The sequence below is a fragment of the Ptychodera flava genome, chromosome 16, assembly GCF_041260155.1.
Source record: "Ptychodera flava strain L36383 chromosome 16, AS_Pfla_20210202, whole genome shotgun sequence".
NCBI classification, from domain to species: Eukaryota; Metazoa; Hemichordata; class Enteropneusta; family Ptychoderidae; genus Ptychodera; species Ptychodera flava.
The window spans coordinates 19,979,783-20,051,871 of record NC_091943.1 but is presented as its reverse complement, the minus strand read 5'-3'; the positions used below and the strand labels follow the sequence as shown (position 1 = coordinate 20,051,871).

Genomic DNA, 72,089 nt, shown 5'->3' with positions numbered 1-72,089 from the left:
TTTTTCCTCTGGTGTTTTTACAACTGATTGCAAGACAGCCATTGTTCGTCCACTCATTAAGAAATTTAGTGGACTTGATTGTAATACAATGAAAAACTACCGATCTGTAACTAATTGTAGTTTTCTGGACACGTTTTTGGGGAAGTGTACCTTTCTTCGTTCAAATTAACACGATTAGAACTAATTTGGGATAATTGGATCTTCATATTTTTCAAATTTCTAAAAAATGTTAGGTGCCCTATAGCTGAATGTTGCAAGATTACGAATTACTCATACAAACAAGTAGATAACTTAAAAAGAAAAGTAGATGAGCTTACATTTGCAGATTAAACAGACAGTACTTCACCATCCAATTATCCCAAATTAGTTCCAATCGTGTTAATTGTTATCGGTCCGAAAACTCTTTGTACGGTCGTTTTCAGTCTGCTTATCGCGAGGAGCATGGCACCGAGACTTCACTTAAACGCATGTCGAACGATGTCATGCTCGCTCTCGATAAACACCATCATGTCGTCCTGGTTCTTTTGGGTTTGTCAGCAGCATTCGACACCATTGACCATTACATTCTCATGGGTAGGTTACTTTCCCGTTTCAGCAATTTTTTTGCTTTAAAATGGTTTGAATCCTTTCTGAAAGGTAGAATACAACAGGTCTCTGTCAAGTCGATGGTGTCTGACAAATGCCTTTTGAAGTATGCCGTACCTCAGGGTTCAGTATTGTTTGCTTTGTACATGACTCCGATTGATGATATCATCACACGTCATGGCTTAAATTCTGTTATATAATTATGCAGATGATTCTGGATTGTACATTGCTTGTGACATCCTTACCAGCTCCACCATTGTTGCGTGCATATAGGCATGCGTAGATTAAATTTGTAATTGGACGATATCTAATAAATTGGCACTTAGGATGACGAGAAGACGGAGGTTGTCTGGTTTACTCCCGAAATTGTACGGTTGGTTCACAATTTTGTTCCATGAATGTACGAATAGGTGAGGCCACGATTTCGCCATCAACTGCTGAACGTGACCTTGGCGAGATGATTGACTCGTTTGGTGTCATGGACGAGTATATTCGCTATGTTTGTAGAGTGGCACCTCATTCACTTTGGCGGATAAGTAAAATTCGTAAATTGTCAGACCAGTCCAGTGCTGAAAAATTAGTTCACACTTTTGTCACGTCGAAGTTAGATTATTGTAACAGGCTACTTTTTGGCCTACCTTCATGTAAATTGAGCAATTGCAAGCTTCAACACATTCAGAACTCTGCTGCTCCTTTGGTAACTGGACGGAAGAAGGGCCGTCAAATTGCTATGACACCTATACTCAAGGAGTTACATAGGCTCCCAGTAGAAGAACGAATACGTTTTAAAATTGTCCAACAAGGTAAATTAGTCCCAAACTACTTATCAGAACTGGTAACAATCGATCGTCCAGTACATATACGATGGAGTGTCGGTGTAACATTGAATCCTCCTGACTATTTTCTGTCAAAGATCACGAGAAACAACTTTCTAGAACATATGGTGATAAAGTTTTTAGCGTGTATGACCCTAAACTGTGGAACAGTTTGCTGTCCGAGTTTCGGATGACAAATTCGGTCTTTTTAAGAAGTCTCTTAAAACCGTTATTATTCGTAAATGCTACTGCTGACTTAGATATAATTTTACCTGCTTTTTTTTATTTTTTATCATTTTCAGTGAAAGTTTTAAAATACTTTTTTTGCCGTTTTATCGTTGGATTCCTTTGTCTAGCTTTAAGCTTGCTTGTTTTATCGATTTTTTTAATAACACTCTTTTCACTGAGTTATTTTGTATCATTTTCGACTTTTATATTTCCACCTGTAATTTTCTGCAATGTACAGACCGCTGAGACAAGTTGTGTAGTCTTTGAACAAGAAATTATTATTATCATTATTATTATTATTATTATTATTATTATTATTATTATTACAAGTTTAGGGGCTATAAGTATTATATAGAAATCTAATTACAGTTCATTGAAGCTGTGGGAATTCTGAAAAAGAGGTGTTCGATTGCAGGCCCTTCGTGGCAGTCGTGGGCGCGCACAAAACAAAGCACAGCGAGTGCGGAGAGTCTATTCCAGTGTATTTGCTGTAAATATACCTTCACGCATGCGCACTCGTTTGCCAGTGTAGTCTGCCAATATGAGCATGCGCAATTGAGTTTATCTGCGCGTGAATGTGTCGTCTGTACACTATCCTACGTCTCGTTTTATAATCTTGTCGTTGAGCTTTGCATGTTGACAGAAACTGAAATTACTGCAGAGAATACTTTTCAGGACATAATAACAAGTGAGTCCCTAAGGTGACAAATAGGACGTTTAGGAAATCCTTTCAGAAAGTCCAAGCCGCCTGTGGCCATTTTGTGGAGTATAAGCTTATACGTACCTAGAGCGACAGTATACAGTATTTCTACTGTACATATTGCCAGATAATATGCGATGGAATTTTGCGTTTCAAGTCGTTCAATCATTCAGATGGAAATGCCGGCCTTCTCCAAACTTTGAAAAAATCAGGGTGACAGACTTTGGAATGCTAACTCTTGTATAACAATGACGTAATTTAATGAGAAGACATTTGTATTCGAGCTCGGCAACATTTTTTGATTTGAGAACTCTCATCATGGCGGATTCACTGAAACAGTGAGTATTCAAAAACTTTTTCCTATGTCCATGTAGCACTTGTGCAAAAATAAGCGAGTCCACAGGCCTTTGGCGAATCAATAAATGCGTTTTTCACCAAGCTGAAAGGTTGAAAGATGCGTCCGTCACTTTGGGACGAGCTAGATAAATGCAGTCAAACCCAGCTGGGCATAGAAATTTGCCATAGTATGACTTTGTTCTGGAGACGACCGGCCGTGCGTTGGAACTTTGCAACAAAGTTTCCATATCTGAACTGACGTACTTGAATGACAGGCACAGGAAACGATGGCCAATAAAAACGCATTCTCGTTGCATTTTGATAATAATGTATCAATCACAATGACACGGAAATTATGCCTCCTCCAAACAGAAGGGCCATGGTCTATTTTAAGCCCTGCTACAGTATGTCTCAGTGCTGAAAAGGCCATATTGTTGTCATGTTGTCATGGCGACTTTTAAAATTTGCATACAACTGTGAGAGTGAAACGGGTTGTTTACAGGTCACAAAACTTTTGAGTCCCACTGTCGTCCATTACACCTGTTTCCTTGGGCATTAAAGGTGTGCATGTATACACATCGAAAGACTAGAAAATTCACTTCATGGGCAGAACCTTGTAAAATAGCCCTTTCTTGTCTGGTTAACGAAAAAGATACCCCTGATCTAAAATATGCATAGGCTACCAGCCAGTGTCACCAGGCTACCAACTTCAGAATATGGTTGCCCAAGTGGACTACCAGGGAAAAAAGTTAATTTCGAGCCCTGGGCAATATTAAACATGAAACATTTAACTTGTAATATTTCCCATTGTCTTGGCCTGCTGGGTTTAAAAAAATGTTTACAGGTATACAGGGACCATGTTCAAATTTAGCCATTGCTACCATGGAAAGGGGAGATCTAGCTAATAATCAGAATCATAGAGTTTATGGGGTCACGCCAGGTCACACAAAAAATAATGCACCACTACATGGCCATAATTTTACTTTAGTTAAACAATCAGAAATAATTTGTCTTCATTATTCTTCCTGGAATGAGGCAAAGAAATCAAAATAAATTATTATAAAATGAACATTATTATACGTCGTTAATTATAAATCCATAAAATAAATAAGTACCAGTGAATTATGTTTTAAATAAAACAAAAAAAACTGTGCGCTACTGTTACTGCTTGTGATAAATATATGGTACATTGGGTGATAAGGAAGATTGGGTTCGGATACTAGTAGAATTAATTTCAGCACATAAAATTAATTTGAAGGCATAATCGATAAATGCATAATAAGTTAGTAATATACTATATAACACTTATTTGGGATGACTGCATGAAACACAATTAAAAATGCTTGAAAAATTATTTCTGGTCTATGTAAAATTAATTCTAACACACTAAAATTAACGGAAAACATAATTTTGACCAAAATGGCCCCAATATACATTTTCTTTATTATTCTTTCTAGAATGAAGGCAAAGAAATTACAATTATTATTATTATTATAGAACAAATGTTAAAAGTTGTTACTTAGAAATCCATAAAATAAATAAAAAACAGTGAATTATGTTTTAACATAGACCCTCTCGAGGGTCTATGGTTTTAAATAAAAAAACTGTGGTTACCGAAATGGTTACTATGGCAACATAAAACAAAAATGAACATGGAGTTCATGCTGTTATAAATACACTTAGGAGAACATTTGCATAGTAACTGGGATTACTTTTAATGGACTTAGGAAAAAATTGAAATTTTAAAACGTAAATAGGTTACTATGGAAACACAGGGTAGTAAAAATGGATATCATATTTTGTCTTTCTAACCCGAAATAACCCTTTGGTATAATATTTCTGTTGATTACTGGATTTTTACACTGGATATTTGGTCTTTCTAACCCAAAATATCCCTTTGATATAACACATTCTGTTGATTCCTGGATTTTAGATGGAATCTTTGAAAAACTGGTAATTTTTACTTCTGAATGGTTGCCATGGAAACATCTCACATTAAAATGAGTGTGATTTTTTTTGTGTGCTAACCAGAAAAACCCTTATTATCAATTTTTACATCAATCAATAGTTCTTTAATAGGAATTAGGGAAAAAGTAACATTTTCAATCCCAGAATAGTTACCATGGCAACTCAAAACATTAAAATAAGTCTGGTTTTTGTGTTCTCTGACCCGAAATCCCCCCGCTAGATAACTTTCATATCAATCAAAGTAACTTTTCATTGGATATTAGAAAAACTAAAATTTTCAACCCCTAAAATGGTTACCATGGAAACATGGGGCAGTGAAATCGATATCATATTTGGTCTTTTTGACCCAAATACCCTTTTGGTGAAATTTTCACGGGAATTGAACCTATTATCGAGTGTAGGCCCCTATATACTCCTCCAGCGGCGGGGGTTATTGCTTAGTAAGCTCTAACTTGGAGTGTATGTACATTCAAGTATATAATCATATAAAACGCGTACGTATACACATACATACATACATACATACATACATACATACATACATACATACATACATACATACATACATACGTACGTACATACGTACATACATACATACATACGTACGGACGTACGTGGCTGCCTGCCTTACAACCTTACGATGACAACGAGTCTCTGCATCTATGCTAACCCTGATTTCTTGTCCATTTAGTTTGGCAGAGTTTATCATTAATCTATTCAATGCCAGGCTATTCAAAACTTGCACTAACCGTGACATACGATGAAGAAGAAAAGTACAAGTGCATACACTGCAAGTTCAGTCTCAGGGATCCACGACAAAACATGTGTGGACATAGATTTTGTATCACCTGTATTAAGGATCGTGTCAGGTAAGAACTTAATCATAAGGCTAGAGAAAAAATGTTATTGTTCCTCGTTGTTTTGTTTGTTTTTTTTGCAAAGCTTCAGAGGCGAAGAGCGATTTTTTACGAACCAGAAGAAGCTCGCATTATTACTTATGACTTGAAGTCTAGATTTCACAGATTGTCCACAAAAATACAGGCATTGCCTATACAGGAACTGCAGACAGAAGAAATTCTTTACGCCAGAGAAAAGCCAAACGACTAAGGACAGTCTTGCCCTGTACGAACTCCATATAAAAGTATTATTCAAAGTCCCACGCGCGCGAAAACGTGCTAGACTAAAGGGCGCTATCACCGATAGCACTAAAACAATTGCAAGGCAGAAGTAAATATTTGCCGCAATTTCAAAAAAAGAATTCCAAATTTGCTGACGGCGATTCCGCGGGACACTTTATTCGTCATGGTATGAACGCAAGCGAATACTTCCGTTTTTTATTTTTTACCGACATGGCAAGTTTACCATTCAATCAAAAGCACTATGTTTTTGAAATCGAAAATTCTAATAGATGAAAGAATTGAGATGTACATGTACTCAAAAAAATCCCGAAAATCTCATATTTCGACACATATAACTGATGAAATAATAGAATGATTAAATTGGAAGCTCGTCATAGTGTTTTTTACATTCCGCGAATCATTTAATCCTGACCTATTTCACACTACATTCCAATCATTCATAATACTAACACAATTTATGCCGTGCAATCTTTATAAATATTTGACAAGTCAAACGATTTGACGGAAGTAACGATGCACATCGGGTGCGCGCGTGCTAAAAATATATTACCATCGATTTGCAATTAACTAGGAGGGGATGCAGTCCTATCGTGTCATTTCGTTCCATTGCCATCTCAGACAAAAATCAGTAGTCTTCTGATCTTTATGCCTGCTATTGATTTTTAGAGGTACTGGACATACATACATAGGCCAAAAAAACGGTTGATTGGTTTGGCATCATGGATGCCTCACGGAATTATATGATTGCGTTGGTTACGTACACATATTTCAATACAGAAATAATTCTCAAAGTTGATGATACAATAAATCATAGTCTGTACAGTCGTAAATTAAATTCAAAGACACTAGCCTTTTCGATGTTGAGAAAGAAGTTGAATATGAAATTGCAACACTCAATACAATCTTATAACACTCCCTTCAGTATAAAACCAATATGAAGTATTTGCTGACGTCCAAACACGCACAATTGGCAACTATTGTTGGTCGAGATACAATGCGGAACTTTCCTTTATTCCCTTTTTCGGCCCGGTACGAGGACCTTCATTCCAGACGATACTGTTAATGTTCGTTTGGCAAATTGAGCTGAAAACTGTAAAGTGCAAAATTAGTGTTTGCCTGCTTAGTCAATTAGATCGATCAGCCTTAGCATTTGCACTGTAGTTCAAGCTGCTACTCGTAATAAAACCGGCATTTTAGTGAAAAACTAATATTATATAGGGCTCAGCCCTTGGTGTCGCGCCAGGGGTTAAGATTGGCAATATTATTTGTATTGATTCATGATAAAATAGAATTAATTGTTACTTGCTATACACGTTTGTATGACAACTATGCCCAGTTTCCCTCTGATGAAAGCACTTCACGTACGTACACGACGTCAAAACCCTGCAGCAGTGCAGGTATAGTATATTTGAACATGCGCATGCGTAGTCAGTAGCCGCTGGCGCGACTATTGTCTTTGAGTCAGGCACTTTGCCCTAATGTGCACTGCGCAGTATAGATAGTACTACTTTTCACTGTTCATGGTGACTGTCAATGTTTGTTTATATTTCCTCTGACAATTAGTTGTCAAAGCTAGAACATTGACTTTGACGAGTTTCTTCTGTGCCTTATTATACGAATATTTGTATTGATAAAGATTTTTTTTCTCCAAAGTATTGTTTCCTTTTCAAATTTAAATATATTTCCTATCTCTGTCAGAAGAATCCAGACTCGGTTTTGACAGATGTCGACATAGTTTTAGTCAATTGATCTCCCTTTCCTTACAGTGATGCCCGAAGAAGTTATTGTCCACTATGTTTCGAAGAAGATCCGCATTCAGAGGACAGTATTCTTAGCTTTGAGATGGTAATTACATACTGACAGTGACATTCACAGCGATAGGTTCAAGCTCTACCAGCTGAAACTATCTGTGTATTTTTCAGTAATTTTGCTGCGTTTTCTATCATAAAGTTTTGTTCTCTACTTCATTAATTTCAATTTCCAAACGGATAATGCCTGACTCGTCGTCAAAGCATGTCTGAGTAAAATGCTCATCGTTATTGTATGACCAGTGAATTCTGGCCGGGAAAATTGCATACTATACATTATGCGTCATGTTGGCAAGGCTAATGCTTCTATTTTAACTACGCAAGGGAGTCCGGGAATAATAGAATCTAACACCCCCAAGGACCTGGGATCAGATTTCTCGCACGAATAGGGGATATTTTGTCTCAGATGAGCCGCAGGCGAGTGTCAGACAAAATTCCCCAACGAGTGTGAGAATCTGATCCAGGTCCTTGGTGTGTGAGATTCTTTTTCTCACATGACCACAAAATGCGTTAAATTCACATTGGACACGTACAATATTATCAAAATCGTGACAACTCTGTCGTCTGCCACTGTACTCTGACCTGCTTACTTTGGACACAGAGAAACATAAACAGAGTCGCAACGGGTATTGTTTAAGGCGTGAAGCGGGTACGTAACCCACCATGTCCTCGCCTCAGGTTGCTCTCGCCTCTCTTTTCCGAAGAGTGCCGACCATGCATCCTTCGGTAATTTTCGGATTTTCGCCAATTGTTAAGCGAAAGTTGTTCATCAAAGTTTGTGTTGTTGTTGTCGTGCGGTGCTGAGCGGAATTGACGAGCTGGCGAAAACGGGAGTGTTTTGAGCTTCAGGAAAGTGAGTTTTACGTTTTAAAAATTCCTCTCATATTTTATGAATATATAATGAGTGTGTTGGAACCAAATTTGAAAGTCTTTTATCGATACTGTCTGGTTTTACTCAATTGTTTACGGTCAGTCATACCGTCTTTTAACGTGCGTCAAGGAAGGACATGTTTATGAAACTGCTGGCGTATTATGTTTTGATTGGCGTGAAGCAGTGTTTCTGGCCTGAGAACTCACAAAGTAACTATGGTTGCAACGCGACTGGCAGTAGGATGCCATCTCGTCGTATTTTTCGCATAATCTCGTGTAATTATCAACCAAAACAAAGCCTCCAAAAAGTTTAACACCTTTGAAGCTCATTTTAATATGAAAAGCCAATAGTCTACCGAGACGACCATGGAACAAAAGACATGCAAGCGTTGCCACTCTGTCCACGCTCCTCTGTGCTTTGGAGTACGTGTGTAACTCGTGCCATTGGATAACATTTTGCGCATGGAACGAAATCGACTGTTTCATCATTCAATCAGAGCTCGTGTAATATTTACTGCAGAGTGTGGGACGATTTAGGAGAGTGTAGGATCGATTTTTCCCACAACGTCGATCCCGCCTTCCCAGCGGCCAGGAATGTGAGAAATCCGTTTCCTGATAAAAATATTATTGAAAAGTTACATTGAACTAGTGTCCCTTTAACAATTTGTGGCCCAGACTCCGCACACTCAAGACTAAATGTCGTTGCGCATATAAATTCGCGGTGGTCGCTGACATGTAAGTTTCATATACAAAGTTTAACCAAAAGAACTTTGCTTTTTCTGTAAAGGTTGGGTCATTGAAGGTTCCATGGTCAGATGGCCTATTTAAAACTTTTCCTCGTTTCAACTTGATCCACAGATCAATCGTGACTTTGCGATCAAACGCGAGATGCGGACTCTTCCTGCTAGATGCAAGAACGACGGATGTAACTGGTCTGGTATCTTCCAAAGATACGTGGTAAGAATATGTTTTACTTATAATTGTGCTCGTTATTTTATTATTTACATGAGATTAGGCACCGTTAAATAAATTCTTTGTTTGCCGTCCGCGTGCGGGTAGGTTTTTGGACGAAATCTGAAAAACAAACACAGATCGTATGCTCGAAAATACGGCGCGTTGTGCCCTTCCCTTGTTCGCAATGTCGCAGCAATTTACTTAAATGTCGCAAAAACGCAAATGTCGTACGATCGTTTCAATACAAATCAGATTACCTATCGTAAAGGGGTACATCAACCGCTGTACGTAAAGTGTACATGTGCACCTCCTGTTGTAGCGGACTGCAGTGTACCGTAAGTGAAGATCGATCGACCGTTTCACAAGTTGATTTCTCCCTCAAAGTTTTCAAATCGGTGGAAGTGCGTGAAATTGTTTTGGTCTCCATACAAGACGGATCGAAAACAATACTTGACTGGTTTAGCTTCGAATAAGGAACGGAACTGAATTTCCATCAGCTTTTCCGCGATCCGCGATTGATCACGATATTGGATCTGCACCGGGGCAAGCAGGTACCGCCAGTGAAATGTTCGTTGTTGAATGCTCCAAATAGTTCGTACGCGGTTGAAGTTGCTCTTACTTTGAACATTTTTTTCTGCTAAAAAACGATTTGGTCATTTTATAAGTCCGGATTAGAATTCAGTTTTCAAAAATAGCAATGGCCATTCGGCATTGCTGTCTTGACAAGCAGAATATTTAGCATTTTAGTAATCTATGCAATAGCGCTGATCACTTAACGTCAGTTTTCTGTCATTAATATGCAAAAATAAATATTTGTCCGCATTTTCGGCAAGAACGATGAAAATAAAACCTGCTAGTGTTATAATGCATACAAAAAGTCACACTAATTCTTATGAATTTATGGCTCAGACTACAAGCTGCAACAACGACCGCGCATGCAATTACAAAATTTGTCCGAATTTCAGGCAGCGGTGTCCGAAGTCGCGCGTGCAGCTATATTTAGTAACAAACCTGACACCGAGATCAGCGCTATTGGAATTCGGCTAAAAAGTAGTTGATACACAAAATTCAGAATAAATAGCCTTTAAAGTTACAGCTAATGGAGCATTTAACTCAACAGAAACAGTGCTCAGGACTAGTATTTATTTGACACTTAAAAAGGAGGATTTGTACTCAAGGCTGTTATGATTTGTTCAGCTACCCACTCTTCTTACTGCAAAAATTGTAATTGTATGGAAGAGATAACAGTTTCACCTTTTACCAAGATGTTTAGCATTTGTTTTCTGAGTGACAACTACATACTTTATTATACTCAGTAACTTTTGCAGTTTAATATTTGGAATTTTCAGGTTTTGCAAGAACACCTTTTTGTTCTAAGCTTACCCCAACATGTTGAAATTCATAGTGTACAGTGCGTTTTTTTCTCGTATTATCTCATTACCTCATCTTGGCCTGCTTTTACTCATGGACTCGTCTTAGCTTGCTGAGAGGTACTGGTAATCTTCAATTGACTACACGAGATGTTCAGAGTTCGTTGGTACTACACAGACTTTATTTCTCGGTAGACAAGCTTGACAGGTGCCGTCGCCCAAGATACGCTTCTCCAATTGTCTAAATGCCCTGGACTACTCTTTGGTCGTTCTGTCCTCCTGCCCTGTCTGTTGTATTTTTCTCTCTTGTCCTTTGTATTCCCTTTCCCGTATTATTTTAGAATGGGATTTTAAACGTTATGTTTAAAGCTTGGTTTTGATCATATGATAGATATAAATTAAAGATAAAAATATACGTCCAATCGTAAACATCAATACAGGTCTCGATCTTAAATTTACATGTCATAATTAATATACAAATGTCACTTAGACACGTTGCAAAATTGAACCCATTACGTGAAATTCTTATGTTCCTTCATTAAGTGTTGATTCAAATATATTTTGTTTTCTTCAAAACTTCGTAAACATCCTCGTAATACGTAATTTGCATCTTTTTACATTTGTCGCAAATATGCTTTGTATTCATAATTGAGATCTTGTTATTTTAATTAATAGTTTTACTTGTGCCTATGACCACCTAGTGCATAAACCTCCGTCAAAGACAAACTGTAGATCTTCGTAACACAACCAGTTGATTACTATCACACTGTACATGTTGTACATTATGTACTGGTATAGTGTTTATTGCCATCGTTTATTATGGAATTTTTGTTCAGACTCACAGTCACCTAACTCTAAGTATGCTTGTTGTATTTATACTAGTATAACCTGTGTTTTCCAAGAATTGCTTTCAACGTGCTTAATGAAGCGCATAAGAAACACTGCATTGTAAATGTAACAGATGATTTTCATACTTGTGACCATAAACCGATGGGAAAGTTAAAGTTTATGCGATTGATCTATGTTTTGTTTTTTTCTGTGTTTGTTTTTTTTTTTTGCTGGCTGGCTGGTAGGTTTTTCAAAAATCCAAGGACCGTCCCGGCAAACAAAGAATTTTCTTTACACGGCCTTATGGAAAAATAGCAAGTATGCACACTCACGTTGCTAGCTTTCAAGCAAATTTCCACTAAGTAATTTGGTATTTTTAATCTTCAGAAAATTTTTATTCAAAATATAACTGAGTGCAGGGTGATAAATCGTAGATAACATTACATAACACCAGAAAAACGGCCGATAAAAACACTGGGTGTGGAGGAATAAATAGATGTTTCTAGTGCAACCCTTCGTTACCGACGAAGGGTTGCACGCACGCAAAATGTCTGGTTCAATTTGATTCAAATTTGATACGTTCACACATATCTCATACATAATGACGATAATATTTGCATATGTAAATCTGTAGGGCTGGCTCGTGCGTTTCCAGATTTTTTAGGCAAGGTTTCTCATTCTTGCTCAGAACACTTTGTCCTCTGATATCATTCGTTTTCACTTTTGAAATTCAATATGGAGCTACTGATGGCTTTTTTAATTTTAGTGGTGTATAAATTAGTACAAATTTGCACATTTGTGAGGAACAACAGCCGAGCTAAATTGGTCGTTAGTCACCTTATAATTTTTCAGCTGCAATTATCTTATCCATTTTTGTATTATGGATAACACGTTTATCTCCAGTATTTATATGAATGACGACGACGACGACGACGACGACAATGATGATGATGATGATGATGATAATGACGGTTGCAAAGTCACTTTTGGTTAGCTGCACGGCGATAGCCCCTGTAATCCAGTAAAGGGGACCCCTGGAGGGAGGTTAAAGGGGCCTTAGGCGTGTACTTTATCACAAGCGACTGTTGATGATAGTTGGGGTGACATACCACAGCACAGTGTTCATATGCAGCTCGATTTTGGCTGCGCTATATATGTAGGAAAAAACGATAATGTTGTTTTGCATATCTATTCTCATTTTTGAATAGCTTGGGTCGAAAGACTGACATTCAAATAAGTGATCAAGATCATGATAAGTTTAAAAGTGAAATGACTGTTATTGAAAATGTTGGAAAATTGTCGTTATGTTATAAATAGTTTTTTGCTGTTTCGCTCTGTTTTTAACTCAGTAAACCATCTTGGCAGTACCATAACTACTATACAACTTAACATACTGCAATAGATAAGTTTGGATGTCCTACTATATTTTGAATAAAACTGAAAGAAAGCAACTGCACATCAAAAGAAAAACGCACTCATACATACATAAGAGTGATAGTGTATTGCATATTTACACAAGTAAAGTCGTGTTAGTCCAGGTGAAACTGAGTAATAGCTCTATTATCATGCAATTTACCACAATAAAGTGACCGTCAATGGACTGTTTTGATCGGATCGCGAGAAAAGTGTGTGCCATCGGATACTATTAGATATGCCAATTTGAATAAAATCGGTTAAGGTATGGACACGCGACGTACGGACGGACTGATCTCAAACTACAAGTTCCCTTTCGGACTTCATCCAGCGGGGACTAAAAACTCATAAAATATCCATGAGTGTGTGCGAGTCATATCAGACACAGTGTTGCAAGGAATAAGGTAACATTCCATCTAGGTGTTGATTACTTTACATTGGCACGCACAGCAGGAAGTGGTTGTATATTTAGGTGTACTTGCACGCAAAGGTTAACAATGTTGGCTGAGTGTCGTCCGGGGCACACCCCAAGCGACAGATTTAGATATTACCTATAGGGAAAAACAGGCTTTACGCACGTACCAGCAGAAGTACAGGCGTACTCGTGCACACAAAACGCACGGACTGATATGTGGACATTTACAAAACCCTCGAACCTAATTACATGTGTTGAGCTCACGGAGAAGGGAGGAACAGTGATTATTATTCAAGAACTTAATACCGAAGAACACATTTCCCCCACTACGACGTATACCAACTTATTTGTTGCGTACCATGATGTATTTAGTGTATACTTGGCTGTAGTCTCGGCTGTATCATTAGTCTGGAATCTATCCTGTCAACTTTTTTGGGCTTGAGGAAACCGCAGAGCCTAAAATTAAGAATAAGATTACTGTGACTTGTCGGAATTCTTGAGCGGGCGTGGGACTCGCATGTTTTTTCGGGTCTTTCAAATTGTATATCAGAAACAAATAGCACCGTTAAGTCAATATTTTTTCTGCTTTTCAAACATTTCGCCACGTCACCGTGAGACCGTTAAGCCCTTCAGCCGTATTTTGCATTCGTCCAACGAAATTCCGATCAACAGAGCGAGACTGCACTCGTCTCGCTGCTTAAAATAGCAAAGGTTGTTTCCCGATCGGTTAACTGACGTGATCTGTAATGAATGTGCCCTAATTAGAATATTTTAACAGACCTGCAACAACAGCCAGGCAACGTTGAACAACAGGCACACTGTATTGGCGATATTGAATGAATGGTGCCATTACAGCGACACTGTAGCCATTGTGTGTAACGACTTTAATAAAACCAATGACACGTTACATCGTCGTGTGTACTGTGTAGTAACTCTCTCCGTAGACTGAACCTGGGCAATGGTAACTCTCGCCGTAGACTGAACCGGGGCAATGGTTTCACTTGTATATTTTGGCATAGATTGTGAAACTATATAAGGGTTTCCAGAGGGTTGTTCACATATGCAGATTACAAGGTGTAAAATATGATTTCAATAATCTATCATAATCGTAATTATTAATTATCACAACAATGGGGTCTCTAGACGGTATTCACACAAAGTAGACGACATTGTTTGTAAAAAAGGTTTAATATTCTGTAACATTCATATCAAAAATCTATTACTATTCATAATCATTTGTTATGATAATAATAGGAAAAATCATCACAAATAATGCCTAATCGACCTGTGGCAAGACAAGCCATATCATTGTGAAGTAATGGCATAACATAACATAACATAACAGACTGAACCAGTGAAATGAATCTGTTCGTGTTTCTTCCCACAAAAGTAAGTCTGTTGTTAATGGCAACTCGTATGGTTCCCTGCAAATTGGGCCGCGAAAATAGGGTCAGGTATAGGTTATTGTAACCATGTTTGTCATTGGTTAACATCATAAACGAGTTTAGTGATTGCTTTGTATTTACTTCCAACTGGGAGCTACCTTCGAATTTACATTTCGTAGGCCCATAGAGTCATTTTACCTCTCATAGTGTTACGAACCAAGCATCCAATGGCGACATTGAATGACAAACGAAATTACACATTTATTTTGAGTCACTGCCATACATGGGAAAAGAGGCATAGATAGTCTGTCATGATGGTCACCAGGTCACGTCTGAGAAAAAAATCATAGACGATAATCGTCATTTCACCACTAAATGCCATCATAGAAGAAGAGAGTCGGAGACTTAAAAGTGAAGCCGTGCAAATAACTTCAACGTTCAATGTTTCGTCGTCTAATTTCCGAGCTTGCCTCTTAACAGATGTACTGATCACATGATCTTGTCAGGTGACTGTGCTCATTAACAAAATTCTGACTAATGGTGGCCCATATTAGCCCATACATGACCCTATTTTCGTGAGCAGCGCAACCATCGGTAGAAATTGGGCAGAGGACCAGACTAATTAGCAACAAGCACAGTAAACGTAACTTAGCTTGTGGTGGCGCTCCTCACACGTTACTGCCACAACTTGAAGCAAAGCCAAGATAATTTTTCCGTACGAGATACTGGAGATATACGAACCTGAATTTAATGACAGCATTATTAAATTGATATGAAGACAAAATATTTATGCATCTTCTATAAATGCGGTGTCTCTTGTTGTAGCGATGTAATCCTTCCAACAGTGATGCTCACAGTATGTCAGTTATTTTCACTTACCGATTTGAATTACTGTAATTCTGGTATTACAGCTTATGCTGTAGCTTTCGTGCTTGAGTTCAAAGTTCAAATGTAAGGATCGTTGCTGCGTTGCGGGATATAACTGTATATAATGGAATCTTTGTTCACACACTTTATCGACAATACGTAATGAGAAATAAGACTATTCTGATTTTCTTGCTATCTGGGAGCGCCATGAACGCAGAACGGCGCCATCTCGTGTGTATTGATCACACCCAGCACCTCTCGACGCGTACATTTTGAGAAGGCTATGACAACCCCTTGGTTCGGCCTACTTCCATGATAGACAAAGTGCAATCGGGAATTGTCGTGTGCTCTTGTTGGAACGACGACAATATCGGCATCGGTCAATACTGTATCACTATGAAAAGACTGATTCCGATTGTCTTATAGAACAGTCGAACTATTGCGTAAACTGTTAATTGCAGGAGTGCAACACTTTGCTTACAATTACAAAATTCGGTCTGTAACACTACAGACGTTTTTTTTTTATTTAATGTACCTTCCATATATGTATGTATGTATGTATGTATGTATGTATGTATGTATGTATGTATGTATGTATGTATGTATGTATGTATGTATGTATGATTGTGTGTGTGTATGTATGTATGCATGCATGCATGTATGCACGCACGCACGCACGCACGTATGTATATGTGTGTATGTATGTATGTATACTATAGTACACCAATCGATCATTTCGTATTTCTTTAATGTAAGGAGAGAGTCCGTACAATATGTCCTTTGAACGAATGAAAACATTACAGTGGATTTCAACTAGGCACCGCAACTCAGCGTATGAGACGGACGCATTTCACGTACAAAACAAACGGTAAGCTTGGGTATCACGACAAGTTTCAAAGCCACCGACACCTTGATTAATAACAGTAAACCAGCATGGGACAGCCGCTCTGTCTAGACTCAGAGATACATCTGACCTACAATGTAACTGTTTTTTTACAGTTTAAGCTAAGAGTTTTCTCAATAGAAACTATTATTTTCTATTGAGAAAACTCTTAGCTGAAACTGTAAAAACACAAGGCCTCACATTTTGCCCCAATGCACCTCAAAATTACAGAAATTGCACAAAACACACACACCGTAACACACTTCAAAACGTTTATTTTTTGAACATGATTAAAGTGACCATAATTCAACGGGCTACGTTTGCTTCTGCTCTCAACTCTGTGGAATGAAACGTTAATACGCAACTATAACCTTGAAAGGAATGAAACGGCCCGAATAAGCTTGCGTCTACTTCGAACTGTTGGTCAACAGTTTTACGCTAGCAAAATTGCTGTCTCCGGGTAGTCATGTCGGTTTAAGCTAGGAAAAAGGTGATATTTCAGTGAATTTTAAACGGATTACTGGTCGTGGTGAGTTGCTAATAACCAAGTTGTCGATGAGTGTTGGCAATTTGTAATTTGGATGGAAACTTTTCGAATATCGCCAAACAAAGTTGCGACAAGGGTGCTGTCGGGCGTAACGTGGACGCTATTCTACGCAGTTTCCATAGCTGTGGTGGCGGGGTTATCGTAAAAGTCAAAACCAGCCCGTAAAAGGCAGGAATCCCGTCTGAAAACACCACAGCTATGGACCCACGGCTAACTCCATATGTAACTCGTTCGAAAGTAAAGTTCAGCCATTTCTTATCAACAACAATCCAGATAAATATCTCCTCAATGGTCGTATCATTAAATTCCAGAAAACATCGAGACTATACGCGAAGTTTGGCCAGAGATAATCCAGGCAGCCGCAAGCAGACCGGAGAAAAAACGACCCAAGCACACTAACAGTATACAGAAATTACTTGAATCGCAAGGAATTACTTTTCCAAGCAAGCAGACGTCAAAATCACCCGGTACACCAACATGTGCTGGCACAGATGTCATTACCGCAGCGAATGTAAACAAGGGTTGGTACAGAACGACGCAACTCCATTCAGTAGAGAGCGTGCAACTTTGGAATGTTTCACAACAGACCCGGCCGTACTATTCTAAACTTCTTTCCGTGAAGTAGTGCACAGTAGATTTTCTCGTGCGAAAATATAGACAAAGTCGTTATCTGTAAGCGGCTTTGGTTTTTTCGTCGACTAAAGATATCTGTTGACTTTATTTCACCGATTCCAAAGCGGAAGTCGAAGTACATGTTACTCCATTTACTCATGGTCACCACTATATTCACTTTATTCGTGTTCATAAAATAAATATTAAAAAAGTATGTAAGGCCAGAGAAAAAAAATCTTGTTCATCGGATTTTTATTTAACAAGTCCCAGGAGCGGCGAGCGAATTTTTTTTTTTTTTTTTTAGGCCGAAGGTAAACGCAGTTCTGTGGCATTTTTGCACAGATGCAGACAAGGCAAGATAATCGTTTCCCTTTTTACCAGAAATATCTCAGACAAGAAACACTGATACTGAACTGAATTCAATATTATATTTCCCAACAATAACATAGGCCATTACATTCACAGTTAGTGTTTGCACAACATATTCTGAGTATTTCAACATTCTCTCAGAATAAAACTGAAATGTACAGCAAATCACTGAAATCCAACAATTCAGTATTGTCCTTTAATATTGTCCTGGTGGGACCTAGCATCTGAGTTTTTTCATTTTACTTTGGCCCCATGTTTTGGCCTCTTTACCACTGTCTATATATACACATTTTACACAGTGGTCTAACAACACTGTACTGTGATCGGAGTGAAGTTTTAAAGTCATCATTCAGATCGTACTTTAACATCGACGCAACCATGTGTTTTGTCATTGCCGTAAATTTTTATACTTTCGATGCAATTTTCATTCAATCGGATGCACCGTCCATCTGCTGTCACGATCTTGTTGAACAAATCGCCGAACGTAATATCAGGACAAACACTGAATAGCGTCTCTGGAACTAACTGTTGGCCATCACGTCGAATGTTGGCGATCAAATTAATACTCATGATGTGACATGTACTAACCTTTACAAAACGAGCAAATTTCTGGCCAAATCGACCCACTTTGCGTCGTGATTCGCCAAATTCAGACGTCACAACAACGTGTTGGCGGTCAACTAGGTCTAAACACGTATGAAGTCTCACTAGTCCTGTTTCAAATGACCTACATTACACGTCCTACACACATGTACTGCATGCTCTGATTGGTTAATCCGCTTCTCTAAGGTCCACTTTCGGAGCAGTCATTGGAGGGACCTCATGTGTTAGGTCTCATTATTATGTATTATTCAATTACAGCTTCCTGATTGGTTAATGTATAGTTCCGGTCCTCCAGTGTTCACTGCCTCATTATGCAATGTCCCATGTACTTTTGGATGATGCCTGCACTTGGTCGCAGCTCGATCCCAGTATATGAAGAAAGGTACTCATGCCGAGTATTTGTCAAAATGTCTAGTTAGATTTGACCTTGTTCGAGAGTTCCTTCAGTATTCATGGCATTTTATGTGATACTGTGAATTATACACGAATTAAATATTGTCAGGAGAAATTTTGTCCTTTTTTCTGCACGAGTTGGTTGAAATGAGCTACTGACCTGAAACCGTTACGTAATTTTTGTTACGTAATGCCTTGAAGCTCTATTGTTTCCTCTTGTCATTCACAGGCCTCACTGCTGTGGATGCGGCCATTGCCCCCGTCAAATCAAAATGAAAACGAAAAGCGTGAACTTTGTACGTAACCAACAATTGGAAAACAAAGAGCCAACATGCCTGTTATGCTAGATTTGATTCAAGTCGATGAATTTTAAAAAAATAAAATCATTTATAATAGTTTCTCTTGTGTCTCTCCAATTTCGTACAAAACTATTCGGAATTTGGTAGCCCAGGCCATGTTTTTCCGGGGTTTTTCCTAGCGATTGAATGGGTGACCTTTGAGTCTGCGCAGTATAGTGAGTCAGTTTCTGCCGGATTCACCTCCAGGTGAAACTCCCCCGCGTTCACCCGACACATCGATATCGCGTCCACTCCACTCACGCGCGCGTTTCACATGAAAGCAAAATACCAGTATCGTTGCGTTCTCTCAACTCAAACATTAACAAATCACAGACTTGAACCGAGTCTACTTAATGCATAAAGGGGCAGGGATAAGTAAAAACATGGAAATTTAACGCATGAAGGTTTGTCGGGCATTTTTCGTTGTAACTTTCGGCCGATCCGTGTACATCACGAATAACGTATTACTTCAGCGGTAGCCAGGAAGCACGTGGGACATTGCATAATGAGGCAGTGAACACTGGAGGACCGGACCTACACATTAACCAATCAGGGAGTTGTAAAGTGAATAATACATAGTAATGAGACCTAACGCATGAGGTCCCACCAATCAGCGTAACGCAAATGGACCTTAAATTACCAGATGAACCAATCACTGATGTTGGTACATATGTCATGGACCTGACTTATGAAACAGGACTATTCAAAATCCCGTGCCCATGAAAACCCGACACAGTGTAGGGCGCCACCAGCGGCAGTACTAAAAATATTTGTAATGAGGAAGTAAGAATTTGCCGCGATCAAAAAAAATTTCCAAATGTGCCAAAGTAGAAGCGGCGATTCCGATGAACAATTTATTTTTTCTTCCTGGCTAAGAGGTATGTATTTTGTTTATTCGTTTTGCAATGTGAGGTGTTTGTGCAGCAAAATATCTGGTATTTCGACTTGTCTTAGCAGCAACATCCCGGAGCAACATATGCGATATTTTAATTCATTTTAGCTTGCAGCCGAAACCGTAAAAACAGTTACATTGTAGGTCCGATGTATCTCTCAGTCTAGACAGAGCGGCTGTCCCATGCTGGTTTAATGTAATTAATCAAGGTGTCGGTGGCTTTGAAATGTGTCGTGATACCCAAGCTTACCGGTTGTTTTGTACGTGAAATGCGTCCGTCTCATACGTTGAGTTGCGGTGCCTAGTTGAAATCCACTGATGTAGATTCATTTTAGAGGCGTTTATAAACCTTTGTACAATTTGTAATTCTTTTGTTGCAACTTGTCGGCTTTTATAAATGACGCTCCCTTCCTTTGTTGTGCAACTTACCGAATTTGAATACTCTTAACGTTTTATAGTAAAACTTTCTCTCGAATAATTTACTCCGCACTTTTTAATGATGGAAAATTATAACAATGTATTCAGTTTCACAAGGTCAATAATATATTTTTCATTTTCCTAATTTTGCAGGATCATGAATTGGAATGTGGATACGCCATTGTGGTTTGTTCCAATCGATGTAACAAGAAACTAAAAAGTCGGGATCTCACATACCATCTCCAGAGAGATTGCATCATGAGATTGATAAAAGCATACACTGTAATGTACTTATAGTGTTCAAAGAAATCGAGGTATGACTTTATGGATTTGTAATTAACTTTTCTGTCTGAGTATACGTCGATTAATCTTGATCTTTGAATCTTTGGTTCGTTCAACTATAACACAATAATATTGGCCACAGTGACTGTTATCTCTGCGGATGTGCGCAAGTCTCAAAGTCACTCTGTTTCGCGGTCTGACTATCGAAATCGAGACCAAAGACTATTTTTCATTTCGTGACGTCACCATTACACATATATTGTCTTGCAGGGGCCATTTAATCCGTGGCACAATTCGGCCAACCATTAAACCAATTTGCATTTTCAAAAACGAAAATCGGAATGGAGCTAATTTTCAATTTTCAAATGGTTTTATCATCTTGATTATTAACTTTTAGGCCTATTTCTAAATTTAAAATCTTTGGGCTGAGATTGAAATATAGGAAACAGGTGTATACTGCTGTGAGGATGGCACTTTACGGCCATTCAAATTTCCCTCTGACAAACTCTATTTCCCACAATTCGTATTTCCGTTTTTTCAATTTCCAATATACCAAATGTCCGATTTTCCCATTTCATTTGGGGCGTGGCCCAGTATCTTTTCATACTATGGCGGAAATAACTGTATCGAATTGGAATTAAGGTGTAACATTTATCTCAGTGTGACCAAATGTACTAGGGCGGGGCTTGGTTACGATGATTGGCACAAGATACTTTTAAAAATTAGCGGGAATGAGGGACTGGTCAGTTTCTTCGGCCTTGGAGGCCGGTGGATTCATGGGGTCACCCTGTTTTTCACTTTGGTGATGGGGTCACCTATTTTGAAATGCCCAATTGGGGGTCAGTGTGTTTTTAAATTTCGACACGACTCATACTTGCCTAGTTTGCATCGTGCTAGCCATGGATTTCATCATTCAGTTTCATTTTTCGGCGCGCCTTTCGGGCGCGTAACTTTACTAGTATGAGGTTATTACGAAAATACCGAAAAGGATTCACGAGGACATTGGCGCAGCGTATCTCTCGACGCGAAGCGGAGGGTGATGCATGGCGCCGATGTCAAAGTGCGTCCTTTGCGGTATAATCTTATTATTATACATCTTACATTCTTCACTGGGACATCAAATTGTCTAGCTGTGCGGCTATCTGTTGGCGGGTAGGGTGCGTGGCTATGCAGGTCATCAAAAGGTCATCAAAGGTCAACCCCGCCTTTTGATGACCCGCATAGCGGCGCACGCTATACCCCGCCAACAATAGCTGCGTTCCACAGCTACAAATTGTCAGAGTAGTGACCGCTTTAATGCAATGTCAACATTTTTTCTTCCGATTTATAGTGCAAATGTAGAACGCTATCTCAGACGGCTTCTGCAAACTCTGGAGTGTGTGTACTAGTACTACACACGTACGTACAGAGCGCGCGAGGCTGAACAAACCGGCCAATCCCTAACATCGTCTCACATACTGGAAGATAAGAAAAAAAGCTGTTCTTTGGTTTTTAGAGTGCGGGTGCGCGTTCAGCCGCAGGAAATTCAAGAAATGGGTGATAAAGGAAGAAGTCACCGCGAAATAGGTGTTCATCTCCAAAATGTTTTGCCCAGGGCAAGTGGTATCTCTGAACGAACTGTTAGACGATGATGTCTCAAACATGATATCAAACGCCTTATTAAGGGTCAAGATTTGGATCGGGTTGGAACGGGTGCAATTTATAAAGTGAGCCTGCATACGGATTAAAACTATGATATGAGGAGGACATCATTGCGTACAAAGATTGACAGCTGAATAAATTGATCAGATAAAATTAAATGTGGATGCCGCGCTCTGATTGGGCTGATGACTGTCACAATTTTACACAATGTTCCAGTTTGCGACGTTGACGGGAAGCGCGCAAAACTTCAGCAGGTCAGGTCAAATTGATCATATCGGACTTTCCTTTCCGGCGGCCGCAACACTATTGTTCCTTGTATGTTCGTTACTCGATCCATTAAACGAGTTACCCGCGCAAATAACTGGCACAATTTGATGCATTCCTAGGCCAAAGATAGATACTATCAGCTGCCACGCCTCTAATTAAATGCGAAAATCGGACATTTGGTATATTGGAAATTGAAAAAACGGAAATACGAATTGTGGGAAATAGAGTTTGTCAGAGGGAAATTTGAATGGCCGTAAAGTGCCATCCTCACAGCAGTATACACCTGTTTCCTATATTTCAATCTCAGCCCAAAGATTTTAAATTTAGAAAAAGGCCTAAAAGTTAATAATCAAGATGACAAAACCATTTGAAAATTGAAAATTAGCTCCATTTCAATTTTCTTTTTTGAAAATGCAAATTGGTTTATTGGTTGGCCGAATTGTGCCACGGATTCCATTTGTATCGTGGATATCAAGAAATGATAAAATTCTAACAATTCGAATCATATTTTTGTTCTCTGTATTGAACCATGCTTATTGGTTGACTACCTATAGAACGTGCAAAGCCTCGGCTGCCTCATAGCCCCACGTAGATCCTCATCTCTACCCTAACTCTCTACCCAACCAAGTTATGCCCTCATCGATAAGGCGGAGCTAGGATCGGAAGCATTACTTGGCGAAACCGCAGTATTGGCCACATCAGCTCGATGAGCCGAGCTGCACCGAGCTCAAATGGTCGACGGCATGAAAGGATCCTCTATAGGCCCGATTAGGGTGCGAGGGAGTTTACTTGAAATATATTCTGCTTATCAACTCACCTTTCATTCCATCAAGGTGCACTGTTTTTGACCAGTTGAGTGAGTTTTAGGTCTGACTAGACTTGAATTCAATGGTAAAATCTAAAAAAAGTATGAGTTCACTTCAAAAACATTTGCTGTTATTTCAACATGTCGTTGAGATTACGATAAGAAAGCGTGATCGTTATTTGGAACAAAAATAAACTATTTTAAAATTTGAGTCAGGCTTCTGTTACCCCGGCTACAGATAGAACTTCAATACAAAAGATAGTAAGCTGAGGGTGTTTGACATTTTTGCGTTTGAAATTGAACAGTTTCTGAAATTGAAATGTGATTGTGAAGAATGAAACCAACGATAGGAGAAGAATGCGGGGAAATGTGGAAATGTCTGCGCAGACCATCTCAGGACAGCGTGACTCTAACACTGCATTGGCTATCTCATTAATTGAGAAACACTCACTCATATCCATTCTCTGAAAATACAATTTCGTGGCAGCATTCTCAGAGACAATAACGGCCTGCTGCCACAAATGATCGATATTTTTTTTTTGAATAGAGCAATTTCTGAAGCTCCCCACACCGAATCCCTACCATAAACCTATTGCTTTAAATACACACTTGAAGGCTTGTGATTACTATTACCTCTTAGCAACTGGGTCCAGAGACTTAAATATTTACCCAAGGAACTATTTGCGATAATGAAACTACTACTATAAGCCCCGCCATTCTGAACGAGAACCCTATTTGCTCTACCATTTGGTTCTTTTCAAATCTCACACAAACTTTTTACTCCTTTATTTATTTCAGAATCATGAAAAAGAATGTACCAAGTTACCTGTCGCTTGTGTATTCTGTTTGAAGAAGATTCCAAGAGATAAAGTAATTATTGTTCGCAATGTTTACTCTGTCGTGAATTCCGTTTTTTTTTCTTTCCATCATCTTTCAAACCATTTTCGGCGATTTGTGTAGCTTGCTTGTACTGTCCCAAAATTTCTATGATTTTCTTCCTGGCGTTATCCATTGTTCCCAAAGGGTTGTACGTCATTGACACTTTGTCTGATATACTAAGTATACATATTTATTATGTACAAACACCAATACAATTCTAGTTTCCCTCTACTCGTTATCTTTCTCTTTGCGAACCATTTTTATATCCTTTCATTATTGTTTTCTTCTATTTTTTATTTTCCTGTCATGTTGCCTGTGTATTCCTGCTACCACTTCTCAATCCTTCGTTTCGTATCTTACTGTCTCTCCCTTTTGAGTAATTCCTTGGTTATCTTACATCGTCAATCATTATAACAAACACATTCCCTGAAGGTCAGGGGCGATCAGACCTCGGCCCATTGTGTGTGCTTCAAAATTTCGAATGATATACAATTTTTGCAATTCAGGAGTCTCATTTATGAGGGCAAGAAATAGAGTCGTACACAAAGAAAAATACTTTCAAGTGCACCAGTTTTTCAATCTCGACAAGCTCTTCAGGAGAAATTCCGTCAGCCAACACTGTACATGACTTGACCAGATTGTCATATATGGAATGTTTGGTCATATCGTACCCATTTATTTCCCATCACTTTAGGCTATACACAGTAATATGAGACAAATCGTCCACACTGGCCGTTCTGTAAAGTAACCCTGGCAGCCTATTGACCTTTGGTTCATAATGTTATATACGGTCGGTCGGTCAGATGACAACAGTGTTTCCTCCTGATAGACGCGTCTTGGCCAATAGACACCGGAGCTGTACCAAAACATTCAGTTCACTTTACTACAAGTATACTCATACTTTTCTATCTTCCATAAAATGAAGGAATCCTTCGTTCAATTTTCAATATGTCATCGTTCTGTTTTATCTCACGTATCAGCTGGAAGAACATGTGGACCCAAGGAGAGGGGACTGCACAAGAGAGCGAGAATGGTGCAAGTTTCATGAAATTGGCTGCGATCAAACTGTGAGTACAATTTGGCTCAGACTCGCTGAGATCGGTATCCTTCCCGAGTAACCTTATTTCACATTTTTATAGTTTGAACATCAGGAAACCGAGACTTTAGAACACAGGTAAGTCACGAGATACCTTGTTTCCAGCCGTTGCTGTGGTCTTAAAAATATTTTGTATGTTTTTATCCAAATATTAAAGCTTACATCGTGCTATATCTATGGCATCAGTGGATGAAATCAGTTTGATACATTTGATCGAGTCGACAGATATGACATGTTATATTTGCAATACCGTAGCTCTGACACGTCAAGTGAGCACATTGTAAATACGCATTGTATTTTGTCCTCAAGGTCACTACCACTTAAAAAATTACAAACAGTATAGAATGCAGTGACAAAAGTCAAGTTTTCACCAGTGCTTTTAATATGTAACAACATAATGACTATTGGTGGATACTGAGGCACGTGATTAACAGAGGCGGACTTTATGATGTAGCTTTATGCAAGCTTGCAATGTAGCCGATCATGATCATAATATCAAATATATTACCCGTACATGATAACAACATTTGGCAGTCATGTACATCTTGTCATGAGTAACATGACAGTATGGATGACTCTAGATTTCCGTAATGATTGCTTTATTTTTGTGACATGCACTCGTCGGCAATAATATCAAACGTCACATCTCCTTGGCCTTCCCTTGAATTTCTAACCTCGTTCTGTTAATATGCAGGTCGAGCGAGGCAAAGCAGCTGCACACAGTTCTGAAGCGATCGAACAACACATGCAATTAATGTTAAGCACGCTGATCCAACTAAAGACATTCGCAGAGTCATATGACAAAAATAACAGAGATTTCAAAGAAACCATCGATCTTGTTGCGAAACTTGAACACTCAATAGAAAGTCTGCAAACACGAATAAGAGTTGTCGAGGATGATGTGGCGAAGGAAACCAAGCGCGCCATCCAACGTTCGACCTCCGCGAATTTTGAAAGCATGCATCGTAAATTGGAAAAAGCTGACAAAACCGCGAGAGATCTGGGAAACAAAATCGACGTACTTGAAATAAAGGCAACAACTTCGGAGGCGTGGTCGCTGTCTTGAGCAGAGAGGTAGACAGAATTGCAGCGGCCATACGGGCAGCGATGGAAGAGACAGACGGGTTCAAGAACGCCTACAAGAACTCCAAATGAAAGTAAAAGCACAGGATAAGGTGATAGCGCTTAAAGATGTTACACTCGCTGAACATGATCTTCGCATACAATCGCTAGAGATGACTGGATATGATGGCGTCCTAACGTGGAAAATAATCGACTTCGCGAGGAAGAGACGAGATGCTATATCAGGCCGTACGTTGTCGCTATACTCGCCCGCCTTCTTCACAAGTCGTTTCGGTTACAAGATGTGCGCCAGGGTGTATCTCCATGGTGATGGTATGGGAAAAGGAAACCACGTTTCACTTTTTTTCGTCATCATGAAGGGAGAGTACGACGCCATCTTAAGATGGCCATTCAGGCAGAAAGTCACGTTTATGTGGATCGACCAGAACAACAAGGAGCACGTGATCGATGCTTTCCGGCCAGATCCAAATTCAAGTTCCTTCAAGCGTCCAACTAGTGATCTCAATATTGCATCGGGCTGTCCGCTTTTTCTCCCGCTCAGTCTACTCGATAACGGCCACAATGCCTACGTCAAAGATGATGTCGCATTCCTTCGTATATCTGTGGATACGAGCGATTTGTGAAGAAGCAGAAATATATGTTCAGAGTAATAGATCTTACTTAACAAGTCATATAAGTGAAGAATAAACATAATGTTAAAGAGTGCATTTAGTTTTTGCTTTAAACTAATAATTGTATTTTCATGATTGAAGATTTCTGTTTTACTCTTACTTTAATGAATATTCGCAGAGTAACAGACCGAGTACATAGTCATGTAATGAAGCTGTAGGCAAGATAACACAATGTGTATATCAAGTGTATGTAAATTATTTTATGCTTATACGTATCATTTAAGAACAACAGGACTCCCATGTTTTAACATCACTATATCGACAGTACTTAGTTTGAGAAATTATTATCATCATAATTATATTTATGAGTAGTTCTATTTGCATTCGCCAATAGCGAATATCACAAGAGTTTTATGTCTGTTTTACTAACGTAATTCAATCCGAAACAACCACCGTATAACAAAATGAACATCAAGTTTCACATTTTCCGACACGTTTATCCCGGGTTTGCTCATTGCTTAGTTACTATCATCCGACCCATCCATGCATCGGCTGTAACGACTTGAGGATTCCTTACAGTGGATAGATTTTGGAATTTACACTGGCAGAAGTTAAGCTTATGTTAAATGAATAGTGCAGCATGAGGATGGAGGAGATGTGGTCACACTGCTAGAGATTCAGTGAGTCCTCTATGCCGAGAGTAGTAGTATAAATTACAGTTTGGGAACGCATGATCATCATGACTATATTTGATAATTTGTGAGTTGTCCCTTCCGCATTGGCGAAAGTGAACAGAGCCGGAAGTATAGTTGTCTTTCATCACTAAATATGTAATTCAAGCCAATTAACCACTATGAAAAACTGAACGTCAAATTTACATTTTTTTCAGACACTTTATACCGGGACAGCTCATTGTTAAACCATATGATCGCTATGGCATACACAATCATTAGAACCAGACGCAGCTGATTATATGCATTAATGATAAATCATACGGTCGAGAATTATTCAAAATTTCTTAAGATGTTACTTCAATCAAAATGAATATTATGGTTCTGTTTCAATTTATAGTAAAAAGCTAGGGAAACGCTATGAAATGGTGATCATGTTGCTAGATATTGCGACAACTTATAATGAATATTTTAACAAAATTGTGAAAGTGTCGACCTGTTTTCGCTTTTGTTCACATTCAGGAACACAATCAATAATTGTATCTTTTGTCTATGTGTTTACGTTGGCGTCAATGTTATGGACATCTACGAAAACCCGAATTGAAGACAAAAATGTCGCAAGCTGGTTGAATTTTTGTCAGATGGGACTTCCTACCTAACAATTATCGATTATTTGATTACACCATCAAAAACTGATCATCGTGAGGACCACCACCACGTTGGTGATTAACTTACATGGTTGTATTATTAATAGTTAATATACCTATTTATAATCAAACAGGACAAAATATAAATCGCCACAAGACTAGAATGTAGACAAGCTTAACAAAACCACTGACGATGATATACTATCCTATTATTGCCAGCCATAGATGTATGGTCTACTGATTTGCATCTTTGGTGAACACTTATGTAAAACACTACTAAATGCAGAATCAACTGAAATGGCCTTGGGCCAAAACGTCTTTATGTACAGATTTAAAATTAATGCCCTTGTGTGCCCCGCAGTTTATCTAAACTATTCCCAATAATAGTGTTTTCCATTTAGTTAAGATACACAGCAAGAAAACTACAGGCAGATTTCATTACATGCCTGTAACAAGGTCTGATCAGTACCTGCAACAGTCCCTAAGAAATATTCTCTGTTACAGAACCAGTAAAATTGGTCAGATGCCAGGGGTGTATGGACAGGTCTGTATCAGGCCCGGTAATAAAGGAATGTATACTCTGAGTGTATCCAGTACTGTGACCACATGACTCCGATACTGGTGTACGAACAGTAGTGTATCAGTGTTGAATTTACAGGGCCTATACAGGGTCTGAAATTTTTTCAGATTTTAGGGGTCAATATTTTCAGAAAAATGGGCCAATTTGATAACAGAAATGAATACAGGTGTATTTTGTGAACATTCAAAAAACTGTTGACCCTGTTACAGATTTGTATTCACATTGTTATGCAGTCACGTAAATACAGTGCTCGGAGACAGGCAGAAATTTCAGGCCCTGTAACAGATCCGTGTCCACTTAACACGGTACACAGTCATGTCCCCACAGCCGTGGATATAGGCCTGCACATCAGCCCCTGTCACAACAGTGGGGACGTCTTTGCTGACACAGACCTATACCACAGGGTTTGTCAGGGTCTGTGCAGGGCCTGCCAAAGGAACAATTTTTTCGCCTTGTAGTTCGCGCCTCGAAGTTTAAAGACTTAACTTGTGCTCACATCTCTTTTGGTATCAAGAACAAAATCGGGAGTCACCAGCACTTTTTGGTCACTAGAGGAAACAAATTACCCAATATCTAACGATATTTAATATTCAAAATGGCTGCCAAAATGTTTGTCAATATGTTATATCAAAGTATCTTCAATTTACATGGCCAGTTTGTCAACGTTGATCGAGTAAATCCAGATATCCCTAGTTAGGAAAATTCGATAAATGTAGAAGTAAGTAATTAGCTGAAACAAAAATGATAAATGACTTCCAATTATCTTAAATCATTGTATCTTCAATGTACTTGGCAAGTTTCGTCAACTTTGATAAAGTCAATCCAGATATATATATTCCTAATTATTAAAGTTCGTCAAATATTAACTTTCATTCAACCTTTAATAACTTTCACGACTGATATATCCTAGTGTGATCAACATTTTTAGCAAATCTCTAAAAACTTTGTGCAGTTATGCATTCTCAATGTATACCCATTTTTTCTAAAATAGTTAATTATGCAAATAAGCATAAATTTGAAAGTCAAAACCACCGAAAACAAATCAGTCTTGCTACTCCCTAACAAAATCCATGTACCAGATTTGAGTCTAATCCGACAAGCCGTTTTTAGATATGGCTCCCACAGACAGAAAGACATCCAAAAAGGTTATCTGATGTTTTTCAAATCCCCTAATAAGCAATTCATGCAGAACCATAAATTAAATAAAAACGTAATTCATAAATCAATTTATAATCATTAAAGTAATCATTGTAAATCAACAAGTTCATGCATAGCATTATCATCCTACCCGTTATATGGAACATTGCACCCCGTCTTGCAACTTGTTCTCGTGGAGTAAAGAATATAGTTAGTGCTTTATATGCCAAAGGTGTATGGTTAGAGTCCCGGCAGGAGAATTGGTTATTCTTAAACGAACATAATATAACCATTAAATGATGCACCTTCTCCTGTATAAGTAAGCTGTTCTTGCACACAGGTATAGGGGTATCTGAAGAAGACGTCCACGGATAGAGTTCGGATGACACAATAAGAGCGAATGAAGAAGACTTGTTTCAAGTCTGTGAATTTCTAAAAAAACCTTTGTAAGGCCAAAAAAAAAAAAATGAAATGTTTCTGGTCAGCGCGCGCGTCACTTGAACAACAGCGCGTCACCCTTTTTTTTCCTGGTTTGAGGCCGGCGGCTGTGGCAAACTACATACTGATTACTATAACACCAAACCAAAACGGCTGAAGAGAAAGAAAATTCTTTGGGGCACATGATCAGTGACTGCATGAACAGTTTAAATGTTACTATATTGATAAAACTACAAAACTCAGTGTTATCCCCAGGCCATAGCGGTCCCGCTACGCTTTCGCCCCCCCCCCCCCCCGCTAGCGCTACGCTTTGATTCTCTCCGCTACGCTTTAAAATATTCCCGCCATCCTTTAGTTCACACGCTCTGCGTAGCTACCAGCTGATGCATGCATTGTCTACACATAAGCGCTCACTGCAACTTTTAACCTGGTGAAAGAGTGGAAGGTGTGAAGTATGGTATGCATCAGATAAGTTGTCCGGAAGTGTTGAGAGAAACGTTAAAACAATAGAAGAATCGACTGGGTTGTTCACAAATTTTCATTCCAGAACGACTACTACGACCAACAAAGCTGCAGTATACATCGCGGACAAGTGTTCACAGAGGTAGCGGTGTAGCACTAACAGGGCCTTTGATCACATTCCCATGCTTTGATCAACGAAATGAACCGCAAAAGAAACAAGAGTTGACTGGTGAGGTTGATTATGATTGTACAATGATGAGTTTTGTCTGAGTACGATCACGATCGAGATCGAGTTCACTTTGCATAAATTTCAATATGGCGGCGGCCATGTTGGTCGACAGGTTGACATTGATCCTGGCGTCGCGTGTGGTTCCACTCTGCAGACTCTGACACGTTCTCTGAAAGATTTTACACCTGATTTTCGAGGGATTCTAGTTGTACTTAGTTCATGTCTTGTGATCATCTTGGTGGTATTTTTAAAATCAAGAATCGAACGACGATGTTCAGTGGAAGTAGAAGTTATGCGGGGGGGGGGGGGGGGGGGGCGCTGGTTGAAATCTATCCCCGTGATGAAAAATTATTCGCGGTGTTTGTCGTTCAAAAATGATATAAAACTCAATTGCATTTGAATTGTGTAAAGCTTAAATTTGTGAATTTTCCTCTTTGTTGGCAAGTTTTGACAATTTATTAGCAATATAGGCCTATGTATTAATGAAACTCCAATCAGACGAACCATTTCTTGCTCTCAAAGTTTCAATCTGAATCTTTTGTTTAATTGCAATTGTAATTACAATACTGTGATGATTTATTTAAGTGTAATAAAGAGTTTCCATGATGTTCAAACTGCACACTTGTGTGTTACTATTGCATTTTGTTGTGAGTGTACATGTATGTGTGGATGCATGTGCAAGCTTACATCCATATGCAAATATAAATTAATGATATGCAAATGATTATGCAAATACCGCTAAGCTTTGGCGCTTTAACTGACCCTGCTCGCTCCCTTGAGGAGGAGGAAAAAAAAAAAAAAAAAAAGCCGCGTCGCCGCACCATTTTTTAAAGAAAGGCCTGACCAGAAACATTTCTTTTTTTTTTTTGGCCTAATAGTTTTTCTTGTGTCTCTCCTATTTCATGCAAACCTTATTGGAATTTAGCAGCCCAGGCCTCAGGCCAGGTTTTCCGTGCGATTAACTGAATGCGTAACCTTCGAGTCTGCGCAGTAGTGAGTTAGTTTCTGCCGGATTCATCGTGATTCCGGGAGAAAGTCCTCTGTTTAGCGTTCACCCCACCCATTGCGTTCACCCCACTCACGCATTTCACATGAAAACAGAACACAAATCATCGCGTTCACCCACTCAAACATTCACCACAATCACAGACTTGAACCAAGTCTAGGAATGAAGTGAAAATCGTGAACATTGAGACCCTTCTTTTCAATCATCCCTCCTACGTTTCTAAGCTCTCGTTATTCCTAGCTCTTACCCAAATAATTTATCGGCCCTTTTAGTACGTAACCTTTGACCCATTACCATAGGTACAAACACCTTTGACGTCATACAACTTCTACAATGTTGTCCAGCTTTGTTATATTCAGCAGAATGATGACAGTCACTCCATAGAACTCATAACAAATTTAGTTGCTACACAGTGAATGTATGAAGCAATCCATTTTCGTCAATCGTTTGGCAGCATATTGCTGGCTGTGTCCGACAAGTGCCGGAAGTTGGCTGACTATGCCGAGGTCACCCGACGCAGGCCATATACATGTAGCATAGAGAATTCAGTAGATTCAGTGGAGAAGTGACGGCGGGTATTTTGACAAAGGGGTAGGTAGCATGTGCGTTAGCGAGGATACCTTTGATTATATACGATACAGGAGAGAGAACAATACAGAAATTTAGTGACAAAAAGCAAAACTAAAAGTTTTTCATCCATGTATACTGAAACTTTGAATACTTGAGTAAAGTCCTAACTTCGATAATTGGTTTTCACTTTGCTGTGACGCAAGAAGCCGCGAGCATTGGATACCTCGCGGTCAAGAATAGTCTATACTCTCGAAAGACGCTTGTCTGTTTGTGCTGTTTTGGCCTTCTACGCTTATCTGGTGGCGAAAATTAGGAGCTACTCGATGGCCTTTCGACACTGTGATAAAGGATAGGAGTCAATGAATGAAGGGAATTCGACTGACAGTGATCGACTTAAGGGAACCGTCGTTATTTACTGCCTTAGAGTCGGAGGAATTTCATGGGACACTCTTAAATTTCGAGTACCTGCCCCCCGCCAACCATAATGAATTAGAGTTCCTCCTCTAACACAGAAATTTTTACTACACCCCATCCCCCACTCAGAAAAGATAAATATCAATACATGTATTTGTAAAATCCACAAAATACAGCAATAGTAAAGACCTTTAAATCCTGATTTACCCTGTTAAATTATCATCTCATGACGGTTGAAAAAGGTGAAAGCAAAAAAATGAAATTCAAAGTCGCAACTAAATATACATATGAAAGCTCACGCTATAACAAGTATATAGTATATATAACCATATAGTATTGGGGGAGAACAAGCGGGATGCTGCAGAGGGGGCTGTCCCCTCTCTTGCATGTTAAATTTTCAGAAACTGAGGTGTGCAGTAAGTTTGTATTTTACTGAGTAAAACTGTTAGATCACTCCAAGGGGAGAGCACGAGAGAGGGATGTCCCCCTCTCTCATCGAAGTTATGGTGTATGAACTAGTGCAAGCTGAGAGGTGTTTCAATTCATTTTGCATAAAAATTGAGTAACCCCCTCTTTGTCTCCACATTTTGAGCAACCACCTTGTAGCTTTTAAATTTTGAGTGAACCCCTCAGATTTCTCCGACCCTCAGGCCGTGAATAATGACGGTTCCCTAAACAAACAACACAATGAAGGCGGGGTCAGGGCCCTAAGAATGAAAGATCCGTCGCTCGAGGGCGCTGTCTGCGCTACCCCTCACCATGGAACTACATGCCTTCACGTAAAATCAGTAGCGTGACCTTTTTACATTTGCATAGATTACAATAGTAAAGCTTTTATTGTGGAGGTTCCTACCTAAGGCCTTGAGGTGAATGAAAACCATTTAGATTGAATTTCTTCTGAGCAGTCTGCTGTGAAGACCAGTCTTAGGTGTCCATAAAGAGCAATATTTCTGTCTTACTCTCTATATAGTAAGCCAAGACATTTGCGCTTAGATTGATGAGGTCTCTGATTGCTACCTTAAGTTATGTCATGATTCGTTTCCGACGTCTGCTCTATACTGGTCTATGTTTGCTGTCTCTTAAATCATAAAGCGTATAAATATGTACCATAGTAAAATATGAATCTATGGAGTGAATATGCACTCCAGAATCAAAAGAATTGACTGTACTCAACTCTCATAGCCTGTGTCCAAACAAGCGTTGTATGTGAAAGAGTAGTGACGTTATGAAATGAATTTCTTATAGGAGGAAATATTAACTCGCTGGTCATCTTCTCAGACACAATTAATGATAATAGGCTTCCCTGGATTTCTCATTTTTCACATTACCATGCAAATGTCAGTAACTGTCAATTTGACAATGTCAGCGAATATGGTCACGTGACATACTTTCCACTGAATAGACCATTCTTTCCACAAAAGACTTGTGATTTTCATATTATCTCCACAAACCTCAGAAACAATAAGTTTCTCAATCACTGGTATTCGTTGCAGCGAATGTCAAGGTATGCTGGCATGACAGTCACGTCCCATCCATCGTTAATCTAGTTTGTAAAACAAAGAAAATTTACATACGCTTAGCATATTAAATAGTGTGTGGTTGCGCTGGCCTGACATGGCAGGTGAGCAATGTACAGTAGACATCGTAACTGTACGGCAGCGAACAGGTGAGCATGGCTTCCATTTTTTGTTTATTTCATTCATTTTGCCGATTTAAACGCCACAGTCAACCTCGACAGCATTTGTAAGATTCCGAGTAACAGACGATGAGATAGTGAGAGTGACAGTGAGACAGACGTTTACCAGTGTTCCAAAAGCTGTACTACTCCACCCATGGCAAGCACAATTTGCCGGAAGTCGGCGGCAGGGTCACTTCTTTGTTGCAGATAACGTACTATTTTGACTTCCCTTTTGACTTGGGCATGAGTACATGTAAAATTACTTATATACACTGATGTTTGTAAAATTGCCAAAACAGCTGTTCAAGTAATGAAATATTTTGAGCAATGGTTCCTACAAAAGGGAACAATGGCACGAAATTGCTATGGCCTGACACAAGAACACTTTATAGAAGGCAAGATATTCAAGAAGACTATATATGTGGCATGCATTAAATCATTTTACCTTTATATATTGACGGACATCGATCAAAATTGCAAATATATACACATATCATAATACAAAAAGCGTGCATACACACATAGGTATATCGATGGAAAGAATACATACATACATACATACATGCATACATACATACATACATACATACATACATACATCCGCAAAGACATATACACAGACAGAAAATTAGACATGCATGCATGCACGCACGCGCACAAACACAATACATACATACATGCATGCATACCACGCGCACAAACACAATACATACATACATGCATGCATACTACTGACTTCGGGAAAAGGAGAGCCAACCTGTCGCTAATCTCTTTGTCTTGTTCTTTTACTTTGTCAGGTTTATCACATCCATCTAATGCCAGGCTATTCAAAACTTGCACTCAGCGTGCCACATGATGAGGAAGAAAAGTACAAATGCATACACTGCAAATTTATTCTGAGAGATCCGAGACAAAACCTTTGTGGACATAGGTTTTGTTTCACTTGTATTGAGGATCGTGTAAGGTAAGAATCACATCATAATTACGAAAAAGTTGACACTAACTCAAAAAGAGTTCGCTTAATTCTCGACATGGATAATTACTTGGGTCCAGCATACGACTCTTCTTCTATGTAGGGGATGATTCAATGAACGTTAAGTTTGACACTGAGTCAGAAAATGTTGATTTCCATCAAAAATATTTTATCCAACGAGCAGACATTAGCAAACTTGGGAAGTCTGATTCTCTAATTTTCTCTCTGAGAGCGTATCTAGGGCGGCGCTAATATTTTCAACATTCGTGAGCAACTCGTATATTTTACTGGCACTTATGATACAAAATGTGTTTTAAAATGCATTGCACACTATGTTTTTGTTGCGATTGCCCTTGAAAATGTATTTTTGGGGTTATTGACAAAATCAATATTTAAATAAAGGGGGCTATTTGACTAGTTCTTTAAATAGTGAAATTTAAAATCAGGATAAACTATTTAAACAAGCATTATTATTCTCAGGAGTGTAGGACAGCACTCTCTAAATGGTCTCCGAATAGATTTCCACCAGTTAGGCCAAAACAAATTATCTATGAAAACCCGCCGACTCTAGATATTTTTCACGATTTCAAAAGAAATTTCGAAGTAGATTCTCTACTTTTTACCGTAATGTAAGGGTCCTAGCCAACAAAGAGAAAAAACTCCGACATATACCTACACATATTTTCCGAGGCATGCATACCTGAAACACACAACTTCTCTTTGTGTGGCCTTAAACTATAGTACGTCTTGTAGTAGCAGAATTCTAGAAGCATGGATCGTAGACTGTTGTCTATCGCTATTTACAAAGAACAGTGTAAGTTATGTGTAGGTACAGATTTGAAGCAGTGACTTGTACGTAGAATTATGAACGGTATGTCACAAAATGTTTACCAAGGAGAAAAGGTATTGCTTCTCAATACGGAAAAATATTTCAATACATTACTGACAATAGAAGAATACGCTGTTACAGTAACGGGGAAAAATGGTGCCATACCCATCCCCCCCCCCCAAAAAAATAGCAATTGGTTCCCCCCTTACATTCCGCGAAAACATTTCATCACACATTATCATATACCTATTTTCACGTGCCTGTGTAAACCTATGGGAGGAAGCGCCCTCAGATCCGTGCATTTTTTTTTACGTATCATGCCCCGGCCCGGTGTCCAAATATGGGCAATCGCGTGCATTTCTGAACTAACTCAATTCTGGTTACTACGCGCGTTGCTATCCGCAAACGTTCCATTCGTACACAAAGCCAGCGCGAGCTTAGGAAAACGTCTACTCGCTCAGATCGTAGTGGCGCGTGGCGACAGTGGATCCGCGCCGGTGACATTGGCTTATATTTCTAAATTCTATGTGAAACCTGTGCATGTACATGCGTGCCTGTGATCCAGGCTGAAATCGAGGTGTAAGAAAAGCGTGATGTCAATTTATTGTAGGTTATGAGCCTGTTGGTCATGTACTAGGAGGCCTACGAACGTTGCTCTGCGCGTTCTAGAATTCTACAGGTAAACAAATGACGTCATTATGTATGTCAATCCGCGACGGGAAGCGGCCATCGCTTTTCTAAAATATTGAATCAAATGGCGATGAATTTTTGATATCGCACGCATTTTTATCTCCAAAACGATGCTGAATATTATGTAAACTACATGCTTATCATTCCATAAGGTATATGATAAAACCTTTACGGCCCTGATACGGCTTTTGCGGCCCTTGGTCGTACGGCGTACGGGCCCTCGCACGCTCGGGCCCTTCCGCCGTACGACCTCGGGCCGCAAAAGCCGTATCAGGGCCGTAAAGATTATTATTTTACACTCCATTCCTTTCATGTTGATGTTATACATACCTATATAAGTCTCACGCCTATAGTTATTTGACAAGTTCAATATACGAATACAAATAATTGCTGGAATGTGACAACACACGTCGGATATCGACGTGTGTGGGCCGAAAACGTAGATCAACGTACAATGTTCGTGCAAGTAGAACACTTTCATCTTACTATACCACCTCGGATACAAATCAGTCGTTACGGTAGTATGAGTTGCCAGGGACAGCTATTGATGTTTTGTGTGTCGCGATTGTAATATAAGGTAAAACATTAAGCAGTGCTCTTCTAAACAGTGTCTTACGCTGGGAACGATGCTGTCGCGCTGTATCTATGTCGACCCAACAAAATCAAACCAATTACAAAGAAATCGGACACACAGTTATGTAACGTAGAGTTAATTGTAAAAGTTTATCAGAGTATTAAAGCTCCATAAGCTGTATCTTTTGGCAATTTTTTCAGAACTATTGTTTTGTAGTTTCCCTACACTTTCTGTATTGAATCCCTAAACTGTAATTTAGAGGGATACAGTCGTCGGAACTACGCTCAAAGGTCGTATGGGACCCATACGACCGATGGCAACACTGTATTCACGGTACGATGGTTATTGATGGAAGTTAAAACATGTCGGTCATAATGTACACCGTATAATTGAAATGTTGCAGCTATGATGATGCGGTGCATCTCGATATCGTACACGAAATACATTGTTTGTAAACAGGAAACTCGCACATGCGCAGCTCCGACGACTGTTTCCCTTTAATGCAAAGTATTTCGCATATCAACACAACCTATATGAGTATAATCTCCATTGTTATTGTTAAAAATTGTATTCAAGTCCGGACTAGAATTCATTTGTAAACAATAAACAATGATCACTACACACGCAAGCTGTGTTTACAAAAAGAATACTCAAAATTTTAGCATGACAAACGGATTAGGGTCAGACACTGTATAGTTGATGTACAAAAGCAGAATACTGAAAACTTGCCACAAGTTATAGCTTATGTCCCTTAAATATTGTTTTGTACATCCGTAAAATTTATTCTTGGACACCTGCCGTCCGAGGAAGAAGTTGAATATGAAAATAGAACACACAATACAACCTTTGAAGAGTCCTTGTGATCGTCGTTCAGAAATAACCTGACATGTTTGCTGACCAATTACTACCCTTTTCAGTAATAGAGCGCGAAGCCACTGCAGTGAACTGCAATAAAACTGCTCACACTAATTAGTTTCAGCTGTAGCCAGCTGGCAAAGTCGACAACATTGTATGTCCCATGCAGACAGTTTGTCTGGGGAAGTTGAAATAAAAAAGATTTGTACATGGACCAGTGCATGGTAATGTTACATTGTATCTTAATCTTGAACACAGGGTGCCAATCGTAAACTCTCATTACAACTCGAGCCTCAGACAGAGCTAGTTTTGCCTTTGTACAAGCAGACTTTTTGGTCTTCATCAAGTAGCCTTGTTCAACACGGCTACAGCTGAAAACTAATTAGTGTGAGCAGTTTTATTGTCGTTCACTGCAGAGGCTTCGCGCTCTATTACTGCAAATGGTTGTAACACACACTATAGCAGCTTTTTTTCTGATCGTGGTACAGTTTGGAGCTTTCTAACCACATCTCTGTGCGCATACCTCAGTCTAAACGGCAGCGTTCGTACTCGATCTTTATTGGTAACTATAGTTAAGTGAAAATGATCACTGGCCTACGAAAGGTAATCGTTAGTCAACGTCCAAGTGCATATTCCGGGCATCTAGTTCGATCAACTAGATACATGGACCATTCCACTGTAGTTTCAGATGCTAGTCATGATGAAACAGCATGTTGATGCAAAACCATGGCGGGTGTCTGTGAGTCAGGCACTATTCCCAACATGACACTTGTATAAGTGAACTCACAGATATTTCTATTATCACTAAGCGTATAGCGTACTGTGTTTTATATTTACAGAGACAAAATTCTGAGTATAGCTTAGAGCTTGGCATGAGACGACGGGGCAGATATAATGTGCCTTACTGTTTTAATCTTTTATATCGATAAAGTTTTGATGCACTTCTACACTTTTCCGCTTTAAGGATGTAGAATCGTCATGGTTTCGACAAATAGTGACATAATTGTTCTGTCTCTACACGTCCAGACAAAACAGTAGTGGTTTCTGCCCGGCATGTTACGAAGAAGGCTTGCATTCAGAAGATAGCATACTTTGCAGGGAGATGGTAAGCTTAAGTGACGTACAAGGTGATATGTTAAAGCATAGACAGCAGAAAAGGGTCTTCCCCATCTACTTGTCTGTGACCCAATAGATCACGTGATAGCGGTACAAACATACCAACTCGTAATACCCGTACTTCTGAGTTTGTTTGTACTGTGGTCCATTCGAATTCTGGGTTTGACCTATTGCCCACTACACATCATACGTTGTGTTGTTAAGGTACTTATATAACTCATCATAATTATTAAGTAAAAAGAACAAGGAATATTTTGCTTTCTAAATCATATTAATACTTATAAAAATAGTATGAAAAATTAAAATTTATGTGACTTCAACAATTGTAATCAACATTTGGTGATCACAAAGCGTAATGCTGTTAGCGCATGTCATTATCTTAATTAAGATTAATAATTCTTGCTGCTATGCAAATTCGATACAACGTTTATGCAGAATACCATCACTTTTCCTCCAAAAGATAAAGGAAATCGCTTAATATCTATCATCGAAGGTCAGATTTTCTGATTACTCATTGACACACTCTCCCTCGTTTGAACTTAAAACGCAGATCAATCATGACTATGCGATCAAACGTGAGATGAGGAATCTCCCTGCTAGATGTAATAACGATGGATGTGGATGGTGTGGTGTATTTCAAAGATACATGGTAAGAAAGAAAGTTTACTGTTTGAATTATTTTTGTAATTCTATGCTCTTTATTTTGTCATTTATATGAGATTATAAAAGAGAAGCAAATTTTATGCATTTATATTTGAACACGATTGAAACTAATTTGGGATAACTTTATTTTCATATTTGCAAATTTCTCAAAAGCGTTAGTTGCCATATAGGTGAATGTTGCAATATCGTAAATTACCCATAAAACATGTGTGTAAAATAAAAAAGAAAAGCAGATGAGATGACATTTGTAGATTAAATCGACATTACTTCACCATCCAATTATCCCTAATTAGTTCCAATCGTGTTATTCGTTTGACCTAATACCTTTCACTATAGGGAAAAATTGCGAGACTAGGGCGAGAAAGTGACGCTTTCTCGCAATTGGTGAGAATCTCTTGTCATTCTCACTGCTACCGGTGAGAATTCAAAAATTCTCACCGGTGAGCAATGAGAAATGCTTTCCTTGGTGAGATAAAAGATTCTCACCGGCGAGAATGAAAATTCTCACCAAGCATTGTGAGAATGGTAATTTTTTCGATGAGAATCAACCAGACTCATTGTTCACTGGTGAGAATTAACCAGATTGATTCACACCAGTGAACAGTATACACATATTGACTGGCCATGAGGGCAACAGCATACGTCTGTACCCCGAGGGACTGTGAGTCACCCCCAAAAACAGACTGTTTCCCGAGGCCGTAGGCCGAGGGAAACAGTCTGTTTTTGGGGGTGACTCACAGGCCCGAGGGGTTAAAGACGTATGCTGTTGCCCTCATGGCCAGTCAATATGTGTTTTGTAACACATCTCATCCGCAGCCATGCATAAGAACGTACTATACACAAAACTTGTTTCATGTAGGCCTATGATGTAATATGTTGGAGTGGTTCGGTAACGGGTAAGAAAACGTTTTTCCTAACAGGCCCGGATCGCAATACGTCAGAACGTTCAATGCACCTTTGATTATAGTTTTCGTCCGTTTCGAGTCCTTGTTGGAAACCAAAGCATTCATATTCTTCTTCATAAAGTAGGATAAACCCAAAACATTCTCGACTATCGTTTCGATCGGCCGCAGACGACATCTTTGTTTACATTCCGGTCCGCGCACGCGTCAATGTCGTTTTTGACGTCAGCTGGCATCATTTTTCGGAACTGATGCCTGGCAGGCAACAGTACCAACAAATGATGCCTGATGACGTCGTTTACGTCGATCAGCACAAAAAGAATGCATCCCACGTGACTATCAACTGGCGAATTAGAATACAGACTGCGGATGAGGTGTGTTACAACACTGTCTGACTGATTCTCACCAATGAATGGTGAGTCTGGTTGATTTAAAAATTACCATTCTCACCGTGCTTAGTGAGAATTTCCATTTATTATCTCACTTAAGAGTTGATTTCTCACTGATCACCAGTGATAATTCAAAAATTCTCACTAGTAGGAGTGAGAATGACAAGAGATTCTCACAAATTGCGAGAAAGCGCGTCACTTTCTCGCCCTAGTCTAGCAATTTTTCCCTATCGTGTTTTAAGCGAATTTCAAAGAAGATTTTTGAGAGTTTTTGTTTTGAGAGTTTTACAGTTTTTTGCTAAATTTTTCAAAGAAACTGTATTCATCAGCTACCGAAATCCAAGCTAACATGACTTGATATCACACAGAACTTACTTTCTCAAGTGATTATATCGATGATGATTATGATAATAATTATGATTAATGATTATGATGATCACCGCATTACAGAGTCTATTTTGGCGCAAATAATGCAGCTCGATTAGGTGTTAAGAATTCATCGCCTGTACTCAAATTTATACAGCACCCATGAGTGTGTGTGTCACATCACAGAGAGAGTGTGGCTGTCTAGTACAAACAAATTAACATTCCGTCTAGGTGTTGATAACTTTACATAAGCGCGCCCAGGAGGTGGTTACATAGTGTACTCGCGCATGACGATGTCGGCTAAGTACCGTCCGGTACTGACGACGTCGACTGCCAAATATCCCGTGCGTCATCTCCTTTGTGTTGCGTGCTACGTGCTTATTTTACGAGTCAAAGGTCTCTTCGGTGACTCGTGTGTGGCATATATCCAGTTAACTGTTGGCTGTGAAATCGTAGAGCATATAATCAACTGGCCAGAGACGAAACTTTTGTGACTTTATCGGAATTCTATAGCAATGGGACGCCGTATTCTACTGTTGTCTTTCAAGTTGTAAATTTGGATTATTGAATGAGTACGTTTTCTTTTCCATCTACTTTAAAACCGCCGAGACGTCACCAGTTCTCCGCCTAATTGTATATCATGTGATTGTCAAACGAATTAAACCCGATAAACAAAGGGTGAATTGTAGTCGTCGCTTTGCTTCAAACGTCGAAGGCAGTTTTGCTTTGACAGTAACTGTTCTCTGATGTGAGCTGTAAAGAATGTGCCCTACCTGCAATTTTGATCAGAGTCAGACATGAGAGAGCTACCATGTCAGCCCAGTGACGTGAGACTTCGTAAATAGCATGTAACCAGGCTGTTTGTTTTATTTTCGTTTCATGGAATGAATTGTAGTATTGCGTAAGTACACTGTTGACGTACGCATTTAATGGGAAATCAGAATGATTGATTTAACCTCATGGATACGCTTAAAATACTATGCATGTCGATCAATATTAGTACGGACATGTGCACGTCCCCGAATTAAGATCTGACAGTACAAAGTGTTTCCTTCTGTGTCAAAGAATTGAGGCATAACACAAGATTTTGACCTTTCTACGACATTTGGCATGAAATGTTGAAAAAGGAAATTTTCTCCACCTGTGTTACAACCGTTCTGTATCGCGAAGAAAACACGGTTGTTTTCACGTCTCGGCCAATAACATCGCAGTATTTAAAACGCCATCAATATACTGGTATGCTAAATTAAATGTCAGTTTACATGGTTTGGGTGTCGACGTTCACAAAACAGCCTTAAAACATCGCATGTTCTGATCATGTGAGTATCTAAGCGTTATATGTGGCGAAAATAGTCGTGCGCTTTTGTCATCATGTTAAAATATCATTTATGATATATGTTCGAGCCTTTCACAAAGTGCCATCGTTGCTATTAAATCTGTAGTTCTGTCTATATAGTGGCTGTCTGTCTGTATGTGTGTGTGAGTGCGTATGTATGTATGTATGTATGTATGTATGTATGTATGTATGTATGTATGTATGGCTGCAAAGGCTGGAGGTTTTGTTTTGGAAAAACACTGACCGGTATGAAACAAAACATTTTCCAACATTTTGCATATGGCATTGGATGACCTTTGAGCTACGTTCATGTATCTCGGAACTACATGGAGTAGAGGTCTAGTTTAGGTTGAATATTGAGCAGCATTGGGCAATATTACTTTACTTACTTACTTTCGGAGACGAATTTCGGTGACCTTTGAGCCACTTTTTCAGATCTCAGCCATTGCAACTAGCACAGCTTTGGTATTACGTGGAATGTGGCACGTCGTCTCATTCATGATTGATATACCTCATTAAGTATGTCATACCTCATTTAAAGGGTTTCTGATTGGGAGAGAGGACCATTCTCTGTTAGACATGGACCAGTATAGTGCCTGAATTTGTTCCAAAATGTTTTGATGACAACTTGTACACCTTGTATATTGAGTATAGTTGTGCTGTGCAGCACTTCAAGCACTTTAGGTAGCATGCTCCTCGAAAGTGAAAGACTTCAACTTTTACTCAAAATTTCCTGAAAGAAACCTTAAACCATTCTCTTACCAAATCAACAATAAAAATCGGGAGTCACCGCACAAAGTTTGAAACTAGCGTAACAACTACCAAACATTTTGCGATATTTGAAATTCAAAATGGATGCCATCTGTGTTAAATCAATGGGGAAAATAAAATTCCGGATTTTCAAAAAACTAAGATGGTAAAAGTTTTTCTCTCTCAAAAAGCTTTAAAATGAGCTCCAACAAGTGGTACACAGTACTCTATATTTCCCATAATCCATTATGATTTGTATCCTCGGAGATTCCTGAGTGAAGTCTACCATGTCTCCCATGTGTACACAAATTCACAGACTATTTATCAAAATTTTGAAAACGTACTTTTATGCACACCATTCTTCTTAATTCTCATTTTAGATAATTTGGAAAATTATGCATATTTGCATGAGAGAGGAGATAGCATTTTTATAAAATTTGCCACTTCAGCCATACAGAATAATGTGATTGAAGGTAGGGAGACTAGTTGCACCTGTTTTATGAAACAAAAGGATATTGATTTTTTGCAATGGAAGTGACAAAAGAAATTTACATGCTAAGTTTTTTCAGAGAATGACCCCTTCAGTTCGTCATAACTTGCTGCCCAAAAAACGAGGCATTTGTAGTACCTAAAGAATGTGACTTGTATGGTTGTTTTGTGGTTACTTTGAAACTTTCACTGAAATATCTAAACGTACTTTTACTTGATATTATGTGACAATTATTCTGATGCTGCATATTAGTGCTTACATGCAGAACTGAAAAAGTTTTTAGAAAAGTAACCTTCAAGGATACAAATCAAAGAGAATTGTGGGTAATTTATTGTACTGTGTGGTAGATCAGAAAAGAATTGTAGAAATGTTAGATCCAGAGTATCTGTCCCCAAGACGCGTTCTACCTAAAGGCACTTAATTTTTACTGCTCTCTACTTCTGCTGTTAACTGCTTGGATACAATCAACTCTGCTTGCAGCTTTAATTTTTTTGATTTGTATAGAGAATTTATCTTGCGGCGCTAAGATATTGATAAAGTGAATATGCATATAAAAGTGTTCACATTGAAAAAAAAAGGCCTGGTGACGACCATCTGATTAAAATCAGATGTAGAGTACGGCGACGTCTACTTACGCGTACGAGGTATTCTCTTGCTGTCTGTGAGAGGCGACAGCAAGTGTACCCCGCGCAAGTACAGACGTCGCCGTACTCTACATCTGATTTTTATCAGATTGAGTGACGACACACTAGATGCTCGTGTACCGGTAAATTTGAATGAAGTTGTCGGTAATAGCTAGGTGGCTTAGCAACGACAACCAGCAAGATCGTTACACTGATGACAAAAGTGCCAAAGTTGCTACAGGGGTTCACATATATGTGTAGATCAAAATTAGTTATTGCTTCAAAAATTTGGGCAACCGAGAGGGCTTGATGATGTCCTAGATTCCAAATGGCCGCCATTATATTGCTATAAACTCGTATCTTTGTCACTATAATAAAAATTATAATATTAATTAATATATAAGTATTATATAGAAATAATAACGCGAATAATAATAGGTTCAATTTCCGTGAAAATTTCACAATCGGGGTATTTTGGGTCGAAAAGACCGAATATGATATCGATTTCACTGCCCCATGTTTCCATGGTAACCATTTTAGGGGTTGAAAATATCAATTTTTCTAATATCCCATAAAAAGTTACTTTGATTGATATGAAAATTATCTAGTGGGGAAATTTGGGTCAGAGAACACAAAAACCAGACTTATTTTAATGTTTCAAGTTGCCATGGTAACTATTTTGGCATTGAAAATGTTCCTTTTTCCCGTATTTCTATTAAAAATGTACTCGGACATAAATCCCGGTATTTTGGGAATGACCTCATTATTATACACCTTTTTTAATCCAATTTTACCTCGAAAAAATCAAAATTTAAGCTTTTTGGGGGATGACCGTCCCGCACTGCACTGAGCGATCGCGAGCAAACTGAGAACGCGTTAAGCGCATCCGCTAAGCGCACAGAACGAAATTTCAAACCCGCGCATCGCAGTGTACGTGTGAGAAATTGTAGGCCGGCAGCATAATTTCACCCGAATTCACAGGCTTTTGATTCACCACTACTAACGTTGTGAAGTACCCAATGTTTTAAGTATTTCCCCGCATTGACGTAATGTTGTTTTGAGGTCAAAGGTCAAATAGCGTCCAATAACACCAAAAGTTATTGTACTCCGCGGCAAAGTTATTGGACTCTGCGTCCTCTGATACCGAAATTTACCGTACGAAGAAAACTCAAAAGATTGCAGACGCAGGTGTATAATAATAAAGATAATGTATATTGGGGCCATTCTGGTCAAAATTATGTTTTCCGTTAATTTTAGTGTGTTAGAATTAATTTTATATAGACCAGAAATAATTTTTCAAGCATTTTTAATTTTGTTTCATGCAGTCATCTCAAATAAGTGTTATGTAGTATATTACTAACTTCGCATTCATCGAATTAAGTTTATGCCTTCAAATTAATTTTATGTGATAAAATTAATTCTACTAGTATCTCAAATTAATTTTGTGAACCCAATTCCCCTTAGCACCCAAGATTCACTGGTACTTAGGGATGGACCATTAGACCTTGGGAGGGGGGGGGGTGGTCACAATGAAATTGTGAAAATTTTTTTTTTACTATTGTAAATTTCTGAAATTTTTTTTTTCCAATTGAGATTAGCTGTGCAATTTTTTTTTTTCAGAGTAAATTTTCAGATTTATAATTTTTTTTTAGTTCGTCGCTGTCTGAAAATAAAGAGGGCAAAGATGTGGTGCCAAGCACCACAAGCGGCCACGCAAGCGGTCACGGGGGGGGGGGGAGGTCAGGAGAGGGGTGTCCCCCTCCTGCCATTGGAGCTTTTGAAAAATAGAGATTAAAATGGTGTTATTTGGTGGCACTTGGGGAGTATTTTTGCGGGGGGTGGTCAGGAGGGGGTGTCCCCCTCCTGCCGTTGGAGCTTTTGAAAAATAGAGATTAAAATGGTGTTATTTGGTGGAACTTGGGGAGTATTTTTGTGGGGGGAGGTCAGGAGGGGGGTGTCCCCCCTCCTGCTGTTGGAGCTTTTGAAAAATAGAGATAAAAATGGTGTTATTTGGTGGCACTTTGGGAGCATTTTAGTCGGATTACACATCTTCCTCTGAAACATGGTCTTCTTGCTCCTCAGTAGCTTCCTATAGTTTTGAAAATTGACTATTTTGGTTTCCTGGCTTCCCTTTCTACTGCGTGGTAAAATGCCTACATTCACCCCACCAAACATCATGCATATCTCATGATTTACAATTGATTTTGACAAGCTGAGAAGCTAAAATAAGCTAAATAATATAGTTAAATTTGCATAGTTGTGTTTTAAGAGCAATTGTTGCCCTTTTTTGATCAAAACATCTATTTCTCTGTAGCAGCATGTCCAAATTGATTGGATGTGTATAGATGTGTTGAAATTTCAATATTTGTCGTTTTAGGGCAATTTATGCCATTCATGGTGAAAAAATCTGTATTCTCTGAAAGGGCTTGTCCAATTTCTTTGAAATTTGCTACACAAAAACGATTATTCATGCAGATTTATTCAGTATTTGCTATCGACAAACTTTCAAAGTTCAACCCTTTTGTGTGTTTTTGTGTTGGGATTTGTTGGATAGATGGCATTCTATGTAGTGTATTGTTGAATTTTAAAACATGTGTTGCTGTTGTTTTTTGAGGCTGTTTTTTGAGAAAAAAGAATTGAAAATGCCTTTTTAAAGCAAAATAATACATAATGACTTGATATGTGTTTTATCATTATTGACGTGTTTCTACTTGTTCACCCATTCTTGCATTCATCATTGCAATAAAATGCTGTGAAAAAAATGAACCTGATGTGGCCTGCATCTGTTTACCTTGATCTTAAAAGGCAAATATAACTTTCTGTCTTGACAACCATACCATAGTTTCAATGTTTTACCTAGTGTACCTGCTTGGTTTGTACGCAGGAAACAAGTAGAAAACAGGCTCTATAATTTCATAATTTTCAAGTGATCAGAATACAAAAGTCCTGAAAAGATAAGATAATCACAACTTCCAGTATAAGGGATACAGTCACTCTAAATGTATAAATTAAAATTAAAAATGTGCCTGGAGGATGTACTAAAATACAGAAAGTTGCTTCCTGGCGGTAAAATCTAAAAAAAATTCAAAATTTTAAAGACTTTTGCAGATTTTTTTTTTACGCCTTTGTCTTCTTAGGCCAGAGAAAAAAAATCTTGTTCATCGGATTTTTTGGACCAAGTCCCAGGAGCGGCGAGCGAAATTTTTTTTTTTTTTTTTAGGCCGAAGGTAAACGCGGTTCTCTGGCATTTTTGCACAGATGCAGACAAGGCAAGATAATTGTTTCCCTTTTTACCAGAAATATCTCAGACAAGAAACACTGATACTGGTAACTGAATTCAATACTATATTTCCCAACAATAATAGGCCATTACATTCACAGTTAGTGTTTGCACAACATATTCTGAGCATTTCAACATTCTCTTAGAATAAAACTGAAATGTACAGCAAATCACTGAAATTCAACAATTCAGTATTGTCCTTTAATATCGTCCTGTGGGACCTAGCATCTGAGTTTTTTTCATTTTACTTTGGCCCCATGTTTTGGCCTCTTTACCACTGTCTATATATACACATTTTACACCATGGTCTAACAACACTGTACTGTGATCCGAGTGAAGTTATACAGTCATCATTCAGATCGTACTTTAACATCGACGCAACCATGTGTTTAGTCATTGCCGTAAATTTTTATACTTTCGATGCAATTTTCGTTCAATCGGATGCACCGTCCATCTGCTGTCACGATCTTGTTGAACAAATCGCCAAACGTAATATCAGGACAACCACGTCGAATGTTGGCGATCAAATAAATACTCATGTGACATGTACTAACCTTTACAAAACGAGCAAATTTCTAGCCAAATCGACCCACTTTGCGTCGTGATTTGCCAAATTCAGACGTAACAACAACGTGTTGGCGGTCAATTAAAGTCCGAACACGAATGAAGTCTCATTCAAAATCCCGTGCCCGCGAAAACGCGACACAGTGTAGGGCGCCACCAGCGGAAGTAAGAATTTGCCGCGATCAAAAAAAAAAAAAAATTCCAAATATGCCAAAGTAGAAGCGGCGATTCCGATGAACAATTTATTTTTTCTTCCTGGCCTTATTTATTTTTTTTTTATTTTGCAAACGAGTTTGAAGATTTTTTTTCCTAACTTTCTGCTCTGAAAATTTTTTTTTTCTGTTTTTGACCACCCCCTCCCAAGATCTAATGGTCCATCCCTTATTTATTTCATGGATTGACAATTAATGATTTCTTTGTCTCATTCCAGGAGAAATAATGAAGACAAATTATTTCTGATTGTTTAACTATAGTAAAATTATGACCATGTAGTGGTGCATTATTTTAGTGTGACCTGGCGTGACCTCCTAAACTCTATGACTAGCTAGATCCCTTTCCATGGTAGCAACGGCTTAATTTGAACATGGTGCCTGTATACCTTTAAACACTTTTTAAAAACCCAGCAGGCCAAGACAAGGGGGAAATATTACAAGATATCACGTTTAATACTACCCTACTTGACATAGTATAGGGCTCTCACTTGTGCGAACGTCGTAGGAAACACTTATTGCAACAATTTACCCTAAATATAAAGAATCGACTGTCAATTAAACTGCGGTTGCTAAGGGACGGACCATTAGATCTTGGGAGGGGGGTGGTCAAAAACAGAAAAAAAATTTTCAGAGCAGAAAGTTAGGAAAAAAAAAATCTTCAAACTAGTTTGCAAAATAAAAAATAAATAAATACGAAGACAAAGGCGTAAAAAAAAATCTGCAAAAGTCTTTAAAATTTTGAATTTTTTTTAGATTTTACCGACAGTAAGCAACTTTCTGTATTTTTAATACATCCTCCCGGCACATTTTTAATTTTAATTTTACATTTAGAGTGACTGTATCCCTTATACTGGAAGTTGTGATTATCTTATCTTTTCAGGACTTTTGTATTCTGATCACTTGAAAATTATGAAATTATAGAGCCTGTTTTCTACTTGTTTCCTGCGTACAAACCAAGCAGGTACATTAGGTAAAACATTGAAACTATGGTATGGTTGTCAAGACAGAAAGTTGTATTTGCCTTTTAAGATCAAGGTAAACAGATGCAGGCCACATCAGTTCATTTATTTCACAGCATTTTATTGCAATGATGAATGCAAGAATGCGTGAACAAGTAGAAACACGTCAATAATGATAAAACAACATATCAAGTCATTATGTATTATTTTGCTTTCAAAAAGGCATTTTCTCAAAAAACAGCCTCAAAAAACAACAGCAACACATGTTTTAACATTCAACAATACACTACGTAGAATGCCATCTATCCAACAAATCCCAACACAAAAACACACAAAAGGGTTGAATTTTGAAAGTTTGTCGATAGCAAATACTGAATAAATCTGCATGAATAATCGTTTTTGTGTAAGCAAATTTTAAAGAAATTGGACAAGCCCTTTCAGAGAAAACAGATTTTTTGACCATGAATGGCATAAATGCCCTAAAAAGACAAATGTTGAAATTTCAACACATCTATACACATCCAATCAATTTGGACATGCTGCTACAGAGAAATAGATGTTTTGATCAAAAAAGGGCAACAATTGCTCTAAAAACACAAATATGCAAATTTAACTATATTATTTAGCTTATTTTAGCTTCTTAGCTTGTCAAAATCAATTGTAAATCATGAGATATGCATGATGTTTGGTGGGGTGAATGTAGGCATTTCACCACGCAGTAGAAAGGGAAGCCAGGAAACCAAAATAGTCAATTTTCAAAACTATAGGAAGCTACTGAGGAGCAAGAAGACCATGTTCAGAGGAAGATGTGTAATCCGAAAAAATGCTCCAAAAGTGCCACCAAATAACACCATTTTAATCTCTATTTTTCAAAAGCTCCAACAGCAGGAGGTCCCCCTCCTGACCACCCCCTGCAAAAATACTCCCCAAGTGCCACCAAATAACACCATTTTAATCTCTATTTTTCAAAAGCTCCAAGGCAGGGGGGGACACCCCCTCCTGACCTCACCCCGCAAAAAAACTCCCCAAGTGCCACCAAAACCACCATTTTAATCTCTATTTTTCAAAAGCTCCAACAGCAGCAGGGGGACACCCCTCTCCTGACCTCCCCCCCCCTCCCGTGACCGCTTGCGTGGCCGCTCGTGGTGCTTGGCACCACATCTTTGCCCTCTTTATCTTCAGACAGCGACGAACTAAAAAAAATTATACATCTGAAAATTTACTCTGAAAAAAAAAATTTGCACAGCTAATCTCAATTGGAAAAAAAAAATTTCAGAAATTTACAATAGTAAAAAAAAAATTTTCACAATTTCATTGTGACCACCCCCCCCCTCCCAAGGTCTAATGGTCCATCCCTAAACGTGCCCAGAAATACGAGCGCAATAGACTAATCGTTTTGGCGCGTGCCAACTCAAAATTATAGAAAACCGCAAAGACTAGTCGTTTTGGCGTGTGCCGGCTAATCGGCTAACAAAAAACAGGAAACCGCAAAACCGCAAAAAGTGATAAAGAAATGTAAATAGCTATGGAATACTTTCTATAAAAATCTCTACATATGTATATCAACCTGAGGAATACGATTTTGACCTGTAGCACGATGCTCAATGGAATAGCCAGTATTATTGTGAAAGGCGTTAGTCATATCAAACTACTGACGTGCTACAAAATAATTAATCTTTCCACCTTTCAGCTTGGTGAAAAACGCATTTATTGATTCGCCAAAGGCCTGTGGATTCGCTTATTTTTGCACAAGTTCTACATGGACATAGGAAAAGGTTCGACTCACCCTCTGGATTGTTGAGCATACAACTGACTGTTTCAGTGAATCCGACATGATGAGAGTTCTCGAATCAAAAACTGTACTGTAGCCGTGCTCGAATACAAATGTCTTCCCATTAAATTACGTCATTGTTATACAAGAGTTAGCATTCCAAAGTCTGTCACCCTGTTTTTTTCAAAGTTTGGAGTAGAGGGCGGCATTTCCATCTGAATAATTGCACGACGTGAAACGCAAACATTTCCATCGCATATGTTCCGGCAATATGTACAGTACTGTCAGTAGAAATACTGTTTAGGGGTGGACCATTTGATATCCTGGGGGGGGGGCTTGGAAGATTTGGGGAAAAAAAAAGATGCCAGGTGGAGTTGCTCGAAAAAAAAATCTGGCTTTAAGTGGCTGATGGAAAAACAATTATGGACCATTGCGACTCGGAAAAAAAATCTTGGCAATTGTTCGATGCACACTGCAGCATCAATAAAAATCAAGCAGTAGCTCTGGAGTTTTATAAAGCATAAACCATTTCAAGCTTGAGGAACAATAACTGAATATGAACAATTGTACAGTATACATGACCTTCTGATTAGAGGAAGTATGCTGAAATTGAAATTGCTCACCAGTGTTTTCCAGAAATGTGAAAATCTGAATGTATGGATTTTGTCAAAATACCACAAGAAGAGAGACAGCCTGCAAACATTTTACTATTATCGTTTGCGTATAGAAAACTCATAATGCGTAGAGACTCAATCCAATGCGTAATATTATCACGCATTGGATCGAATCTCTACACATTTTTTCATTGTTATGAGTTTTCTATATACGCATGTTTTATTCGTAAATGCGAACACTGTTATAGTGAATTATCTTACCAAGGTTTTTCTTAACAAAAGCGAATGTGTTTTGATTAGAATTAAATGAGTTTGATGGTTTTGGGGAAACTACTATGTGGTAATGAAGAATGGGAAATGGGCAATGAAATGAGCAGACAGCAGGTGATTTAAGATTAAATGTTACATCTTCACTGCAAATAAAACCATAAGTGTGTCATAAATAATACAAACAAAACAAAATCATGTTTGTTTGTTTTGTTGTATGTGAGCCACGTCTAAGACACACAACAAAAGTACTGTTTCAGTCTGTAAATGTCACCTCAGATGCCACCAGAGAAACACCATTTCCACTCCAAAATTTCATTTTTCGCCTTGCGAGAGGGGGGACACCCCCCTCTCGCGCTCGCTCCCCCCCCCCTCGTTCGCTACGCTCACTCGCCACTCAGTCGCTTCGCTCCCTCGCAGTCCACCCATCTACTTTCTTAAATTACCCAGCTACTTTCAATGTAAGGACAACACTGACAAGTAAATGCCATAAATGTATATGATTTTACAAATATGTTTTTGTAAAGTGAATCAAAAATGTACATGTATTTACATATCTTTATTTAGTTTCTTGAATATAGTCTGTGTGCGATAGAACAGCATCTTGTTACTGGGTGTGAAAAACCAAGCAAACAAACATTGCACCGAAATTTGGTAAAAAAAAAATATATCTCGAAGAAGGAAAGTGAAAAAAAAAAGTTGCCAGCATATGCCCTGTAGAAAAAAAATAATTCATGGTGAAGCATGTGGGAAAAAAAATAATGGCTCTCCACCAATCTTCCAAGCCCCCCCCCCCCAGGATATCAAATGGTCCACCCCTAAGCTTATATTATATAGCTTATACTCCACAAAATGGCCACAGGCGGCGTGAAGTTTCTGAAAGGATTTCCTAAACGTCCTACTTGGTACCTTAGACACTCACATGTGATATCCTGAAAAGTATTCTCTGCAGTAATTCCAGTTTCTGTTGACATTCCATCATTTTTAAAGCTAATGACACGATAGCACGATAGAGACGTTCTACTGTCACGCGCACGCACTCTCAATTGCGCATGCTCTGGGAATCGCGTCGCGCCTCTGAAGGGCGCGCGCGTGTTCCAATGCAGAGAAGAACGCGAATCGCAGGGTCTCTGCCAGACTACACTGGTTAGATTTATATAATGAACTTTTAATGTTACCCCTAATGTATGGAAAATATTCGTTCGGTGGTCGCAGCATAGCAATTTCACTGCCGAGAGAGAGAGAGAGAGAGAGAGAGAGAGAGAGAGAGACAGACAGACAGACAGAGACAGACAGAGACAGAGACAGACAGTTAATTTATATTGGAAATCTTTTTCATACGGAGAGAGAGAGAGAGAGAGAGTTAATTTATATTGAAAATCTTTTTCATAGTCGTGACTTTGATGGAAGAAAACTGCGCTGCACGTACATCAATGAGAAGTCACCCCTGTTGACAAAATTAATATATACAACACCTCTTTATCAGAATTCCCACACAGCCTCAATGAACTATTATTAGATTTCTATATAATACTTATAGCCCCTAAACTTGTTAAAGTTGCAATATGGATCAAAATTGTCGATTTTTTTTCGTAAAACTTGAGCAAATAGACCATACTACGTTGAAGTACTCTTCTTAGCTAAGCCTCTTACCAATCCCGGCATTCAAACACGTTCATTTTGATACGTTGCGGCCGCCTAGAAAAACTGTTTTGTAAACAAACTTTCAAAACAAAAACATTGGCGTTTCTGCTGTGCACGTGACAAGTACCACCAAGAGTGATGACGTCTCAATAGAGTGCACGTTGGAGGGACGATGTTGACACGATGACAGAACTGGACATACATAAAGTAATTTATTGTAAATTTTGCGTTTGCCTAACTTTGGTGGCATCACAGTCTTTCAGAAATATAAGTATATCGATATGATAAAGTGCAGCTCGACAAAAGATCGTGTGATTGATTTTCTCACCGATATACACGTATGTCAGTGCCGCGCCGTATGCATCTACTGTGTACGTTCGATCGACCGAGCGTCCAGACCACGTACACCGATCTGGTTGTGTTCACCGCGTACCTGACAGCGTTTCCGCAATCCTCTCCCCGTTGTATGTTGTTACATTTTTCATGTTAAAAGGCGAGGTACTGGACGTATCTGCACACTATATTTATTTGAAAGCTTTGCCCACTTCAGCATACGGTATCATCCACCACTGCAGAAGTTCGGCAGCTGTCTTGCCCCTCAGACTGGTCTTGCATGGCCATGTCAGCGCGTCGATCGACGCGTCGTAAATAAGACCATGCCATTAATGATGGAGACTGCAGTTTTTCTTTGTTTCCGAAAAATGCGTATTTGACCTGAAGGATATAGATTATCAATGAATGCTAACAGATCTAAGTTATTTCCTTGCGGAGGGACTACGGCCCGGTTCATCACATTACAAATCGTTGCCCGAGGAAACATCGCTGGCTAGCGAAGTTGATCATCACACAGTGGCGACGTTGGTGTTTTCGCGAGAAACTGTAGACACAGTCTGCCTCCTCGACGTGGTGCAGTAGTTGCGTGTCACTCTTTTTTCTGGTTCCATCTTTCGATCTGACAAAACAATGTTAACAAAGTTTATTTTGCCGACATTTTTGGCTAATTTCTTCCATTTTTACCAGGCTGAATCAGTAAGCAGAGACCCAGGGCGCGGGCAGAGACCTGACCGCTTTCCCGTTGGAAGGCTAGCTAGGCACGTTGACACGATGTTGCAATTTCGCAAACCGTTACCATGCACCAAATGCGCATGCGTATATATTCAAATAGTAAAAATGACGTTTCAAATTCTGCGCTTTACTCTCGCAATCAGTACGTACCAAAACAGCAATTTATTCGGTAATGAAATCAATTTACTCAAATTAGAGCCATCCCCGTGTTCCTGTTAATGGTCGAATCTGCAAATGAAATTGTCATGGATTTTTCTATAGGGGGGGCTAAAGTTAAATCTTCGAAATATGAAGGTCAATTCTGATCCATATTGCAACTTTAATATAAGTATTATATAGAAATAATAACGCGAATAATAATAGGTTCAATTTCCGTGAAAATTTCATCATAGGGTATTTTGGGTCGAAAAGACCAAATATGATATCGATTTCACTGCCCCATGTTTCCATGGTAACCATTTTAGGGGTTGAAAATATCAATTTTTCTAATATCCCATGAAAAGTTACTTTGATTGATATGAAAATTATCTAGTGGGGGAATTCGGGTCAGAGAACACAAAAACCAGACTTATTTTAATGTTTCAAGTTGCCATGGTAACTATTTTGGCATTGAAAATGTTCCTTTTTCCCTTATTTCTATTAAAAATGTACTCGGACATAAATCCCGGTATTTTGGGAATAACCTCATTTTTATACACCTTTTTTAATCCAATTTTACCTCGAAAAAATCAAAATTAAAGCTTTTTTGGGGATGGCCGTCCCGCACTGCACTGAGCGATCGCGAGCAAACTGAGAACGCATTAAGCGCGTCCGCTAAGCACACAGAACGAAATTTCAAACCCGCGCAGCGCAGTGTACGTGTGAGAAATTGTAGGCCGGCAGCATAATTTCACCCGAATTCACAGGCTTTTGATTCACCACTACTAACGTTGTGAAGTACCCAATGTTTAGAATTATTTCCCCGCATTGACGTAATGGTGTTTTGAGGTCAAAGGTCAAATAGCGTCCAATAACACCAAAAGTTATTGTACTCCGCGGCAAAGTTATTGGACTCTGCGTCCTCTGATACCGAAATTTACAGTACGAAGAAAACTCCAAAGATTGCAGACGCAGGTGTATAATAATAAAGATAATGTTTATTGGGGCCATTCTGGTCAAAATTATGTTTTCCGTTAATTTTAGTGTGTTAGAATTAATTTTATATAGACCAGAAATAATTTTTCAAGCATTTTTAATTTTGTTTCATGCAGTCATCTCAAATAAGTGCTATGTAGTATATTAATGACTTCGCATTCATCGAATTAAGTTTATGCCTTGAAATTAATTTTATGTAATAAAATTAATTCTACTAGTATCTCAAATTAATTTTGTGAACCCAATTCCCCTTAGCACCCAAGATTCACTGGTACTTATTTATTTTATGGATTGACAATTAATGATTTCTTTGGCTCATTCCAGGAAGAATAATGAAGACAAATTATTTCTGATTGTTTAACTATAGTAAAATTATGACCATGTAGTGGTGCATTATTTTAGTGTGACATGGCGTGACCCCATAAACTCTATGACTAGCTAGATCCCTTTCCATGGTTGCAACGGCTTAATTTGAACATGGTGCCTGTATACCTTTAAACACTTTTTAAAAACCCAGCAGGCCAAGACAAGGGGGGAATATTACAAGATATAACGTTTAATACTGCCCTACTTGACATAGTATAGGGCTCTCACTTGTGCGAACGTCGTAGGAAACACTTATTGCAACAATGTACCCTAAATATAAAGAATCGGCTGTCAATTAAACTGCGGTTGCTAACCAACCGGAGGTAAACAGAGAGACTAGATGTGCCCAGAAATACTAGCGCAATAGACTAATCGTTTTGGCGCGTGCCAACTCAAAATTATAGAAAACCGCAAAGACTAGTCGTTTTGGCGTGTGCCGGCTAATCGGCTAACAAAAAACAGGAAACCGCAAAACCGCAAAAAGTGATAAAGAAATGTAAATAGCTATGGAATAGTTTCTATAAAAATCTCTACATATTTATATCAACCTGAGGAATAAGAGTTTGACCTGTAGCACGATGCTCAATAGAATAGCCAGTATTATTGTGAAAGGCGTTAGTCATATCAAACTACTGACGTGCTACAAAATAATTAATCTTTCCACCTTTCAGCTTGGTGAAAAACGCATTTATTGATTCGCCAGAGGCCTGTGGATTCGCTTATTTTTGCACACGTTCTACATGGACATAGGAAAAAGTTCGACTCACCCGGCACCCTCTGGATTGTTGAGCATACAACTGACTGTTTCAGTGAATCCGACATGGTTAGAGTTCTCGAATCAAAAACTGTACTGTAGCCGTGCTCGAATACAAATGTCTTCCCATTAAATTACGTCATTGTTATACAAGAGTTAGCATTCCAAAGTCTGTCACCCTGTTTTTTTCAAAGTTTGGAGTAGAGGGCGGCATTTCCATCTGAATAATTGAACGACGTGAAACGCAAACATTTCCATCCGATCGCATATGTTCCGGCAGTATGTACAGTAGTCTGAGTAGAAATACTGTTTACGCTGCAGTTACGTAAGCTTATAAGCTTATACTCCACAAAATGGCCACAGGCGGCGTGAAGTTTCTGAAAGGATTTCCTAAACGTCCTTTAGAACTCACATGTGATATCCTGAAAAGTAGTCTCTGCAGTAATTCCAGTTTCTGTTGACATTCCAACATTTTTAAAGCTAACGACACGATTGCACGAGGTCGGAGACGTTCTAAAGTCACGCGCACGCACTCTCAATTGCGCATGTTCTGGGAATCGCGTCGCGCCTCTGAAGGGCGCGCGCGTGTTCCAACAGAGAAGAACGCGAATCGCAGGGTATCTGCCAGACTACACTGGTTAGATTTATATAGTGAACTTGTAATGTTACCCCTAATGTATGGAAAATATTCGTTCGGTGGTCGCAGCATAGCAATTTCACCGCAGAGGGAGAGAGAGAGAGAGAGAGAGAGAGAGAGAGAGAGAGACAGACAGACAGACAGACAGACAGACAGTTAATTTATATTGGAAATCTTTTTCATAGGGAGAGAGAGAGAGAGAGAGAGAGAGAGAGAGAGAGAGAGAGAGAGAGAGAGAGTTAATTTATATTGGAAATCTTTTTCATAGTCGTGACTTTTGATGGAAGAAAACTGCGCTGCACGTACATCAATGGGAAGTCACCCCTATTGACAAAATTAAAATATACAACACCTCTTTATCAGAATTCCCACACAGCCTCAATGAACTATTATTAGATTTCTATATAATACTTATAGCCCCTAAACTTGTAATAATAATAATAATAATAATAATAATAATAATAATAATAAACAATAATAATAATAATATTTTATTGCTTGCTTGTAAATAAAGGATTTACATCAAATTTGTGGAATTAAAAGTGTGATACAAAAATTAGTTCAAATTTTTCTTAAATAAAGATAAAGTATTACAGTATAATAACAGTTACTAATAATAAATATAACTTGGTATTTCTTTGTTTGTATAAAGTAAAAATATAATCTGCAAGTTGTTCATTAAAAGACATATAGATGTCACTATAGATAGAACATAGCTTGCCGGACTTAAAAGCGATTTCACAGGACAGACAGTGCGCGTCAAGAGCGAATTGATCTTCTGAGATTCGACTGAATAATCGAAAGACAATGAAACTTATATTCGTATTATTTATAAGAAAACGTCGAATACGAGATCACACGGCAGGAAAAATGGATTTTATGTTTGCATCTCCTCGTATGATATCTTTCATCAAACTATTGAATAAATCTTTAAATATCATTTGGGAACGCCACGTTAAATGTAATACTGACGAAAGATTGAAGCGTGTATAGAACTGGCCATGAAACTCCAAAGAATCTGTTACAGGTTTTTGATTATGAAACAACAATATTTGGGAACATTTGTGAGTCAGAGATAATGACAGGTGATAATGTATCCGAGCATCTTTTTTGCAGGCATCCCTCAGCGCAGCAGCCCATACGCAACATGACAGACTGTTAAATTAATGTCTATCATCAAATGTAAGATGATTTGCCTTCCAACTCTATTGCCTGACTCTCTGCAGTTGGTCTTTGATGTATTTTGTATTTCGAAGAGTAACAAATTGTGAGTCTATTCCCATCACTGTCCCATGAACCGACTATTTGCGCTGTTTGTTTTATCATAATCTTTACTGTATTATTTGACCTTAATTAGGCAAAGGTTAAGATAATGATAGACACAGACAGCGTTTCAGATAGTATCACAGGTACTCTGATGAATAGGGACAGAGTACACAGGGGAGTTCGTCCATCACATCTGGAATTAGATGCATGAGTAATAAAACTAAGAGTTCTTTCAACTAAAATATTGGTATTTTTTCGATGTTGTTTTACTTTTAGAATCATGAATTGGAGTGTGAATACGCAGAGGTGGTATGTTCCAGTGGATGCACACAGCGAGTGAAAAAACGAGATCTTAAACGACATATACAGATAGATTGTGTGATGAGATTGATAAATTGTGAACACTGCGATACAATGGTAATTTTTAAAGAAATTAAGGTATTTTGACTTCAATTTTTGACAACTACACAGTATGCACATCGATTTCCTGTCTTTCTTCTTCACTTCCTACCTAACATATTTGTTTGCTTGGTGTGTTTGAATGCATGTCGCATATTCGTAAGAAAATCCTCCAATTTCGAAATCAACAGTAAATTAAACTGCCAACGGGTGTATACTATACAGAGGTAGTGCTATAATAAAGTGTAGGATTCATCCCACAAATTTGTCTTGTTGTCTGCCTAACAGACTGAAAGATCCGGGCGCTCTCTACGCCCCCTTCCTTTAGGGGGGGGGGGGCGGTAGAGAGCGCCCTCGAGCGACGGATCTTCAGTCTTTCCACCTGTTCCAGCTCAACACTCTCATGTATTTTGCATATGATTTGACTGATATGCAGTTGACTCGGATATAAGTTTCTCATGCACTGATTTCGCCTCCTTACTGCTTCTCTTAAGATTCATGAACGAGAATGCACCAAGTTTCCCGTCACTTGCAGATTCTGTTTAAAACAACTCCCAAGAGATAAGGTGAGTTACTTTAATTTTTTAGGATTTTTGTTCAGAGGTTTTTCTTTTCGTATATATTCAATGTATAGTGTCGAAACTATTGGAACTTTGTTGTCTTGTGAAAGTTAGTTAATCAACAGTTACATAGATTTTTATTGTAGTATATTTCATGTTTCACCTATCCTTAGTAACTTCATCTCCACCTATTTCGCTTCGCGCAATTTTTCCAATTTCGCTTACATTTTTGCATCGCCTGTCTGAGTATCTGTCATATCATATTAGCTGTCTTTCCTATATCCGTACCATCGCGTCTCGATTTCTCTTTCCGTCGACTCGTTTTCTACCTAGTCCCTTTTAAAGAGGCATTAAGATTGTACCTAGGCCTACACTTGACTCAGACGAGCAAGAGTGTAACTTCAACATGTGGAATGTGAGGTGCACGTCATACGTATTAAAAGCATTCATCTTTTCAATAGTAATGAATGTAAAGATATGTTGCCTTGTGAGGACATTTGTTTATTGCATGAGAGATATGTAACAGGTTATACAACTGTTTTGCAACCCACTACTGTTTTCATCTAAACGACACACACGTTGTTTGCAATACATTATATTATCTCTTATGTCCAACGTATCAGCTGCAAGAACACACAGATCGCTCGAGAGGAAACTGCGCAAGAGATCGAGAATGGTGCAAGTTCCATGACATTGGCTGTAATGAAACGGTAGGTATTGATTCATGCAGACTCGGTGAGACCAGTGCCCTGCCCTAGGAACTAAATAAAAAGTCGGATATCAGGGGATGGGGATTTATACCAGACGGTAGAATAGAGTAACAGCTACTTTACTTGTCACGACACAAGACATTTTCTAATTCCTATTGTAACACACATGTATATTCTACGTCCATATTCATGTATGATTGATAAACATGTAGATCAATCGCGATAAAATTCTTGTAATGGAAACATTAAATTCTTTATCGAATATGTCTGTGGGGTCCGTATTTAATCATCATAAGATCACAAACCTGTAATTGCGCAAGAGCTTTAGCGTCCGGTTGCCATGACAATGGAAACTTACATTTCATATCAAAATTATTTTGACAGGTTGAGCGTGGCAAAGAGGTAGAACACGGTGATGGAGCGATAGACGTGCACATGCAATTACTGTTAAACGAGGCGATCAAAGTAAAGTCATTTTCTGAGAGATATGAAATAAATTCTCGAGACATCAACAAAACGACAGCGCTTGTTACACAACATCAGAACGTAGTCGAAATTCTACGAGCTCGTGTAGAAGACCTTGATGATAATTTGAAGAAGGCGAACAAGCAAACAACCTATTCTCTAGCACCGGAAAATTCGGGAAGCTTACATCGTGAGCTAGAGAAAACTGAAAACACCGCAATGGAGATGAAAACCAAAATCGATGCCCTGGTAATAAAGGCGAGAACTTCTGAGGGCGTAGTCGCTGTCTTGAGCAGAGAGGTAGAAAGATCGGAGGCAGGCATACGGGCAGCCATGGAAGAAGACAGACGGGATAAAGAACGTCTCGAAGCAATGGTGAATAAACTCAAGGCACAAGATAAAGTGATGGCACTGAAAGATGTTACACTCGCTGAACATGATCTTCAAATACAATCGCTAGAGATGGCTGGATATTGTGGCGCCCTAACGTGGAAAATAGCCGACTTCGCAAGTAAGAGACGAGATGCAATATCAGGCCGTACGCTGTCGCTATTCTCACCGTACTTCTTCACAAGTCGATTCGGTTACAAGATGTGCGCCAGGGTGTATCTCAACGGTGATGGTATGGGAAAAGGAAACCATGTTTCCCTTTTCTTTGTCGTCATGAAGGGAGAGTACGACGCCATCTTAAGATGGCCATTCAGGCAGAAAGTCACGTTTATGTGGATCGACCAGAACAACAAAGAGCACGTGATCGATGCTTTCCGGCCGGATCCAAATTCAAGTTCCTTCAAGCGGCCGACGAGTGATCTCAATACTGCTTCGGGCTGTCCGCTTTTTCTACCGCTTAGCCTACTCGATAGCGGCCACAATGCCTACGTCAAGGATGATGTCGCATTCCTACGTATATCCGTGGATACTAGCGATTTGTGAAGAGGCTGAACTATATGTTATATGAATGTAGATTATATCAGTAATAGCCATGTTAGTGAATAATAAAGTTAACAAAATGTGAAATAGAGCATTTGAGCAACACCATGCATCCTAAAACTTCTTCTACACATTTTTAACTGCAATGGTTTAGGGAGCCTTCATTAATTAAGGGGCGTGTTAGGCCGAGGGAATCAGACAAACCTGTACTGCAAAATGTGATCCTATCCTATCCTACCATTTAACATATGAATCTCCTCTCTGTCTTTTGTCTAAAACTTGACCCTCCCTGCCACTGCGTGGCGAGACATTTTGCCTCACGATGCACACTTATATATATTAATTTTGTTTACCTGCGCAATTCAGTGAGTGAAATATAGTAAAAGATTATGGTAAAGCTACAGGTACACTATTTTGTCCTGTATAAGACAAAACTTACTGTTCAATACTGAAAGCATTAATTTTTCACGTTGTGCAAACTCTGTCTGACCGTGTTACTTGAAACATATCTGTTATGCCATGATCATTTTTAGCATCACTATATTGACAGTACATGTTTGAGAACTTGTGATCATCATGATCATATGTATGAGCAGTTCTATTTGTATTCGCAAAAAGTGAACATCGAACGAGTATAGTTGTTCGTTCTTACTAATATAATTCAATCCGGAGCAACAACCATAAAAAAATGAACGTCAAGCACATTTTTCAGACACTTTTATCCCGGAATAGCTGATTCTGTACACTGTATCACCAGGCCTATCCCGGTCCCCTGTAATTACTGAAGGCTCCCTTACAGTGGCCAGATTTTGAACTATACCATTGGAGAAGCTTAGCTTATACTATACATGAATAGTGCATGAGAATAAAGCAGACGTGCACGGTCAAACTGCTAGAGCTTTTACATGTAATGCCGATAGTACTAGTACTAGTATTAATTAAACTCTGAGAATGTATGATCATCATGATGGTTATATTTATGAACTGTCTCTTTTGAATTCCCAAAGAGTGAACTTCACAAGAGTATAATTATCTGTTGCTATACCAATGCAATGTACTTCCATCTAAAAGCAGCCGCTGTGAAACGTAAAATTATACAATTTTTTCAGACACTTTTATTCAGGAATAGCTCATAATCTATAAATAACTTGATGCAGCTGATTAAATCATAACTCAAACTTTGGACAATTATTCAAAATTATTTCGCAAACATTGTACACCGAACAAAAAAATTAGAATTGTGTTTAAATTATCTTTAAAAGTGTCTTTAAGTCATTCAAGTCGCATTTATGAAAGTCTCATTGATTAGATGTAACGTGTACTTGCATTCTACTTCGGCTCTGTTTGCCGTCTTTCTCGTGTTCGTTGTCTGTTATAATGTTCGGTTTTGTACTTTTTTGTACTTTTTTATACTTTTGTAATTTTTTTATCGTAGCGACCTTATAGAAGACCGGCCTTATTGACCGAATAAGTTATCGACAGCAAATAAAGTTTCACAATAATTATCCAGATATTTACACTATTTTAGCCTTCACTATCCTGTTTTGATTGGTTCTAGTCGAAAAATCTAACACTGTAGAAAAATGTACTATGGGGATGCCTATGTTGCTGCTAGACTGTTCAGTATTTCGTTACAGACAAATAACAGTTTATTTGAACTTTGTAGTAATATGACCGTGCGGATCCACGATGCGATAGATTCAGCCAATCAGACACTTCAATGAATTTCTACCAAATCACTGTGGACTAGAGTCTCCCTTGGCTTTCTATCGCGTTCTTTGCAAGCCTGTGAAAGGCGCGTTTGATTTGCAACACGAAAAGTCTTGTTCAGTTCCTTCTTTTGCACTGTCTGTGCAGCAATAAACCTAGTGAGTTCATTGCAAATACACGATTGTTGTTACTTATCTGCGAAGTCAGACTTAGCAACCTTGATCATAAACCCCACATCACCACACTCTCATCAGAAAATTTAAATGCTCAAACTAGAAAAGTACCAGTGATTGTTTAATCACATTTGATTACGCAATTCGCAAGCTCATATGAAAGAAACAACGTCTGAAAGGTTATGCGCTTTTTCTGGCTTGCCGTTTTCGAACTCTCATCCAACCAACACATTCCTGAGATCTTTGTATTTTCAGTCGACCATGCTTTCTGACATCTAAATGTTAATCAAGTGCAAAGACGTTGAGTTGCACGCAATGAAATACATGTCTTCAGAATCGAATCCTTTGTTGTGACCGTTACGTTCAAAGTATTTGAGTAGAAGCGGCAATATTATTTGGTACACCTTACATATCATATATTGGCTTAGAGTGAGACACGTGGCATATTGGAAACTTAAGTAGAATGCTCTCACGTGTTCCAGTATATATTGCAGTTAAAGTTGTCTGTAAATTCAAACTTTATAGTAAGTTTGCAACGTCATCAAAATTGTTATGGTCAACATCACGAACAATATTCACATTAGGTTAATTTCAAAAATAATTCAGTATACAAACATGTAATTAGCTCAAATGAAAATACTAAATGTCGTTGACTGCTGTCATTGTATCACCACTTAATAGCAAGTGCCATTGCCTTTGGACAAGTTTAAGCCCCTCAAACTTTACATTCCAAACTGTGAAAGCTCATTAAATGTGCAAATGATAAATTAACTGACGCAAAACTGCAAAATGCATTTCATTGCTATTTCAAAACTTTATAATTAATATACATAATACTTTCGTCAACTATGTTCAAGTCCTTTCAGTTTTGAATGTTCATTAAAATGCAACCTGTGTACAATATCATTGTCTCATCAAAACCCATGGTAAGTTTAGAAACTTTGCTCAAGCCCTTCGAGTTTTATGTCGTTAATAAAGAAAGTTTGTTAAATACGCAAATTAGTAATTAGCTGAAGTAAAAGTGCTAAATGCCTTTCATAATGTTATATTTAAATAATAACACATGAGAGCGAGGGCAAGATCACGATTTATTGCCTGCCCAAGGGATGGTGGTCATGATCGAAATATTGATGATGCCCGAGCCGTAGGCCATTTTCGTTCGTTTGCTGTTTACTTGCATCAAAATATCGTCTAACTGTGCCGGTGACAGCTCTGCATGACGTTTCGCAGCCATAAGTTGCCAACTGCAAAGTACAACAAGCGAACGACAATTTGTTTTGCGCAGAAAGGATGCGCAGTAAGTAAAATGACGTCATCCATGTAATATCAAATGCAGAGGGCATCATCAAGTTCGCAGAGGGCATTATCACATTCGCAGAGGGCATCATCACGTTCTTTTACATGTCACGTGAGTCGTGTTTAACCAATGGCAGTGCACGCTGAATGAGTGAGGTGTAATAACATGTTATCTTCGATGCACATGGACGTTTCGTCATCTTTGATGAAGTCAATCAAGATACACATTCCTTCACATACACATACACATTCTCAACTTATGAGAGTTCGCTGTATGTACAGCTATGCATTCTAAATATCTATCCATTTTTCTAAAAGCATTAAGCTTAATTATGCAAATAATCATACACAAAGAATAAAAGGCAAAACCACCAAAACGAATCAGTTCTTGCTATTCCCTAACAAAATCCTTTTACAAGATTTGATTCAGATCCGAGATGCCGTTTTTGAGATATCGAACAAACAGGCAGACAGACAGACAGACAGACAGACAGACAGACACACACACACACACACACACACACACACACATACACACACACACACAAACTGACAGACATCGCTGCGACATTAGCTCATGTGTGTGAACACGAGCGACATAAAGGTAAAACATGATTTTAGCCTGAGGATACTCTTGCCCGCTCTATGTGATCTCGACCGCTACCTGAGTTAAGAGCGCATCTTTTTTCTGATCAGAACGTAACAGTCTAGTTGCCTGCGAGACTCAAGTCGAAGCCATTGCTCATACATGTATGTACACATAATCTCTCCATTTCAATCGACGTTAAAAATTAAAATGCGCAGACGGCGAACAAGCAAAAGTATACCAATAGTCACATTATAACATTGAAGTTGAAAGTTTATTTCGGGCGTGAAAACGACTCGGAGTGGATATCCTGTAATTATATTAAAATGACGAACGCCCTTTGACCTTATTATGAACTTACAGAATCGTGTTCAAGCGTAGACCCCCCTCTACTGTCTATGGTTCAACCTTCGGAACGTTGAGCTTACGAAATGGCGTTAGTGTAGCCATGGAGGTAGATTGTTATAGTTTTGGGGTATTGATTCAGGTAGCAGCAGTACTACCACCATGTCTCTACGGTTCAGATAGCGTCCCTGGGTATCGGGATCATATCTATACACTATACTCTTATACACGCGCGTCTATAAGTCAACCGTTGCACCCTCAGTACCACACGTAGCCTGAAAACCTCACCTGCCTCAACATGACACGGCATATCTACTTCAAAGCTATTATTGCAAACGACTTCGTTTTTATTATTTCAAACGACTTCGTTTTTATTATTTCAAACGACTTCGTTTTTATTATTGCAAACGACTTCGTGTTTGAAATTCGTTGTCCTGCATCACAGATACAATAGTGCTATTTCTGCATGAGGTAGGCTAGAAACGTCGGTTTCTAGCTCAATGACACTATAAACAGGGTTCCTATTGTGGAGGGACCGACCGTGTATAGACATAATGTCAAACTATAGTAGCTGACTCATTTGCATAACAAAAGTACGTCATCTCATGACCTCATTCATATAACATTTCAAATACAAATGTACTAGCCTGACATGGTAAGTCTGCAGCGTCTGCAGCTATACCTTCAGTCTGAATCTGTGTTCATGAGCGCAATCACGGAAGCGGCGAAGCCACCAACTACGTACGTACGATCAAGTTCATCTGAACCGCTGATTGTGAACACCAGGCTGCACGAGGTATTGTAAGTATTCGCTTTAAAATCACAATATCGATGGTATGCTTTTTCAACTGCCAAAAATATTGTAAGCCATGTCAACACGTCGCTCGTAAAATCGTAAAATTACGACAAAAATGAAGATTACGAAAAATAATGAAAGTATGTCAATCGGAGAATGCATTTGAGTGGAATCAGTGATGTACTGTGCTTAACGCGCTCCCGCAAGTTGCTGCAGAGGACACCCCCACCCCCATCACGTTCATCGAGATCTCGTTCACTTACTGTACCGGCACAATCATAAACGCACGACAGATTGCTGAAATGACATCTTCATTGAGTCCACCTTTAAACTATTTCTGATCACGAGTACAAATAGCAGGCATTTGGAATTCAGAGATATATTTAAGGACAGGGTCAGGCCCGTAAACTATCTACTCTCAAGAAAGCGTGTTTAATTTTGCCTGGAAATAATCTTTCTCATACAAAAGAAGTAGAATCAAGTACTTTAACTGGGACCCAGATATCATCGTCATCATCATCATCATCATCATCATCATCATCATCATCATCATCAACTCACGTCATATCCAACATCTCTTGGGAGAATCTTGAGATCGCAAATTAAACCGTAACTGTTCCATCGTTTATGCAATTACTGTAATTGATGATGAATAACGGTTTTGCAGTATTAATATTTTATCTTATCTGTTTATATATTTCAGACTAAGTTGCAGCAATTATTGACTGTGTGAGAGCCAATGTTTGTCAGCTAATACAAATCAAACTTATCAAGGCGCTGAACCCTGTTTCTCTAACTCGACACTGCTGTCATCTTTTCATTACTCTGAAGAATCCAGAGGGATAAGTAGCACAAGAACTTCACTGGAAGCATAATAACCAAGCTGACAAACACAGCAAACGGATAATACAACGACACACCTTATCAAGTTTGACTTGCAAATAATCGTACTATGACTGGCTATTCTACACTGTCATTGATACGACGAAAAGATGAAGCAGAGAAGTATACTTGTATAAACTGCAAGTTTATTTTGAGAGATCCTCAACAAAACTTTTGCGGACATAGATTTTGTGTCAGCTGCGTTGAAGAACTTCTGAGGTATATAGCCCTTTCGTTTCTCTTTTGATTGTTCTGCTCATAAAAAGGGTAGATTATCATCTTCACAGTAATAATATATTCGGTCATAACGAACGCGTAGATTCCCCGACAAAGTAGTAATTTTCAGAATTGAAAGGGGCAACCTACTTGCAAACGGAGGGGTATATTTCGCTTTCATTTGCTTATCTTTATCGATGTAATGAATGTCATGGTTAAGTTTGAGCATCCTTTTCATAAAGTGAAAATGCATTAAACTCAACAAAAATGCCGTATACGTAAGCTTAAATTGTCAAACCTGAAAAAGGAAGCAAAATTCATTGTTAGAAGGTCAAACTTTACAAGCGATCTGACCAGAAAGACATAACATGGACTATTGAGAAACTTATACTGGTATTAACTCATAGTAATCGCCATATCGATTCTTCATTGCTTGAGATGCGTGGATGGATTGGTGGATGCATGCATGCGCATACATGTATGGATGGATGTTTGAACGGATGGATGGATGGAGGGATGAATAGATATATGGATGGATGGTTGGTTGGATGGATGGACGGACGTATGTGCCTGTCTACGTGCGTGCGTGCGTGCGTGCCTGTATGCATGCATGCATGCATGTATGCCTGCCTGCCTGCATGCATGCATGCATGCACGCACGCACGCACGCACGCACGAACGCACGTACGTATGTATGTATCTACATACATACATACATGTAAGTACTACGTACATACATACATACATACATACATACATACATACATACATACATACATACATACATACATACATACATACATACATACATACATACATACATACATGCATGCATGCATGTATGTATGTATGTATGTATGTATGCATGTATGTATGTATGTATGTATGTATGTATGTATGTATGTATGTATGTATGTATGTATGTATGTATGTATGTATGTATGTATGTATGTATGTATGTATGTATGTATGTGTGTATGTATGTATGTATGTATGTATGTATGTATGTATGTATGTATGTATGTATGTATGTATGTATGTATGTATGTATGTATGTATGTATGTATGTATGTATGTATGTATGTATGTATGTATGTATGTATGTATGTATGTATGTATGTATGTATGTATGTATGTATGTATGTATGTATGTATGTATTTGTGTGACCATCTTGCAATATTTGCCATTCCATCTAAGTACAAGGCTCGACTATTTTCGTAGGGCAACAGGCAGTGGTTACTGTCCAGAATGTTCTAAAGACGACCCACAGGCAGAATACATGGTTATTCGAACTGATACGGTGAGTTTGAATGTTTGAGACATTGCTAATTCGACTCCATTTTTCATTTGGAAGGATGACTACTTACTTCTTTTAAGTTAACATTTTTCTGCAAGTGATCAAATGCGCAAAACTTTTCTTCCATTAGGGACCCTCCCACCTGAAATCCATATTGATATGGAGGTACTTCGTACGAAAGAATGTTGCAGCGAACATCCAATGTAGGGGATGCCGTCAGCGTTATTTTTCACCTGTTTTCCCTCTCTGTAGCATAGACATGCACGGTAGTTCGCACCTCGAAATTTGGAAGACTAGCTTTTGCTTAATTTTTGCTAAAATTTTCCTCATTGAAACTTTAAACACCCTTTTACGAAAATCAAGAATACTAGAGTCTGACATAACTTACCTTCAATTTTACCGATTTTAGTAATTCAAAACTGCCCCCATTCCGGTGTTAACTCTCGGGGAACAAATTCCATTTCAGAAAAACAAAGACGGTGAAAATTTTTCTTACTCCAAGATATTTTAAATGAGCCACCACAAGTGGTAGATCCAAAACAAATTGTAAAAATTTCAGAGAACGAATATCTGTCCCCGAAGACATTGGTAAGTAATCTAAGAATGTAGCAAAAAACGGTTAGATAATTATTTCGGGTCTTTCTGTGTGGAACATTACTCTTATTTTGCTTTGCCTGAGTTATAAAATATCGTTAGGACAACAAGAGTGCAAGTGGGTTTTCCAGCGATATTCATAGTATTCATAGCGACAAGACTTCATGATGGCCCCTTGCAATGCATCTACATCTCTTTCTCTGTGTATATATTCCATTAATACATGATCTCTCACAAGTTTCGTGGCATAACTGTCATAGTACATTTCTTTCTAATTAACATTTAAAAGGTGCAGATAATTCACGGATTAATCAGGCAGGCTTGGCTTTTTACCTTTTATTGTTCGACTGTTATGTTTACACATTTCTTTTTATTTTATTTTTAACTTCAGGTTTATCAAGATTTTGCCATCAAACGTGAGATGAAGAGTCTTCTAACTAAATGTACTAATGATGGATGTGATTGGTCCGGAATATTCGAAAAGTACATGGTATTGACATCTTTCTTCATTTGAAATAATTAAATTAGATTTGTTGGGATGATTATTTATGAAATATTGATATTCAGTCCCGGTATGAGTCCTGATCGAATTTCACTTTCTTGTACTGTCACAACTACAATCTACTTCTCTTGTCATCAGACAAAATTTACACACAGCCCCGAATTGAAAGAGACTCAAGAGATATCTATTCTTAATCTATATGACTTTACCTATTCTCTGCATTTTCTCTGCACCTTGTATCAATTCATGCGATACTAAAGAATAACACCGTGTGACAAAGACATGCCATCAGGAAATTTTATCAATT

The 72,089-nt window shown here is 38.6% G+C and overlaps 4 protein-coding genes and 1 pseudogene across 4 annotated transcripts in view; all 5 read left to right on the top strand.

The window, feature by feature from the left end:
* LOC139114236 (TNF receptor-associated factor 2-like) overlaps window positions 1-17,632 on the top strand; it is a 26,623-nt gene extending 8,991 nt beyond the window's left edge. The window contains exons 2-5 of the mRNA XM_070675812.1: window positions 5,324-5,501; window positions 7,538-7,616; window positions 9,308-9,406; window positions 17,423-17,632. Of these exons, the coding sequence (XP_070531913.1) occupies window positions 5,353-5,501; window positions 7,538-7,616; window positions 9,308-9,406; window positions 17,423-17,461 (366 nt within the window). The 5' untranslated portion in view covers window positions 5,324-5,352 and the 3' untranslated portion in view covers window positions 17,462-17,632. The remainder of the gene's footprint in view (window positions 1-5,323; window positions 5,502-7,537; window positions 7,617-9,307; window positions 9,407-17,422) is intronic.
* A 3,317-nt stretch (window positions 17,633-20,949) lies between these two features.
* LOC139114237 (uncharacterized) lies at window positions 20,950-27,493 on the top strand. The gene is made up of 4 exons (XM_070675813.1): window positions 20,950-21,049; window positions 24,529-24,600; window positions 25,590-25,676; window positions 26,400-27,493. Exon 4 carries the CDS (start codon window positions 26,451-26,453, stop codon window positions 26,769-26,771), a length of 321 nt encoding a protein of 106 aa, XP_070531914.1. The 5' UTR covers window positions 20,950-21,049; window positions 24,529-24,600; window positions 25,590-25,676; window positions 26,400-26,450; the 3' UTR covers window positions 26,772-27,493.
* LOC139152845 (TNF receptor-associated factor 2 pseudogene) lies at window positions 26,857-27,411 on the top strand (annotated as a pseudogene).
* Window positions 27,494-35,155: 7,662 nt separating the features above from the next.
* LOC139114235 (TNF receptor-associated factor 2-like) lies at window positions 35,156-64,895 on the top strand. Its single transcript, XM_070675811.1, has 8 exons — window positions 35,156-35,219; window positions 36,029-36,195; window positions 40,179-40,257; window positions 40,819-40,917; window positions 60,597-60,758; window positions 61,214-61,285; window positions 61,903-61,989; window positions 62,374-64,895. The coding sequence occupies exons 2-8, from the start codon at window positions 36,047-36,049 to the stop codon at window positions 63,385-63,387; spliced, it is 1,662 nt and encodes a 553-aa protein (XP_070531912.1). The 5' UTR covers window positions 35,156-35,219; window positions 36,029-36,046; the 3' UTR covers window positions 63,388-64,895.
* Window positions 64,896-68,993: 4,098 nt separating this feature from the next.
* Window positions 68,994-72,089, top strand: part of LOC139114234 (TNF receptor-associated factor 2-like) — a 9,901-nt gene continuing 6,805 nt past the window's right edge. Inside the window, exons 1-3 of the mRNA XM_070675810.1 lie at window positions 68,994-69,391; window positions 70,611-70,689; window positions 71,672-71,770. Coding sequence (XP_070531911.1) covers window positions 69,243-69,391; window positions 70,611-70,689; window positions 71,672-71,770 — 327 coding nt within the window. The 5' untranslated portion in view covers window positions 68,994-69,242. The remainder of the gene's footprint in view (window positions 69,392-70,610; window positions 70,690-71,671; window positions 71,771-72,089) is intronic.

What these genes read in the sequence shown, in the direction of transcription:
- LOC139114237 (XM_070675813.1), top strand. Translation starts at nt 26,451, where the DNA reads ATGCAATTAATGTTAAGCACGCTGATCCAACTAAAGACATTCGCAGAG.
- LOC139114235 (XM_070675811.1), top strand. Translation starts at nt 36,047, where the DNA reads ATGCCAGGCTATTCAAAACTTGCACTCAGCGTGCCACATGATGAGGAA. An exon ending in TGTATTGAGGATCGTGTAAG is followed by an intron (nt 36,196 to 40,178) that starts GTAAGAATCACA and finishes CTACACGTCCAG; the next exon opens with ACAAAACAGTAGTGGTTTCT. An exon ending in AACAACTCCCAAGAGATAAG is followed by an intron (nt 61,286 to 61,902) that starts GTGAGTTACTTT and finishes CCAACGTATCAG; the next exon opens with CTGCAAGAACACACAGATCG.